This window comes from Balaenoptera physalus, assembly GCF_965194825.1.
Source record: "Balaenoptera physalus genome assembly, chromosome: 5".
Lineage (NCBI taxonomy): Eukaryota > Metazoa > Chordata > Mammalia > Artiodactyla > Balaenopteridae > Balaenoptera > Balaenoptera physalus.
In genome coordinates, this window is record NC_138884.1 from 147,549,226 (window position 1) to 147,618,491 (window position 69,266).

Consider the following 69,266-nt stretch of genomic DNA (forward strand, 5'->3'; position numbering starts at 1 on the left):
TTTGTTTGTTGAAAATGAACAGTAAAGGGACTGAGAAAAACAGCAGACAAATCCCAGCTGAAGTCCAATCTGCAAAAGTACCTGGCCAGTCCTCAAAACTGTCAAAAGTCATGAAAAACATGGAAAATCTGAGAAACCATCACAGCTCAGAGGAGCCTAAAGAGACATGATACTTAAGTGTGAGGCGGTGTCCCCCGTGGGCTCTGGGGACAGAAAAGGACACTAGGGAAAAGCCAAGGAAACCGAATGAAGCATGAACTTCAGTTAATAGTGATGTATCAATCAATATTGGTTCATCAGTTGTGACAAACGTACCATAACAACATGAGATGATGTTGTGGAAACAGGGCGTGAGCACGTGGGGATCTCTGCACTGTCATTGCAACTTTTCTGTAAATCTAAAACTATTTTAAATTAAAAAGTTCAGTTAAAAAAAAAATACAAGGACGAGGAGCCACTGAAACAAAACAAAATGAGACAAAAAAAGAGCCACTTAAAAAAGTGAAGGGGGGCTTCCCTGGTGGCGCAGTGGTTGAGAATCTGCCTGCTAATGCAGAGGGCACGGGTTCGAGCCCTGGTCTGGGAAGATCCCACATGCCGCAGAGCAACTAGGCCCCTGAGCCACAACTACTGAGCCTGCGCGTCTGGAGCCTGTGCTCTGCAACAAGAGAGGCCACGATAGTGAGAGGCCCACGCACCGCAATGAAGAGTGGCCCCCGCTTGCCGCAACTAGAGAAATCCCTAGCACAGAAACGAAGACCCAACATAACAATCAATCAATCAATCAATAAATCTTTAAAAAAAAAAAAAAAGTGAAGGGACCAGAGGCTGTGCTCTGCAGCCGCCTGGGCTCAGACCCCAACCACCGAGTCTGAGGGTCTGCTTGCCTGGTCCATGTGCCGCCCCAGAAACTCTCTTTAATAAGTCACGTCCACCCTCAGCCACATCTGGAACCTCGGCACCATCCCATAGGACAGGACTGTGGTCCCATTTCATGGATAGAGTGATGGAGGCTGAGAGAGGTAAAATACCTTACCCAAGCCACCCTGTTAGCAAGAGGCCAATCTGGAATTAGGGTAAGTGAATGAGAGCCAGGTTAGAGCCTGCAAGTGGCTGGCTCTGATAAAGGGACCAGAAAGAAGGGGAGACTTGTAGCGGGAGCACAGGGAGGGGTGTGCAGTGAGAGGGTCAGTGCCCACGTGAGGCAAGGGCAAAGGAAGAGCAGTTTGTTCCCCTCTTGCCCTAACTCCTCCCAGAACTGGGAGCAATCTGGGAGGCCTCCCAGAGGAGGTGATGATTGAGCAGGGTTTGGTAGGATGCGTAAGGGTTTGCCAGGCAGCCAAGGGAGAAATGAAAGCGTCTGGGCACTGGAGCAGCCTGAGCTGAGTCCTCCCCATGAGAAATGGCCAAGTGTGGTGATGTGCGGACAGCTCCCTTCTTCCTGCTGCCTGACAGGGTGTGTGGGGTGGGCGATGATGGGAGACCCAGAGGCAGAGGGCTCCCGGGCCTCTCCCGGTCACCCTGTGCCCCTGTCTTTCCCGCAGGAACGCGTGTTTCTTGTGTCTAGAAACCCCTGGCCTCGTCTGCCTGTCCCTTGGGTTCATGATTAGAGTCAAAAACCCAGACAGGAACTGGGGTGGGGGGTCCACTTTAGCAGGAACCCAATCAGCCTCCTGTGAGCCTACCACCCACGGTCCTGGTCCCTGAGCTTCAGTCACCAGGGCCCCCAGCCTTGAGAGCCTTTGTCCTCTTTTGGTCACTGTTGCCTCGATGCAGGTGCCGTGATGAGGTCTGTCACCCCATCCTGTCACTTGGCCCCCATGTGGGCCACTTTCCTTCCCCTTCCTGGTAAGGGACTGCAGGGGCTGGCTGTGCGGGCCCCTCTCACGTGGCTGCCACCCACCCTCCCTGCTCACTCCCCATCCAGCCCTGCCCTCTGGCCGTGCTGGGACTTCTACCTGAACCTCCCTTGCCTGCTCTGACCTATCTTCCAAGGCACTGCCCAAATGTCACCACCTCCAGGAAGACTTCCCTGACTACCAAGCTGAGTTAATCTCCTCACTCCTCACTCCTGCCACCCTACCCCACCCCTGTACATGCTCAATTTGGGTTTGTCTGATGTTTTTCTCATGGTGACACTGGGGTTATGGGTTTGGGAGAGGAAGGTCACAGAGGTAAAGTGCCCTTCTCATCCCATCCCAGCAAGGGCACCTGCTGTTGACATGACCTATAACTGCTGAGGTCGGCCTGCGTGCCCAGGCCAAGGTGGTGATGGTCAGGTTTCCTCCCATGAAATTACCCTTCCCCTCTATTTCCATGAAGTGCTCCTGAGAAGGAAGTCACCTGCCCAGCCATGCCTGAGGGCTGGGGAGGGTGGAGCAGCTACATAAATCACTTGGAATTCTGCTGCATGGGAGATTTGCTTCTTTCTCCTCCATTTACTACTTAGTTATGCACTCTTTTGTTTATATCAGTATGGATTTAGGAATATTCATTTTATACCTGGGGTTATAATCCAATACAACTTTATTTTGTTCCTTAAATTGTCCCAGCTTCCGCCGTCGAGACCTCTTCTGTCATCCCCTGCATCTCTTGGACATAGTCCCATCATTGTGGGGATCCCTGGATCTATCAGCTATCCATCGATCTGTTGTCTGTCTGTCTGTCTGTCTATCTATCCTCTCTATCCCATTTCCTACTCTCTGGCCCTACAAGATGTCCCAGGCTCGCTGTGTACATTTCCTGCCAGGGAATGTGTTTCATGTGCCAAGGCCAGGCTCAGAGCCCCCTCGTCCAGGCAGCCCCCCTGGCTATCTCCAGTTGACATGGGGGCTGTTTGGTGGCCCCGGCCTCTCTGCTCGCCCTCTGTCACAGTCACTCCGACTGTTTCCTTGGCTGTCTTTACCACTAGGTCGAGAGCCCTGGAGGGCAGGGTCGCCTGATTCATCCATTCACCCAGGTCCCCAGTGTCCACACTGAGCTAGGCACAGGGTGGGGCTGGGCAATGCTGTCAGCAGCCGGACCCTGCCCCCGCTGGCCATAATGATAATAATCGCTCTCCTTTGTGGACCCCCCTTCCCCACGCCGGCGGGGGCTGGGCCTGGGCAGACGACCCAGGGCAAGAGTGAAGTACTCACCAGGGTTCACACCTGGGCAGAATCTGTGCTCTTCGCCACCTTAGCACGTACTGTGCGGGGTCAGCATGGCATTAACAAGACTGGCACGTGAGGTGCTGGGATGGAAAATCTGACCTTTGTGAAGCCAGGAGGGCTCTGTGGGGGGAGAGAGGTGGAGGCCGTGCCCACCTGCATGGTGAGGGGAGACCCCGGGCTCACACCTGGATTGGCACCAGATCGGTGGGTGCTCCAGCCAGGCCCCCCACGCCGTGGCCTGTGAAACCTGCAGCTGGGTGGCCGGGCGTGTGAAGGGCGCAGGTGTGGAGGTCCAGCTGCGGCGGGGCTGCTGCTCGGAGCCTGCGGTGGCCCGTGGATGAGACCTGAGTCCCTGCCACCCAGCTGCCACCCTGGAGAGCCAGGAAGGAAGTGGGGAACTGGAAATCGGGCAGGAGGAGAGGGGTGAGCGTCCTGTACGGCTTTGCCCTATCCGAGGCGGTAACTCAGGGGGCTGCCCTTTCTGCGCGTCTGGGACAGGCGGGTCCTGCGCACAGGGGCTCCTGTTCAGGTGCCTGTTTGTTAGTCATTCAATAAACGCTCGCAGACTTCCCGGGCAGTGCCCTTGAGGGTCCTCGAGTGTTAGCCTAGCGGCAGCCTAGACACAAACCCCAGTTACAGCACAGATGTGCCCAGGGCCCTCAGGGCTGGGGAAGGGGTGGCTTGTCCACGTCCGCGAGGCCTCAGAAGGAGGTGATGCAGGAAGGAGACTTTGGAGACAGACAGGAGTTGAGGTCACAGCCTGGAGGAGAAGGTGACCAGGAAGAGGATGTGCAAATGCAGGGGAAGTGGGGGGTCACAGGGGATCAGGGAGCCCAAGGACCCCAACCATCGGGGGAACGGGGTGGCCTGAGTGTGACAGGTCAGTGGAAAGTGAAGGACCAGGTGCTGAGTGGCCGGTGGTGCTGTTTTCTGAGATTCGGGGGAGGGAGGGGTGGGTGGTGGGCAATGGGGGCAGTTGTCCAGTCCCACCGAGAGGAAGGCCTGGCACCGCCCTCAGGTGTGAGGTGGCACCTGGACTGTCAGTGGGGGCAGAGGGCTCTGAGGTCCCCGACCTTCACGCTCACACCTAAGAGCGAGTGTAGACAGAGCAGTGTGGCAGGTGAGGCAGAGGGTGACCGCCGAGGGGCCAGTGAGATGAGGACGGGGGCGAAACCATGCGATTTAGCAACGCGGAAGGTGCTGGCGGCCTGGGCAAGGGCAGTTTGGGGAGTGGGTGAGTGAGGCTCAGGAGGGGGTACAGAGCTGGCTGGGATAGAAGGCTCTGGAGGTTTCGCCGGAAGGGAGCAGAGATGAGAAGTAGCCAAATGAATGAAACGGGGGCTGAAACGGGGGCTACCCCCCGAGGCAGCGTCACCCACGTGTAGGCCTGGCCCAGCAGGGAGCGACATCGGGGGGGGGGGCCTGCAGAAGTTCCCCCCGAGCCCTCCTGCCCTGTCCCACCTGCAGTGGTGGGTCTTGGCTGGCAGGCCTCTGGGAAGTGTGTGCTGGGGCCTGGGTTAATGTTTGCACAGCCAAGCTCAAGATCCATCCCCTGGTGCCTGGGCTGGGATAACGTCCAGAATTCCAGTGGGGTTGCCACACCCCGCTTCAGGAATGCTGGTGCTCTGGGGAGTGGGGGCCCACGGGATCGGGGTGTCCCTGGGGTCTCGTTTATAAGCTGGGTGGCTTCCCCAGGCTCCCAGGGAAAACGGCAGCCGTGAAGGCCACGCCGTGCTTCCCAGTCTGGAGCCCCCTACTCCCACCTCCTCCAGGCAGCCGCCTCCTGGTCACCCACGACTCAGGGGATGGGTGGTCCAGGGCAGTGGGGCGAGCCTGTCCTATGATGGGAGGAACCGCTAAGACACGGCCACTGCCAGCTGTGTGGCCGCTTTGAACCCCGTCCCTTAATTTTTTTATAAATATTTATTTTTATTTATTTAATTGGTTGCGTCAGGTCTTAGTTGCAGCTCGAGGGCTCCTTAGTTGCAGCTCACCGGCTCCTTAGTTGTGGCACGCGAACTCTTAGTTGTGGCATGTGGGATCTAGTTCCCCGACCAGGGATTGAACCCGGGCCCTCTGCACTGGGAGCGTGGAGTCTTAACCACTGTACCACCAGGGAGGTCCCCATTCCGTCCCTTATTTTTTAAAGGAAGGGGCTGCTTTGAACTGGTGGGTACCACAGGGCCCCCCTAAGGATGTGACAAGGAGGACATGCAGTCCGGGCCTTGCTCCCTTATAGGCTGTGAAAACAGCCTTTGTCCCTCCTTACCAACTTCCTCCGAGTGCCCTGTCCCATTCTTTGGGGTGTTGACGAGGGAGTACTCCTCTTCCGAATGTGGAGGAGTCCCAGGCACAAACACACGCAGGGACCTGGCCAGCTCGTGGGCCGAGGAGGGGAGCCAGGGCAGCAGAGTCAGCGATTCCTGGGCAGAGGGCGACGCCTGCCCGGACAGAGCCGGACGGCCTGGGGCCACGGCCACTGCGGGTGGCGTCTCCGGTCCACAGGAACTGCTGACCGCTTCCTGCAGGCCTTCGACCCGGCCCGGGTGGCCATCAGTCATCTGGAAAGGCTGTTTGGTCCCGATATCCTTGTTTTGCAAAGAGCATTTCCTGAAATCACGGGGCCTAGAGCTCTGCTCATCTTTGATCGGGCCTGGTTTCAGCTGCAGAGGCCAGAAACAACAAACACAGACCGAGCTGTGCTGAGCACACACATGGTTCTAGCCCTTTCGGCAGGTCCAGCGGCAGCCGCGTGCCAGGCTCCAGACTAGCAGCTTCTCTCTCTGTCCCGGGCTCCGACCTCAGACTTGGATGTGCAAAGGAAGGACCTCTCAGGCAGATTGCTCCTTAGACCCGGGTGGGGCTCAGGAATGCACTGGCCTTGGAAGGAGTGTCTTTCTGGGAGATTGCTTTAGTCGGGTCACATCTGCATCTGACAGATGTGGAGCCAGAGACCAGGAAAGGTGACGGGGCGTTGCTTGGCGTGGACCAGTGGGAGCCCTGGGTTCACCCCCTCCTGTGACCTTTGGGTGAGGGGCTTTCTCTTCCCAAGTCTCAGTTTCCCCACAGCCTGAAGGACGGACTTTGCTACCTCACAGCCCAGTCACCTGTCTTTATTGGGAACATTCTTAAGTGCTGGTTCTCGGTAACCCTCGATAATTCAGCAGTTACAGTCCTAACCAGCGGGAGGAGGGAGGAAGGGTGCAGCTTCCTGCATCGTGTCCTGAGCCAGCGTCAAGCACAGGATGGTCTTCAGCTCTCTGGTCATGACTGGTCCTCCAGGCTGCCTGGTGCTGGTGCCGGCTCCGCCATTCTCTACTTAGATGCTCTCCTAATGTTACCGAATCCCAGCTCAGTCTGCTCACTGCACGACAGGCCAATAAATCGGGACGAGGTGTTGAGGCAGGGAATAGCGACTTTATTTGGAAAGCTGGGCATCTGAGAAGATGGTGGACTAATGTCCTAGAGTACCATCTTTTTTTAAAAAATAAATAAATTTATTTATTTATTTAATTTTTGGCTGCATTGGGTCTTCGTTGCTGCGCGCGGGTTTTCTCTAGTTGCAGCGAGCTGGGGCTACTCTTTGTTGCGGTGTGCGGGCTTCTCATTGCGGTGGCTTCTCTTGTTGCGGAGCACGGGCTCTAGGCGCGCAGGCTTCAGTAGTTGTGGTGCGTGGGCTTCAGTAGTTGTGGCTCACAGGCTCAGTAGTTGTGACTCGCGGGCTCTAGAGCGCAGCCTCAGTAGTTGGGGCTCGCAGGATTAGTTGCTCCGCGGCATGTGGGAACTTCCTGGAGGGCTTGAACCCACGTCCCCTGCATTGGCAGGTGGATTCTTAACCACTGCGCCACCAGGGAAGTCCCCTAGAGTACCATCTTATCAGGGTCTGGATGCCAGTTTCTTTTATAGAACAGAGACAGGGAGGAAGTAAAGCAAAAAGGCTTTTTTTTTTTTTTTGCGTGTCTTGCAAAATATCTCCTGGCTTGGCCAGCCTCGGGGAGGGGATGTGTTAATTTCTTTTCTGCAGCCATTCACAGGTGGGCAGGGTCAGAATGTCTCCCTGTGAGGTGAACAAAGGCACTTTAGTTTAACATTCAGGCAGAGGGGCAGGGTTCCCCGAGGCAGGCCATTATGCTTGCAGCTAAACGCAGCATTCTTTTAGTGATTATAGTAACAAAAGCAGCAAAAAGCAAAGATTAAAGTAAAAGAAACAGATCCAACATGGAGTCAGATTCTGTTCTTCCCTGTTTCACTAATGGTGAACCTTTCCACATCCCAATTCCAGGGTGGCGGGGGACGTTTTGTGGTGACTCCTTCCTGCATCAGTGGCAGGGTGATCCTGAGGTGCTTTTCCATGAATTCCCCATCCCGCCCCATTCTCTAGAGCAGGGCCCATACCCAGGGCCAAATCCCACCCCTGTTTTGCAAATAAGGTTTTCTTGGCACCGGGCCAGGCCCACTCATTTCCTATCACCTAAGCCTGCTTTCAGGCTGTAAACGTAAGGTTGTGGTGGAGCCCACATTATGACCTGAAAAGCCAAACCTATTTATTCTCTGTCCCTTTATGGAAAGTATCTGTTGCCCCTGCTCTACAATCACCTGTACGTCTTGCTTCCACTGTCTGGGCTGTTGCAGAGACCCAGCAGGGAGTAGTCCTGTCCCCCAACCCTACACCCACCCCCTCCCCAGGGCCTCTGCATTCCTGGGATTCACCATTTATGTTTATGGCCTGTTGTAGATTAACCCTCAGGGCGAGAGGGTGACCTGCCCCCAGAATCTGCAGCCACCAGAAGTGGCTGTGGGATGCTTCAGCAAGCTGCATACCTGGAGCAGGCCAGGCTCACGTGCTCTTCTGGCTGGCCCTGTCCCCAGGCAGACCTTTACACCTTCTCTCTGCCTAATCCCTCTTCCTCCAAGATTCAGCTGAGGAGACTCCACCTCCAGGAAGCCTTCCTAGATTTCGCCTTCCTCTTCTTCCCCTTCCTTTGGCACTACACAGATCATGCTACATCATCCCAGTCTGTTTCCAAGTCTGTAACCCCAACTTGTCTGAGCCCCCTTGTGGGTGGGGACTTGAAGCCAGAACTGGGGTGATGGAGCCAAGATGGGTGGTGGCAGGGGTAGCTCTGGACCCCAAAGTGCAGAGCAGTCACAAGGCGGAGTGGGGGACCCTTGTGACTGCAAGAGACTGGACCACGTGCCAGGGAGGCTGTGCAGGGGATCCCGGCTAGGCCTGGGGGTTGGGCTAGGTCACCTTTCCTGGCCCAAGACTGTGCTGATACAGCCCCTCACAGTCCCAGAGGACTGAACATGCTCTAAGATGACATGACAAAGTTAGAAATTGCTTTTTGTCTTTGTAGGACCACAGTTGTTGTTATTTGCTCCATGAGTTAAAAAATAAGCAGAGGACGGAAGGCAGGTCACCCCACAGCCCCTGTCCCCCGGCTCTGGATGGCAGCCCAGGGCCAGCGTCTATGGTCTAGGAATCAGGCGGGACCCGTCCTGGGGGCTCATTGGGAACCTCCGTCCACAATGGCAGAGCAGAGTCCAGGAGGGCTGAAGGTGGGAGGGGGCCAGCTCAGACCCGCAGGGATGGTTAAAGAGAAGCTGCAGCTGGGTTGCTGGTGGGTGGCCACAGGTTTTCCCACAGGAAGTTCCTGAGAGCTCTTCCTCTGACTGTGTGTCTCATGCCTTAGAGTGTCGGGGGTCTGCTTTGGCCCCTGGTGGCCCTGGTGTCTCCCTGGGGGCTGTGTGACCCGACCCGGGTCAGGTCCTGCCTCTCCTAAGCCCGTTTGCTACTCAGTCCAGTGGGATGGCGGTAATACACTGGAATGGCTACCATCCACGGATCCAGCATCTTTTTGGCAAGTGATAATTGGAATTTATTACAACCCTGCAGGGATGAGAGCTGCTGACCTGGGAGGGCACTTAGAGATCTCTAAGCCCAAGTTGACCATTTAAAAGGGGGGGAAGCGAGGCCCAGGGGGTGACCGGCTCTCTCAGGGGCACCCGAAGCCTGGGCTGGGCTGGGGTTGAAACCAGCCTCTCGCACGCAGGGCTGTATAGGGCTGCCCTGTGGTGCAACTTCCAGGAGGGACCCCTTATTTGGAAAGGCCCTCCCCGCCTGAAAGGCTCGCATTCTTCCCTGGAAGGCTATTAGGGTGCACTTGTAGAGTTGGGGTGCACTCTGTGAAGTTGGGGTAGAATATGCAGAGTTGGGATGCTCTGTGCAGAGCTGAAGGATGCTGGGCACAGTGGGGGAGGCTCTTGGAAACCCCCCCGGCCTTGGGCCAAGAACGCAGCTACAGAGACAAACAGGATACGGGGTCTCGGGCCGCAGCGCGGCACAATGGCCAGGAGAGGAAACGTGTCCAGAACCTTTTATGGATGTGGAGCCCATCTGGGGCCTCTTTCAACACAGTTTCCAGAAAAACAAAGGGAGAAGAAGCGAGCAGCTCATGTTCCGCACAATGTGGGGTTCTGGAGAGCCGGCTGGAGAACTGGGGGGCCCCAGTCCACAGACAGAGGCCAGGCTTGGAGAGGTCACACCTCCCTGCGGGGGAGGGAGAGCTGCTGGTGGGAGCAGCTGCCTGGTCCCCTAGGACCCTGGGGGTGGCGTGAAATCCTCCCCCGTTACTTGGCCTGTGGTCTTGGGGGACAGTGAAAATGGCCACCTGGAGCCTCTGGCTCCTGCCGTGTGGTCCCCGAGCATGTTGGTGGCGTGTGGGGTGCGGCCCAGCTGGGCTGGGGGTGTGGGCAGCCCGAGCTCTGGGCCTGGCCTTTCTGGGGCCCCCAGAGGGAGTGGCTTGCCTACCCTGGACCTCAGTGGCCAGAGCTGCTCCGTGAGGGGCTTGAGCCTCATGCTGGCCCTCAGTGGGGACCTTGCTGGTGTGAGGTGGACACGTGCCCACCACGTCTCCAGCTGCCCCCTCACACCTGGGCTCTGGCCCACTGGGGAGGGGAGGGAGTTTGTGACATTGGGGTGACTGCATTAATGCTGGGAGTTGTTCTGAGAAAGGACAGACAGGGTGGGAGGGGGTCACCCAGAAATATCTCGGCCCTGAGTGGTTCTCACTCTGGGTGACATTGCCCCCAGGAGACAAGTGTCTAGAGATGTGAATGGTTGTCACAGCTGGGGTCGGCTTCAGTTGGTAGAGGCCAGGGATACTGCTAAATTCCCACAGTGTACATGGCAACCCCCTCCCCAGGACAAAGAGCAATCGCCCCAGATGTCGGCAGTGCCGCAGTTAGAAACCTAGCCCAGGGGCTTCAGTGTCTGTCAGACCTGGTTCTGGGCTCACCTTCTAGCTGTCACCAGCCTTGGGCATGCCACCTCATGTCCCAGGCCTCAGTTTCCCTGTCTGTAAAATGGGCACATTACCACTGAACTCAGAGATGTTCCTGGTCATGAAGCCAGGCCATGAGTGAAAGTCCAGCCTTTCTCAAGCACAGGACGGAGAAGGTGGCCCTCTGTTCTTGATTCCTGGGTCTGGGCTGGGGCCAGCAACCAGAGCTACACCCCTGCCTCCGTGAGGGCCTGAAAGCAGATGGGAGGCTAGGGCCAGGGGCCGACCCGTGTTCAGTTCCTGCTTCTTGTCTGAGACCCAGGAGACCCAGTTCTGGCTCCCCAGGCAGGGCTGAGATCCCCTGCTGTCAAACCCAGGTCGGGCCTGGAGCCCAGCGGAAAGGCAAAGAGGGAAGGAGAGCAGATGCCCAGCTGTCCCCTGTGCGCGTTCCCATTGACTAGGCCAACGGGCCGGGGCAGCACCGGAGCAGAGGGAAGGAGCTGCACGTACGTGCATGCATGCGCGTGTCCACTTGTGTGTGTAGGTGTGCACATGTGTGTATGTTTGCACGCACATGTGTGCACGTGTGTGCATGTACGTCTTGTGTGTGCACATGTATGCACGTGTGTGTGCGCGCGTATGTGTGCACGTGTGTGCGGTAAGTGGAAGAGGAAGAGAGAGCAGAGCTGAGGTTGGCAGGGCAGCTGTCAGACTTCCCCAATCCTGGCAGCTGAGGCGGGGTGGCCTCCACGTCCGAGCCTGGGTGCCGGGCCGTGGGCAGGCGGGGCAGGGCCTGGAGCTGGCCCAGGACGGAGCTAATGATCAACCAGCCCTCGGAGGCGGTGCAGCAGCGTGGGGCCCGCCTCTCTCTGGAGGCACGGGTGCAGGGAGGAAGTGGGGCAGGAAGAAGGGGCGGTGGCGGCCACTGTGCACTCAGCTGGGGCGGTGGACACGGCCCGCGGGGCGAGCCAGTGAGGAGCCGGGAGCGGCCACCCGGTGCCGCGGTCCTGCGGAGCGGGGCGCAGGTACGGGGCGCTGGACGGGCGGGCGAGGACGGCCGAGCAGGCGTCGTCCACAGAGCTGGATCTTGCCACGGTCGGATCTGAGCCGTCTTTCCTTTCACTTTCTCGGAGACTTTTCTGACCTTCTGGGATCGGGAGGGAGCAGGACTGGAGTCTGGGGCGGCCCGAAGGCTGTGGGCACTGCTTAGCGGACCACCGGGCAGAGCTCCGGAAGCACCCCGTGCCGGCCGGCAGCCATGGCCCCAGTGACAATGTCCGGCTTGACCAAGCACCGTCGCTCCCTTGATCTCGCTTGACCGCCGTTTCACACAGGCAGGCAGCCAGCGCGTCCCGAAGGTCTGGCCAGGACACGGGAACATCGCCAGCAAGCAGGGTTCCGGGTCTAGGGGGCCTCCAGTGGGCCTCCACCCTGGGTTGACGCCACCTCTGGCAGACACCACATGTGTCCCGGCCCGGGTGGCGCTGTAGCTAGCTGTGACCCGGCCACTTTGAGGTCACCACCCCTGGGCCTCCTCTCCATCAACAAGTGGGACGAGTGACTTGACCAGGGGCCCCAGCCAGAAGGTTCTAGGGGAGACCCAGACCCAAGGCTTCATAGCACCAGGTCCTGCCCTGGGCGTGTGGTCCCAGCACATCACTGAGACCCTCCCCCGGCCTGCAGTGACCCCGCCACCCCCCGGGAGCCCGAAGCCCTGTCTGTGGGAGTTTCCTAGAGATGACAGATGGCAAAGGCACACTGGCGGGATTTAGTGGTGCGGGTCCCTGGGGGCGTGGCCTCCCACGGGGCGGGGGGCTGGGCACGGGGGGGCGGTGCTGTGACTGAGCTTGTGGGTAGAGGCGTAGCCATAGAGGCTGTGCTCAGGCTCAGGGTGGGTGTCGAGGGCTGGACTCCTGGGGTTAAATCCCACCAGAGCCCCGGCCGGGCTGAGTCAGCACAGCTGCTCCTGGAGCCTTCACGGCTCCTCTGTGAGATGGGCGCAGTGGCGCTCCTCCAGGCCGTCATGAGGACTAAGCCAGGACACTTAGCGCCGCAGGGTGGTGGCCCCTGACGATGACAAGCCTTCCTGTATCCGGTGTTGAGCAGCGTCTGATGCCTGAGGTCACTTAATCCTCCTCCCGAAACGCCGACTTTACAGCAGAGAAAATCAAGGCAGGGGGGACCCAGGGCGACTACTGTCCTGGGGCTGCCGTAACAAAGGGTCACAAACTGGGGGCTTCTAACAACAGAAGTTAATTCTCCGCCGGTTCTGGAGGCTGGAAGTCTGAAGCCCAGGTGTGGGAAGGGTGCCCCCCTCCCGGGGGGGGGCGCTCTGGGAGAGGGTCCGTCAGCTCTTGGCTGCTGCAGGCGTCCCTGGGCTCGTGGGGCGCATTGCCCTGGTCTCTGGCTCCCTCTTCACACCGCATCCCAGGTGTGTCTGTGTCCCTCCTCTTCTTATAAGGACCCCAGGCGTGCAGGGACACCTCAGTCCTGTGTGACCTCATCTTAACCTCACCTGCAAAGACCCTGTTTCCAAATAAGGTCACCTTCTGAGGTTAGTGGTGGACATGAATTTGGGGGTGCACTGGTCACCCCAGTACAGGGGGTGACCAGACAACCCTCAAGAGGTGCTTCTTGGTGAGGTGGACGAGGTCTGCATGGCCCTCGAGGCATTTGTTCAGGACGGGTCCAGAGAAAGCTCTGGCCAGACCTCCCCAAATCATCTCCTCCCCTTGTCCAGCCCACAGTTGTTAAATGCAGCTGTAACCCAGGAGCAGCATCCTTTAATCCACTGACCTCCTTGTAGGCGGTGTTTTCATTCTCATTCTCTGGTGGGTAAACTGAGGCATGGGGCGGCCTCCCAGCCCACTGACCCCAGGTCTCGGTGTTCTGGTGCCAAACTCCCGTCCCCTGGATTTGGGTGCTGGCTGGGACCTGGGGCCTGTTGCTAACCCATCGGGTGGCCCGACAGTGAGCAGAGCAAAGAGGTCAGACGCCACAGGGAAGGAGAACCCCTGAGTCTCCGCAGGGCCGCCCGTGGGAGCTCTGGACACCCGCCAGGCTGCGGGCTGGGCGGCCCCTCCTGCAGTCGGGAGCCGGCAGCCTGTTGGGCTGAGCAAGGCTATTTTAGGACCCAGCAGGGAGGGACCCTCCCAGGGAGACAGAGCCCACTTCCTCATGCAGGCTGTGACTAGGAACCCCACGCTTACGACTGTCACCGGCAGCCCTGCCTGATGGGCAGGCCCCTCACCAAGCAAGTGGGAAGTCCCCTGAGCCCCGAAGCCTTCCGTTTTCTCAGGAAACCGGCCCTGAGCTGCTGGGGGCAGGCCCGTGGGGCAGGGACGCAGGCGCTGATGCGCTGGTCCTGACTCCTGGGCGGAGGCGGGGAAGGGGGTCAGACGCCCTGCGTGTGGGTTGTGCGAGATGCCTGGCTGTAGAGAGGGGGGACGAGGACCCCGGCTGGGGGTTATAGAGCCCCCACAAACAGGACCTGTGCAGGACAACGGGTCCAAGTGCCCTACTGAGATGCTTCAGAAGAGCAGAGCAGCGGGGATGGCAGCCTGGCCTCCAAGCCGCGTGCTTCCCGGTCCCGGCACCCACCTGTGCCCAGGCCACGGTGCCCTCGATGACAGGTATGGGGCTCGCTGTTTTCAGAGTAAAGAGAGGAAGGAAGCAGACGATAGCTTGGCTGGGGGCTGAGGAGGGCCAGACAGACGGAGCGGCACCCTGAAAGATGCCAGGAGGTCTTCGTGCGTGACAAGGGTGGGGACGGCCCCCGGGGACCAGGGAACGGGGAGTACAAGGCACCAGGGCTTGAAATGACATTGGACATTTAACAAAGGTTGCTGGAGAATTCTGCAGCAATGCTGCGTTCCTGGAACCTGCCGGTCCATGCTGCTTCTTCCTCTGGCAAGGGAGCTTCCTCCGGCCTACTCCCTCCTCCCTGGGGGCGAGGGGCTGCCTAGAAGGGTACCAGGGTGGGCATGGACAGGGGTGTGTGTGGGACGATGTGAGTGTGTGAGAGAGTGTTAATGTGAGAGTATATATATATATGTGTGTGTGTGCGAGTGTGTGTGTGTAGGGGGTTGAGTTGCCCACCCCTCGGAGCCCAGCCCAGTTTCTCCATCCGTAGAACGGGGTGATGTGCTTTCCCCGCCGGCCGCAGTGAACCTGGCTGAGGCACCCGGTGCGTGCAGGTGTTGACAAATACTTGTGTCTGAGGCCCTCTGGGAGCCTGTGGCGACTCGCCACCGCCCTGGGACAGCCTTGGGTCCGTAGTTCTGAAAATACTCCTTGCTGGGTCTGACGGAGGTCCAGCTCCCCTGATCCTGGTGAAAATTCGAGGCAGAGAAGTGAACCCAAGGCCCCCCTCGCAGGTGCCGCCTCCACTCTCTCCTCCTCTGTCCTTTCTGCACAAATACAGGGACGAAACTTCCAAGGGATAAACGCAGCCCTTCTCAGGGTTCACGGGGCTCTGGTGGCTCCTCTGTGCGCTCACGGGGCGCTCAGTGCTGCGCCCCCTGCAGCCCTGCGCCTCACCTGGAACAGCCCGTGCCCCGTGTCCTGTGCCTCAGCCCCCAGCCCCCAGCCCCCAGCCCCGAGGCGGCGTGACAGCTGCCGCCCTCCGCCTCCGCATCTCCTGCCCATTCTCTGCTGCAGGAAGCGGGTGGAGCTGGGAGACCGGCCAGGGGCTCTCGGGGCTGTCCAGGCCCAGTGGGCTCCGAGCCCCATGTTCCTCGCCAGCGTCCTCTGGGTCTCTCCTGGGCCCCCGCTCCCCAGCACCCACCGCAGGACGGGGTGTGGGTCTGGAGGAGGCCAGACCTGCTTTCCAGTTTGCAGTTTTGTCCCCAGGGAAGAGGCTCAGAGGTGTGCCCTCCTGTCTCCCCGTGCGCTCTGCTCTGTGCGGAGGGAATGCTCGCCAGCCCGGTCTGGGTCTGGGGTTGAAATCTCCCAGCTCTCCATCAGAGAACAGAGAGACCCGACAAGAGGGGCTTCCCTTGCACCTGCTTCCCGGCCTTGCTCTTGCCCACCCTCCTTGTGAGTGAGCAGGGCCATTCCTGTCCCCTCCGTCCCTGAGGTGGAAACTGAGGGGGACGTGGGTGACTCCCGTCCTTGTGGATGGGGGCAGGGGCTCTGCCTCTGTGCCCAGGCTGCACACCCACCCTCCCTGTCACCCCTGCCTGGAAGGGGTGCCGTGTCCTGCTGTGTCCTCTAACTGGCGACCAAACCCCAGACCCTGGGAGCACCGTCTGTCGGGTCGTAAAGGCCCTCGCTCCTCTCTGGCCCCAGGAAAGAGTGGTGCATGATGACCGGCTCTCGGGGGGGAGGCCCGAGGGCGCCCCGGGAGTGGGGAGCCGTCTCTGGTTCCTCCCCAGCCACTTCCTCCTTTCCCACCCTCTGCCACCTGCTTCCTTCCCTCACGGGGCAGCCTGGGACCTGGCCCATTTCCTGCAAAACTGGACGGCGTTCCTTCCGGGGACTCTGCTGGGGTGCAGGCCTCTTCCGGTGAGAGAGACGGGGCCCACTGAGCCCCCCAGGACGCGGGGTTAGTTATAAGAGCAGCAGGACCTTCCGGGAATCCGAGGCTGGAATCACAGCCCAGCTGAGCCCCGTATGAAATGCAGCTGAATATTCTTCTCTCGGGAGATGCGCTGTCTCTGGGGGAGTCTCTCCCTCCCAGCCCTCGCTGGGTGGGGGGTGCCGTGGGCTTATCTCTAAACCATGGTCCCGGCATGTCCCAAGAGGACACCTGCTCTGTTCCCTGTTCCCACACGGCCTTTATTGCTTCCATGTTGCGCTCGTTGCGGTGCGCGGGCTTCTCGTTGCGGTGGCTTCTCTTGCTGCGGAGCACGGGCTCTAGGTGCGTGGGGTTCAGTAGTTGTGGCACATGGGCTCAGTAGTTGTGGCTCACGGGCTCTAGAGCGCAGGCTCAGTAGTTGTGGCACACGGGCTTAGCTGCTCCGCAGCATGTGGAATCTTCCCGGACCAGGGTTCGAACCCGTGTCCCCTGCATTGGCAGGCGGATTCTTAACCACTGTGCCACCAGGGAAGCCCCAGTGGAAACGTTTTGAGCAGCCTCCAGGTGCCAGGATCTGAGCTACTTTCTTGGGGTCTGTGGATGAGCAAGAATGGGCCCCTACCTGCCCACAAGGACTTCCAACTGGAAGCAAACGTAGGCACGTGTCTCCAACAGAGTCTGTTCGAGGCGGACTGTGCTGTTTGGAGGGGAAGTGGCCGGTGAGCAGAGCTCTGGAAGGATGCTCAAGCGTCCACCAGGCGAAGAGGAGGCATTCTCTCCTCTTGACCCCAACTCTGGCGGCAGCATCCGTGCTGGTGCCGGCCTCCTGTCTTCCTAGAGAGGTCGCCACTGCTGACCCCTGCACTCTCTTCTCTCCACAGAGGCCAGCCCGGCATGCCGGGCCCTTGGCGCTGAGGCCACTGCGTCATGGAGGGCCCGGCGGAGACGGCCGCTGAGGAGCCGGCCCCGACGGGGAGGGGGCCCGTGGGGCCCTCGGGAGGCAGCGGTGACCGCGGGGTCCAGAGAGCGGGAGCGAGCACGTCAGTCGTTTGGCAGCGAGCAGGGCCCGAGGAGGCCAAGTCTACAGTTGGAAGCGGTGAGTGCGGCGTGTGTGTCCCCCGGCCGTGCACCCCACCCAAGGTGGAGCTGGGTGCCTGCGCCGCCAGTGCTCGTGCCGAAGGAGGATGCGCCCAGTGAGCATTTACGACAGATGCGGGCCCTCCTCGTGCTTGTCCAGGGCACGGCGAGGGGCAGGGGTGGGAGAGTCTAGAAATGCAGCCCTGGGTGAGTTTATAGCTCTTGTACAGCTTTGGGTGCCCACAGATCTGCTTTGTCCTTGGAGGTGAGCCCCGGGGATTACTCAGGACGTGGCGTCCCTCATTCTTCCAGGAGGGCAAACCAAGGCGCGGGGAGGGGAAGGAAGCAGTGCCTGGGCCAGGCCCCCGGCAGCATTACTTCCTGAACAGCGGAAGAGGAGGGGTGTGACAAGGGCAGAGCCACCTCCCACCCGACCTGCCCAGGTGCGCGCAAGAGGGGCTGTGCGGGGAGCAGGGCTGGGCTGCCTGCCCGGGGACCTGGTTCCCATCCTGAGTGTCACTGGGCCACTTGACGTGGAAACCTGAGGGGTGGCCTAGGTGATCTCCAGGACCCCTCTCCCTAACTCCTTGGGTCCTGGAGGAGAGGAGGGAAGGGCGGGGGGAAGGCTGAGGTGGGCCCAGGCCCCTCCCCGAGCCCGGGACAGCCTGTCCTCCTGTCCCTCCCCGGGCTTCCCTTCGTCACATCATCACCTTCAGCCTGGTCACCTGCTTAGTTGCCTCTAGGGCTCAGCACATAGCAGGTGCCCAGTAAATATTGGAATGACGAATGATCGATGCTTTGGGAGAATGGAAACAAAACCTCATACTCGGTGCCTGGCCCAGAGCCTGACGCCATGCATGCTTAGCGATTAGAGGTATTTTTACACCCGTTTTCTTGGTCCTTCCGGGTGTAAGCGGAGATGGGAAAGGTCGGGGTGGCCCTCGTGGGTGCTGACTCCTCTAGTCAGACACCTGCCTGGCCTGGAAGAGGGGCTCTGAGGAGCTGTGGGGCCTGGCCTGGGGATTCCACTGGGTCGGGCGCCCTCCAGAGCTCGCCAGCACGCGACAGAGGAGCTGGGTTCCGCCGGATGCATGGGGGCCGGACCAGCCTCCCGCGTGGCAGCCCAGCCCAGGATGGGCCGTGAGTCCTAGAGCGCGGGATTCCTGCTGTCGGTGCTGCGGCCGAGCCAGAAGCATTCTGACCATGTTGCCAAGTGTTTCCTGCCCTAGCTGCCCCACAGCACAGCTGGCATTGGCTGGCATTGGGGTGGACCTGTGAGCCCAGGCAGCAGGGTCTGGGAGCCCCTCCTGTCTTCCTGTGCTCCCTGGCCCCGAGTAGCCAAGTGGCCAGTGGGCTCTCACCCCATCCACCCAGAGCCCCTTCCCCTTTCAGCTTCTTTTGCAAATTGACAACAAAAGTCACAAGAAATAATATAAATAATTCCCATTTACACCACCCAGGTTCCTCAAATGTTGACATTTTCCTACACTTGCTTTCTCTCTTTCTGCATTTACAAATATATTTATATTTCAGGACAGTTTAAGAGTAAACTGCAGACATGATGCCCCTTTTACCCCCCAGTGCTTTGGCGTGTGTGTTTCCTAAAACCAGGACCTGCTCGTACAGAGCCATTGTGCAATGATTTCAAACTTCAAACTCTACTGGTTTAAACAACACCATTATCTAATCTACAGACGGACCTCACTCCCATCCTGCCATCTGTCCCCGTAATGTCCTTTCCACCAAAGAAAACCCTCGTCAAGCTTTGCATTCTGTGGCCATGTGCCTGTGGAGCTTTCTAACCTGGAGGTTGATACTTTGAAGATTCCGGGCCAGGAATTCTGTAGAATGTTTGGGTACAACTCAGTTCAAGTGTGACTGTTTCTTCAGGATTGCAGGCAGGTACTTGGGCAGAAATACCCCAGAAGTGTTCAGTTCCTCTCAGTGCGGCCAACCAGGAGAACTCGATGTCCATTTGTCTGGTCCCTGGTGACGTTCACGGCTCACGTCCATCACTTGATTAAGGAGGTGTTTGACAGCATAAATATCACTGTCAAAGTCACCCTTCTTCCCTTTGTCATGAGTAAGGAGCCCGTGGGAAGATACTTGGGGACTTTGTGACTAGTCGGTTCCTCTGGTCCTAATCAAGCACTAGTTTTATCATCTGTGCAAGGTTCTTGACTGAAATCATACCATTACGATGGTTGCTAAATGGTGACTTTCTAATGCTGCGTTCTTCTGACATTTGTTAAGGGACCTTGCACCGAAAAGAAGTCCCCTCTCCCCAGGTATTCATTTATTTATATTAGCATGGGTGGGCTCAGAGGTCTTTATTTCATTCTCTGGACTCTATCAGTTGCTGTCATTATTTATTTTGTTGTTCACATGGCCCCCGATTTGGTCTTGTGATGCATCTCCAGCATCCTGTGAGCACGTCCTACTTTCTGGGACAACAAGAGGCTCATATCTCATCTCTGCTCTCCCTGTCGCAGCCCTGGAATCAGCCGTTCCTCAAGGAGCCCTGGCTTCTCAGGGGGAGGACGGTGCTTAAAGCCAAGATCTGGGTGCCGTGCCCTTGTTTGGATTTGACAGGCATTTCTGAGTCCCCGCTCTGGGGATGCAGAGCAAGCAAGGGCTGGAAATGGGCTCTGACCACACAGGCTTAGGGCTGGTGTACCGTAGGTGGGGAGAGAGCAGAAACGAGCCTATCGTTTTGCACGGTCCAAGGCCAATGTGGCAGTACCGTGCCCACGGCTGAGCGGGACTTCCCCGGGGTGAAGGCTGCAGTGAGGTTGGTTCAGTACCATCTGTCGGAACCACAGGTGTTTCCAGATCAGATCCCCTTTGAGCTGAAGGCCCTGATTGCTCATCCCATTGTACAGATGAGAACCAAGGAGGGCGGAGACGGGTGTGCGTGGAGGGGTCGGGCCAAGGTGCAGACTGGGAGCTGGCTTCCCGGCTGGGGGCTGGGGGTAGGGACAACCAACAGAGGACCGGCCTCACAGGCAGTCAAAATCAGGATGCAGCCTCATCTGCCGCAGACCCCGAGTTCCCCCTGGGCTGTCACCTCCCCGCTCTGGTCAACAGAGTAAAGGCCCCCAAAGCAGTCCACATCTTAGTCCCCAGAACCTGTGCACACACACGTTACCTCCGCGGCCAAAGAGACTTTGCCAAGGGGATTAAGGATCTTGAGACGGGGAGATTATCCTGGGGTCAGAATCACAGAGAGGTTGAAGGTGCTGTGCTTTGGGGATGGAGGAGGGGCCACGAGCCAAGGAATGCGGACCCCTCTGGAAGCTGGAGAAGCAAGGACACAGATTCTCTCCTGGAGCCTCCAGAAGAAAGGAACCAGCCCTGCCCACACCTTGTTTTGTCCCAGCAAGACCCTTCTCCAACCCCAGAACAGCAAGATAACACTGTGTTGTTTCCAGAAGCCTCTAGGGTAGGGTAATTAGTCACAGCACAGTAGGAGACTCATAGCCTCCCGACCTTGTTGGGCTTTGTGACCCTGGAGGAAGGGTGTGAACGGTGTCTTGTAGGGGTGTGGACATACCTTTCTTCTAGAAATACCTGGGCGGTGGCGCCTGCGTAGCTAAGAGTTGCCTGTTCTCACCTTCGTCACAGGACCCTGCTCTGACACAGATGCCACTCCTGCCCCTGGCGTCTCTCCACCGGCTGCTGGGCCATCTCCCGGCCAGATGGGCTCCTACCCCACAGGTAGACGTCCTGGGCGCTACGCTGCGTGTCGGGGTTAAGTCTGGGCTGGGGACGTGAATGTGGGATCCCTGGGCGTCCCCCCTTCCCTCCGGCCTCACCCATCCCGTGGGCTTCTGGTTCAGGAGCGTCTAACCCAGGCTTCTCTAATGTGGATGCCCTGCTTTAAGGTCACCCTGAATGTGGAGGAGAGGCTTGTTAAACACAGATGCCTGGGTCCTGCCGGGTTCTGATGCAGGGAGTCTGGGGTAGGGCCCAGGGCTCTGCATTTTTCACTTGGGGACAGAAGGCTGGGGTTCGCCTGCACGTGCAAAGGCCTTCCCTGGACTCTGTGTTTGCATCTGCCCACACAAGAGGGGGGCATGGCCCTGGAGGCCGCACGCAGGGGAAGTGAAACCCCAGGAGGGACACCCTGGGGGGGCAGGGGGATGGCAAGGGCCCTCGGGAGAGGCATCGGGGACCTGCTTCCGGGGAGGGGCTCCCAGGACGGGACGGCGGGACTTCCGCAGGGCGCTGATGGGCAGAGGGGGGCAGCAAGAAGCCCCTAACGCTGGAGACCCGACTCCCGAGCCCCAGCTGTGGGGGGCATGGCGACCCCAGCGCTGTCGGCCGTCCACCTTTGCCGTGACAGCCGCCCGTCCTCCAGCTTTTCCTTCGGGTGGGCAGCGCTGCCTGTGGTCACTCGGGATGACCAGGACCCTTGAGCAACGAGGCAGATTATTATGAGATTGACAATCCAACCCCACCCTCTTACGGGAGTAGGAGGGGTCACATCTTAGAACTGGTTGGGAAATGCTGGCCTGGCTTCCTGCTGGGGGAGGGGCCTGATTCCAGATCCCAGATGTGCTCCTCTGCCCCGGCCCTGCCCCCCAGGAGGGGGTGGGGATGTTTGCTCGAGGGTCCCCCAGCTAGAAAATTCCAAGGCAGGTGCAAGGCTTATTAAGAGGGCGTGAGGAACCTCTCTCCCTCGCCCTCTCCGCGTTCTGTCCCTCTTCCTCTCTCCCTCTCTCTTCTCCCCTCCCCCTTCCCATCCTCTCCCCTTCATCTCCCCTCTCCAGTTTTGGAACAGCCCATGATCTGAGGATCCCTGCGGCCAGGAGGTCTCTCAGGGGGACGGGGTGTGGGTGGCCAGGGGACATTTGAGCTGGGATCCAGTCATAGGGCGCCAGCCAGGCCAGGAATTGGTCTGGGAGAGGGTGCTTCAGGTGGAGGACACGGTGAGTGCAAAGGCCCTGGGGTGGGTTGCGGGGGGGGGTGCCTCGATGTCTCAGGGCAGCAGAGAGGCGGCCATGGGCTGGAAGGGAGGGGGAGAAGAGGTGGGGCTGTGCGGGGCGGGGTGAAGCGCAAGGTGCTCCAGGCTGTGCCTGGAAAGGTGGAAAGGATCCGCATTTTATCCTTCCTGAGATGGAAAACCACCGCGGCTGTGCTGTCTAATACAGTAGCTACATGTGGCTGTTGGTGTATGTTTAAATTTAACTTAAATAAAATTAAAAATCCAGTTCCTCAATTACACTGTCCACATTTCAAGAGCTCAGGGCCCTATGTGGCTGGTGGCCACCGTGCAGGACAGTGCAGAGAGCAAACATGTCCATTGCTGCAGAAATTTCTGGCAGACAGCACTGCCCGGAGGGCTGAGAGCCAAGGCGTTCCATAAGCCAGAGCTGGTTGTGAGGGGACCCTCTGGCCCTCTGTGGACCAGAGAACCATCTGGAGGGAGGGCCAGGGCTCAGACACTACTCAGGAGGACCTATGGGGCGGGGCCGTGGTGAGGGGTGAGCATGGTGGGTTCAGCCTGGTTTTGCAGGGGGGTCAATGGGGTTCGCTGGTGGACCAGCCAGTGGTGTGTGAGGGAAGGAGGTGTCGTTGGTCTGAGCAGGACTGGGGATGCGGTCCTTCAGGAGATGGTAAAGAAAGGAAGACAAGCCAGTTTTGGGTGGGGGGTGGCGATGAAGAGTTCTAGGATGCCCGTGGGGTGTCTGCTGGAGTGTGGATGCCCCATTGGAGCCCAGGCGTGGAAGAAGTCGGGGCTGGAGGTCACGGTGACTTGGGACCATTTGCTGAATGCCTGCCCTGTGCTGGCCTGTCTCTGGGCTGTGACGCAGTACACTTCCTCCCATCTCTGTAAGATGTGGGTAGCATGTAGCTCATTTACCACCAAAGAAACTGGGCCTCAGGGGAGAAAAGCAGCTGTGCAGAGTTCCCACAGGCCGTGCAGGTGGAGTGTGAATCCGGGTCCCCGTGTTTGTGGGCGGGGGCCCTCGGGGGAGGGAGGGCACCCCACAGAACTGGCCTGGGCCAGGGAAACTGCCCACCTTGATCTGTCCCCTTCCAGACCTGACCTTGCAGCTGCTGGCTGTGCAGAGGAAGAGCGGATTGCCCGACCCCAGCCTGCAGCAGGTCCTGCGGGGCCGGCTCCGTCTTCTGGAGAATGACAGCTGGCAGGTGGCCCGTGCCCTCGGGGTGAGTCTGGACCCTCGGGGGGCCTGGGTGGGCGAAGGTGCAGGGGCTCCACACTTGCGAATGGGGCGGAGGAGGACTGCTCGGAGGAGAGGGCAGAGGACCGAGGAGGAGGTCTGTCCATGATGTCCAGACCTTACCTGATGATGCCACCACCAGGGTGACTTGTCCCCCGTCTGCTTTCCTGGCTCTCTGGCTTCAGGAATGATGATCACACAGCCCCAGACACACGTGGGCCACCACTCTCTGAATGCCCCAGTCCCTTTCTCCATGGACACCCCACCCTGCTAGGGTTTTTAGTCTCTTCATAGGGAGCAGAAAGGACTGCTGTGAGTTGATCTTATTCTTTGCTTGATTTGTGGGTGACTGGCCTCGCACAGATGCACGGTCTGCCAGGAGGTTGGTGGAGAAGGAGGCTGAGCTGGTCACCTCCCCATGGCAGAGGTCCTGGGGCTTAGGGTTGACAGGCCACAACCTGACCTTGCACTCAGCCTGGCCTGACCTTGGCCGAGGTCCCTTAGCCTCTGTGAACGCAGCTTCCTCAGCCACATGCGGGGGACACTTAGCTTTATTACCCCACGGAGCTGCTGTGAGGACTTGCGAACAGCAGGCATGGTGCACCCAGCACGGTGCTCTGCAGTGGGGCTGCCCCTGTGATGCCAGGCCAGGGTGCGTGCTGGCTCTGGGCTGAATCCCGGCTGCCCCAGGGTCAGACCTCGGAAAGGAACCGGGACCTTATTTCCTAATCCAGATGGAGATGATAATCGTATCCTCTCCCCCTTGGTCAGCGTCAGCTGGTGTCACTTTTAGTGCCCCAGCCCCACCAGGGGTGTTCATGGGATGGATGTCAGGAGAGGGGATGCTGGACCTGCCACAGAGGGTGCAGGTCCAGGGCATGGAGGCTGTGAGCTCTGGGAAGGAGTGGGGCTTGGTGCAGCCCTGGGGAGCCACAGCTGGCTTGAGAGCAGGAGAGGAGCAGCTTGGTTGTAAAGGAATCAGCTCTGCACTTGCTGGCCCTATCAGGGTCCCTTAAAAAAAATTAATTAATTAATTAATCTGTGCCGGGTCTTAGTTGCGGCATGCGAGATCTTCGTTGCAGCTTGCGGGATCTTTAGTTGCAGCATGCAGACTCTTAGTTGCGGCATGCGTGTGGGATCTAGTTCTCTGACCAGGGATCGAACCTACGCCCCCTGCATTGGGAACGTGGAGTCTTACCCACTGACCCACCAGGGAAGTCCCGCCAGGGTCACTTCTGCAAAATGTTTCTACTGCGTGGCTCCGTCCTCCTGATGGGCAGACGTCCCAAAGCCACTGGGACTGTTTCTCATTTCTGTTTCTTCCCTGTAAGGAGCTATCGGCCAGGCTGTTGTCCATCCACAGTGACCAGGATCGGATTGTGGTGACGTTTAAGACTTTCGAAGAAATCTGGAAGTTTTCCACCTACCACGCTCTCGGTAAGGCGGTGACCCTCGCAGACCCAGTTATGGGGACGCTTGTCACACACCAAGCATTTTATGTTACCAGTCGGGGCTTTAGACTAAGTTAGTTCATGATGGCCTCTCCGGACGTCACCTGTTCTCAGCGAGGTTGTGATGGGCGGAGTCGCAGATGCACACGAGTCTGAGGGCGACTCGCCCCCAGGGCAGCTGAGCTCTCACTGGCCGAGCACAGACCAGGAAACCCTGTTTCGACCTCAACCCAAGTGCTTTCTTTCTGAAACCTTCCCTGTTCTAAGGGAGACTTTGGCCGTCTAAGTGCCTCTCCTGGGGAACCTTGCTGCCCCACTCCCAGTCTGAGGGCTGAGGAAGTGAGAAATAAGACTCAGAGTGACAGTTTCTTGTGCCCCTAGAGCAGGGCTGTGCCCACGCCCGCAACGTACGTGATCTCCTTGAACACTCCTGTCCCATCTCATAGAAGAGGAGACCGAGGGTCCTAGAAGAAGTAACCAGACCCCGCCCGACCTTCCCAGGGCACAGGGAGGCAGATGAGTGGTCCACCATCACGGCTGGTCCTCTCGCAGCCCAGATGCTCAGACCTGTGGCCTGCCCAGGTAGTGGGCAGCACCATGAGTCCCCAAGGGCAGGGTGGTCCGTCTCCCTGGGCTTGGTCGGCGCAGGGCTCGGCCAACACCCGGCCGTGAGGGCTTCCCTGCCCCCGGCCTGGAGCCCACTGGTAACCGGGGCTGTGTGCTCCCCCAGGCTTCACTCATCACTGCCTGGAAAACCTGCTCGTGGACCAGACCTTCTGGCTGCTCGAGCCTGACGAGGACGAGGAGACGGCCATCCAAGTCCACGTGGACAAGGAGGCCTTGAGGCTGACGCACGAGAGCCTCCTTTTCCAGGAAGGTGAGCGCTGTGCGGGCGATGGTGACCTTGGTCAGCTCCTCGCTGGGCTGGGGACGCCCCGGGGCCGCGGGCAGCAGAAGGGCTCTGGAGGTGCCGGAGGCTGAGGGCGCTTGGGGCAAGGAAAAGCCCCCCCCAAGAAATAACAGAAAAGGGGTTTGGCCAGCGCCCCCCTAAGCCCGAGTTCCTGACCGAGCTATTGCTCCAAGTACCTCGGTGGCCTCACAGTTGGGCTCCGAGGCCGCAGCAAACAGGGCGTTAGCTGCCTGTCCTTCCCCAGCCACAGAGCAGACAACAGGTCGCCACTGCGGCCGGACTCGCCGGTGGCGGTCCAAGCAGGAAGGGCCCTTGGGATCACATGTCGAGCCCCTCATAGCCCAGATAGGGAAACTGAGGCCCAGAGAGCCTGAGGCTGAGCCAGGCTCCCGGGCAAGTCCCGGCGGAGTGGGGACTCCAGCCCAGGTCCAGCCTCCAGGTCTGGGCCCCTGGGGCCTCCAGTGTCTTTCTGTGGATGCAGAAACTGGGGTGGGGGAGCCCCTGCAGGTATTCCTGGCGGAGAACAGGTAGTCCCGCCTGCAAACTACAGCTGCCCCTGTGTCCAGCCGCCTGAATGACCACCCTCTGCCGCTTTGAAGGGCCTTTCTTTGTCCGGTGTCCTGACCACCATGTGAGAGTGATGAGTGGCCTCCAGCCCCTCAGGCAGGCTTCGGGGGTTCCCCAGGCAGAGGCGGCCCTGGCAGTGGACTCTTTGGCCCCCAGCCACAGCACGTCCTCGGAGGAGGGGACAGCAGTGGAGCCTTTGATTCCGTTCCATCAGTAGGTACCGACCTTTGTTTCTCTGCTTCCTGTGGGTCCAGCGTGTTGTCCGGCCTCCCGGAGACTCCCCCAGACCCGGGTCCATCCGTAGGCCAAGGCGGGTAGACGGGGAGTGGTGTGAGCCCGAGGCAGACCTGGCCACGACCCCTTCTGCTATTTTCAGTGTGTGGCTTCAGCAAGCCAGTCCAGCTCTCTGGGCCTCAGGGCTGCCACCTGCACAGCAGGACAGTGACACCTCCCGGCAGGGCTGTCCTGGGATGAGATGGCCTAGGAGTGTACAACATGGGGCTCTGGCTTCCTGTTCTAGCTTGTTCTGGAAAGCTTTTGTGGGAGCTACATAGCCTGTGCTCATAGTAAGGGAGCACGCGGGGATCTGTGCAAATAAGAACCAAGGCAGGGACAGCCTGGGGAAGGCAGGGACAGGTAACGTGCAAGCTCCTGCTCATGTGCTGAACGTGGGGCATAAACTTGGCTTGAGCTTCCTGGCAGCCAAAGCAAAGAGAGAAACTACATCTCCTCATGTTCAGTGTCTATGAAATGACAGTCTGTGGCTGAGTTTCTCTCCCGGGGTGATGGAGGGAGGTCCCCGAGGATGCCAGCGTGAGGGAGGGCAGGAGGCACCTGGGCTGGGGGGCGTGGGGCATGGCTGGAGCTGAAGGCCGCACACCTGGGTGTATGTGTGTGTGCGCGCGCACACGTGCAGCGGGAGCAGGTGGCGGATTTCGCTCGGGTCCCTGGGGGCTGTTGACCTGTCCAGCCTACACACAGTTTCAATCTGCCCTAAACCTAAAATCCTCTCCCATCCCACTCCAGGTGGGCTCTTAGGGTCCCCTGGGACCCCATCACCGACTCCATGGGTGGACCTGTGACGCCGGACATCCAGCCGATGGGTAAATATTTCCACTGGCCCTCCTCCCCTGGGGAAGAGGTGGGTGAGGAGGGGCAGGCACCAGCATTCCCGAAGCTTCTGTGCCCACCCTGAATCCTCCCCAAGCCAGAAGAGGTAGCTAGAATCCCCTCCAGTTCCTGAGGCAATAACAGGCTCAGAGAGGTCCACTGGCTGGTGCAAAGTCACACAGCACGCGGGGAGGCCGGGCCGGGGTCCCTGGTCACTCCGCCTCTAGAGAGTAACTTCCACACCCTATTTGACCAGCACCTCCGCAACTTCTGCTCTGTTTCTGGCACTGGGTCAGGCACCTCGGAGGACCCTCAGACGGTGGAGGTGGGGTGGGCAGGGCCCCGGCTGAATTCGCCACGTGCGCAAATGGAGGAGCGAGAGGCAGGGGTCTTGTTTAGAAAAGACGGCCTGGGTCCCTGGTCCAGTGCATTGGCTCTCTCCCAGGCTGCTTGGTGTCTGGATGGCCTGTGGACCTGTTAAGTGGACATAAGGCCCCATGGGAGGACATTTACAGCTGGATTTGCCCTGGGTGGGCCCTGGCCTTGGAGGCCGACAGCCCTGGGCCGAGTTAATCAACATCCCCAGGCCTCAGTTTCTTATCCTCAGCGTGGGGATAAAGAGGCCCCCCGCTTCAGGTACCGCCTGGATGTGCAGCCCCTCGTGTGCGGCAGCCCCGCACCCTGGCCAGGTGCTAAATCAATTCCTCAGCAGGACGGCATGTTCCCTGGCCGGGGACGCCGCCCATGTGGCCGAGGGCCGCCCGTCTGACTGCCCGCCCCCCCCCCCCGGCCTTATCCCCCCCAGCGCTGACCGTGTGGCCTCCTTCCTGCAGCTGTGGGCCTGGCCTCGGCCGTGGCGGATTGCCAGGGCTCAGGGCCCGAAGAGATGACCTTCCGAGCCGGTGACCACATCAAGATCCTGGGCGCCCAAGTGCCTGGCCTGCCCTGGTGCCTGGGCCGGCACGCGACCTCCGGCCAGGTCGCCTTTGTGCAGACGAGCCTCATCCATGTGCAGGGCCAAGCGTCTGAGTGAGTGGCTGAGGCCTCCCCCTCTTCTGACTCCACCCCCTACCCCCGTGGGAACCCTGCCCCGTCCACCTGCTTCCCAGGTGACAGATCCGCAGTGTCCTGGACAGCACCTCCTGCCCCTCCCTAGCCCCTCTTCCTAGTCGTCACTCCCACCTCTGTCCCCAGGGCCGGGCCTAGCCCAGGGCCATCCCACTGCCCCCAGGGCATGACTTCAGCTTCCTGTCTGGACCCCTCCTGCCCTTCCTCCAAGTGCTGCCAGGGTTGGTCCCTGAAATACAAAGGTGTCCACGTGCACGGGTGTCCTGGGGCTACGGGGACAGCACCACAAACTGGGGGCTTAAAACAACAGACTGGAGGCCAGACGTCCAAATCACGGTGTGGCCAGGGCCGAGCTCCCTCTGGGGGCTCCACGGGAGGGGACTTCCCGCCTCTTCCAGCTCCTGTGGCTTCAGGCGGTCCTTGCGGCCGCCTCACCCCAACCTCTGCCTCCGTCTTCACGTGGCTTCCTCTCTGTCTGTGTCCTCTCGTCTGTCTCTTGTAAGGACAACAGTCGTTGGCTTTAGGGACCATCCGGATAACCCAGGATCATCTCCTCATACCAGGATCCTTGACTTGATCACATTTGCAAAGATCCTATTATTTCCAAATAAGGTTACCTTCTGAGGGTCCCGGGGGACATGGACTTGCGGGGGGATGCTATTCAAGCCAGTACACCCTGCCATTCCCCTTCATAAAGGGCTGAAGGGCTTCATAAAGCCCTTCGAAGCTCTGGGCCTGGCTTTCAAGGCCTCTTGCAACCCAAGCCCTGGTCACCCCCAGGTTCAAAGGCCACCACTCACCATCGTGTCACCCCGAGGCCAGCGTGCGGGTTGGCTCACCCCTTCTAGAACGACTCTGGGTTATGCGCCTCCCTCTACGTGAGATGTCCCCTCCATCCCGACCATCCCGTTTTCCTGGGGGCTCTCGATGGCCCCCAGTCTCATCTCCAGCGGCTCATCCCTGGGCGCACCCTTCCCGGCTGTGCTCTTCTCCCCATGTGACCTCCCAACTCCCATCCGGGGAATTCTGAGCCAGGACTGTCTGGTCACCTCTAAGTCCCCACTGCCTGGCCCTGGGCAGCAGCAGGGGGGTCTTGAGGGAGTGGTCAGCCAGCACAGCTATGTTCTTGACCTTTTGTTGTCAAGACCTCAGCCTAGGAGTCAGCGTAGAGAAAGGACCCTTCACTGGGTCAGCATCTGCCCCTCGGACGCATTGTGAGATGCTCGTCCTCGGGGCCCCGCTAGCCCTGACATCCCGTCTCATTCTTGTCTGGCACCTCAGACAGACCAACGCCTCCCAAACCAAGCCTCAGAGGCCACTTTGGCTTCACGACATGTCCCGCCAGTCACTCTGTTTCCTAATTCAAGTGTCTGTCTGCTCCATGGCCTCCTGTTCATCAGAAGCTGTTTGAAGCCGGGCTGGGCTCGGATGCCCAGAGCAGCAGCTAGACCCAAGTTTCCCAAAGTGTGTTCCCCCCAGGGCTCCATCTCAAACTTCATCAGTGAGGATGTGCTTTCCACACGCCCTGGCTGGTGGTCCACAGGGATTCCCAGCACAAGGAAGGCACCCAGAGTCTGAAACTTTTCTTTCTCCTGTTGAAATGCGTTTTTCACACTTGACCTCCAGACAACACTATCAGCTGGTGTTCTGTGGAACACTCTTTGGGCACCCTTGGTCTAGATGATTGCCATTATCTCTGGGGAGACCACGACTTCTCAACAGATGGCTGGGCTCCATGAGACTTAAACAAGTCCTGAGCTTGCTAACGGGCTGAGCTGCAATTGCTGTGGGAATGAGCCAGTCTGTTTTGCCCTCCCTTAACCCAGAAGGGTGACAGGGCCCAGTGCCATTGGTCCTGTTTACAGCTGGAGAAGCCCTAACAACTTCCCTCATTCACTCAACAAATGTTTACTGAACGTCTTTCCTATTCCATATCTGAGTCTTTTATCTTTTGTTTAATGAGCATTCTGGTAGCCATTCATTTCTTTTAACTTTATTTTGACATAATTTCAGACTTAGGGAAAAGATGCAAAAAGGGCATAAAATTCCTGTATGTCCTTCACCCAGGTTGCCCAAATGTTGACATGTTATGACGTTTACTTTCTCCTCTTTTTTTTTTCTTTTTTTAAAAAAATTAATTAATTAATTTATTTATTTATTTTTGGCTGTGTTGGGTCTTCATTTCTGTGCGAGGGCTTTCTCTAGTTACGGCGAGCGGGGGCCACTCTTCATCGCGGTGCGCAGGCCTCTCACTGTCGCGGCCTCTCTTGTTGCGGAGCACAGGCTCCAGACACGCAGGCTCAGTAATTGTGGCTCACGGGCCTAGTTGCTCCGTGGCATGTGGGATCTTCCCAGACCAGGGCTCGAACCCGTGTCCCCTGCATTAGCAGGCAGATTCTCAACCACTGCGCCACCAGGGAAGCCCTTTTTTTTTTTTAATTCTTTTTTTTTTCTAAATTCTTTGGGAGTCAGTTGCAAACACAATGTCCCTTTACCCCTAAATGATGTAATATGTGTTTCCTGAAATCAGGACATCATTTGCATGACCACAGCACAACTGTCAAAATCAGGAAATTAACATTGATAGAATCCTATTATCTGCAGACCTTAGATTTTACCAATTTTTCCGGTAATTCCCTCTATAGCCAAAGAAAATTCCAGACCCCATGTTAGCACCTGTCTGTCTCTTTAGTCTCATTTCCTTGATCTGAGACAGTTCCTTGTTCTCTTTGTCCTTTAGGACACCGACACTTTTGAAGAACACAGGCCTATTTTATCGAATGTCCTGCAATCTACCCTAAGGTTTTCTTTAACTTCTCAAAAGAGCTCCCTCTAAGTTCTGAAGTACGTTTGAAAGTTTCATATTTTGCTGGTAATTTAGCCCTGTAAGCAGAAGTTGCCTCCCCCTCCCTGTCTCCTTCCCTTCCTCTGTTCCTTCCTGTTTTCCTCTCCCTGACTTTTTGGAGCACACACGTGCCCTGAGCACGTGTTGTGTGAGGCTCTGTGTGGAGCTTACAGTGTGGAGGGATCGAGTCTGCCTGCAGCTGTCACGGCCGGCCTTGCAGGGGAAGGGGCATTTAAGGTGGGGCTTTGAAGGCTGCCCAGGAGCTCACCTTCCCAGGACGCTGTGACCAGCTGCATCTGTCACAGCATTTCCTACTCCTGGGCGTCTGCCTCTGGCCAGACAAAGCATCCTTAAGAGCAGGATCTATTTTGTTTTTATCTTGGTGTCTTCACCGCTGGGCACAGGATAGGTATGCAGGGACCATCTGTCAAGTGAGGGAGTGGAAAAGGGTCTTTGTGTGAAATCTTGGAAACGTGCAATCTAAATGCACTTTATTTTTTCCAGCTTGGAAAGTGTGATTTTTCTCAATGAAGAGGAAAGGTCTTTCTTCAGCAGCGAAGGACACTTTTCTGAGGAGGACGCCAGGCAGCTACTGAGGAGGACGTCCAGCATGGACGTCTGCACTGTGTACAGCTTGGGTAGGTGTGCGGGGTGTTGGCGGGCGCTCCTCCCACCCCCCTCGGGATGACTGCGGGCCCCTCTCAGGACCCGCCGCTGGTTGCACCCTACGGCCCATGATTTAGGACAGTTTTCTCGGGGCAGACTTCTGGAAAGACCACGAAGGGTGCAGAGCTTTCCCGTGGCTGAGACCCCATCAGCCCTATTCGGTCGGCACCGGGCTCTGTGAGTTTGGACTGTCCATTCAGCAGAGCTTTGGGTGGGTCTGGCTTCACCCACTGTTCACAGCGGCAGCCCCTCCTCCCCCGCACCCACCCCGCTTCCCTTCGGGAATATTCTGCTTCCTCCGTCATGCCACAGTAATGAATGCCAGCCCCTGGGCTCTTAAAGGTGATCAGATAGATGCTGTCACTGCCTTCCCAGTAGGTGGGGACATGCCAGGCCAGACACAGAGGAGCCAGGGTAAGGGGCCGGGAGATGCAGGAAAGCCGGCCTGAGCCTCCCAGCTGCCCGAGGATGGGCCTCAGCGAAGCCTTTTCTCCGCTGACTCCAGGTGCCAGCCTAAGGCCCCCTGCTGCACTGGGGCAGGGCCAGCGTGCGGGCCTCGGGCTGCAGTGCAGATCGTACATGAAGGAAGCGTGTCAGCAGCCACAACGAAAGGAAATGCAGCAGAGGGGACGGAGCTGGAGCAAACTTACCCCCAACTCCCAGGGGTCATGGGGACGTAACGTTACAGCTCATTCCTTCATCCCTCTGGATGGAGATAAATGCTCCCATGTGTACGCACCCACACAGATATATGTACACACATGCACACACACTCACATGAACACACACAGACACACCCAAAGCCACACACGTACACATATACCCACATATCCACACATCCACGATGTACATATACATATGCACACGCTCGTGTGAATACATGCATACACATCCGCACACACATGTACACATACGTGTACCTACGTACACACATCCACACGTATGTGCATATGTACACACACATCTTTTCTGCCTGCTTGCTGACACGTGTTATAAGGCTTTTCCCGCCAATATTAGATTTAAACTTTCGAGATCCCACAAATCAGTTTTTCTTCCTAAACAGGCATACTTAAATTTGGCCTTGGCATATCAGGCTTAAGCCAGCCTGGCACACGATCTCTTCTCTTCCTGAGGAAGCCGCGTGGGGACCCTCGTTTGCGGGGTGTTGTGGGATCCTCTCTGCCGGGTGCTGTGTAGTTGACAGCACTTCACACTTCCCATGTGTTTTAGCAGCTCTTTTTCTCCTTTGGTTTCTATGGCAACGCACGGGGCAATTAGTGCCAGCCCATTTTCAGGAGGTGGGAACTGAGGCGCAGGGGAGCGCTGGCAGTGGAAGAGGAGGAGGTTCAACCCCAGATCTGCCGCCCTGCCCCTTGGAGAGCTGACGGGATCAGGGGGGAGCGCGTCCCCTGTTCCCAGAGGGGCAGCAGCAGAAGCCAGCAGCCTCTCAGGGAGGATGGAGTCCTGCAGGGGTGGGCCAGGGCGGGGACACATCCTGGAAGATGTGGCTTCTCGGCCAGTGCCCCACCCCACCCCCGGCCCAGCCCGTTTCCCCTCAGGGAGCTGGTGTCAGGGACGTTACAATTCGTGTGCCCCCCCCCCCGCCCGAATTGCCCCTGGACACAGAGGGTGCTGGCCGGCGGGTGATGCTTTCCTTCTCTCCCTTTTCAGACACAGAAGAAGCTGAGACAGAGCAGCAAGAAGAACATGGTACGTTCTTCCCACACGGCCTGGGGTCCCTCCGGTCATGGGGCTGGGCCTTGGGGTGATGCCGGGCAGGGGGAGCAGAGCTGGGCTTGGATGCGTGCTGGCCATGGACGTCACTCCTCCGTGGGGGAGGGCTGGTGGCAGGGAGTCGGACCTGGAGGGGGGACGTTGGATGAGGTGGAGGTGAGGCTCCCCTCCACTGCCGCAGCAGGTCCCCAACAAATGTGCCAGCCCCCCCTGCACTGTGCCCATGTAGGGAGGGTGACCTCTCCATTGCCAAGCCCGTGCCTGGTCCCCCTGCACTGTCCCCAGCAAAGATGGACCATCCCCGCCGTTGTCTGAGCTCATGCCTGGTTCGGGGTTCCTTTCAGGAAACCTAGAACAGCTTAAATTTGCCCCGTGCCCTGCTTGGAGGGGTGAAGGGGGTGTGCAGGTTGCTGAATTTGGAGCCTCATGTTGGAAAAGTCCCTTGAGGACCTGCTCTTTCCTGTGGGGGCCTGGTTCAGGGAGACCCCTTCCTTCTCCCTTCATACGCCCTCTCCCCACAGTAGGGGGTCGGCGTCAGGGAGAGAGCCTGGGGACACAGGTGCCAAGGACCCTTTGAGATTCTCTGGGGATGGGCTCCATCTAAGCACAGACACAGAAGGACCACTTTGGGATCTGGTTGAAGAGGCCCGGAAGCCAGCCCCCGGGGTCCCAGGGCTATTCCCGGGCCCTCCCTCCTCCCCAGACCCTCTGCAGGCTTGTCTTCGGGGAGGATCTCAGCTGTCGGGGACAGGATAACCGGGATAACGTGGGAAGATGCCCTGGGGAGCCCACTCGCCTCTGCTGGATTGCAGGCGTTTCTTAGCTCATCAAGTACATGGTCAAGTCGCACATTTGCCGCTCAACCATATTTAATTTTTTAAATTCCTGGGCTTTACAGACTAATAGACAGTTCTGAACATATTTTTCTACAAGTGAACTCGAAACAGAAGAGTCTTTAGATCCTGGTTCTTTCCTTCCAAACAAATTCCCCTTCAAAGCCCGTGTTTTGGCAACAGGAAATGTAGCTTGTTTGCTCCTCGAGGCTGGACATGCCTCCGGGCGCTCAGTCTATCCAAGGCCAACAGCCTCTTGGCGGGCAGCTGTGGGCACCTCCTTGTCCCCAGGCCCTCCGGCACTCCTCTTTAACCCTTTAGTGACCGTGAGCCTCAGATTCCCCAACCAGCCAAGATGAAGGGGGCGCCCCGGGCTCTGGGAGCCATTCCGTGTTTCCTGTCATAATGACCCCCATGCTAGAGCAGGGCAGATGGACACACAGGCCACTGTCAGTTCTGTGGGTGCTTTTGAGCTCATGCTGGGCGGCAGCTCTGATTGGCTACTGGTTGATTTCCTGGGGGCGCCTCACCTGGCTGAGAGGGAAGGACAAAGGTAAGGAGCGTTACCTGATAAAAGCGTGGCCAACCCGCTCCGTGTTCTCCCAGCAGTCACTCCTACTGCGGCCCCGCACTGCGCCCAGCTCCGCGCTCCGCAGTCCACAGAAATCTCAGGGCAGCCCCGTGGGAGAGGTGACAGGGACCCGGCAGCTCGGGGAGGGACGCCCCTGGCCCAGCCTGGACTGAGGTCACACTCTGACCCATGTGGGCATTCTGGTCACTTGCAGAGACGCCCCCGCCTTGCCTGCACCCAGAGCCACGTGAGACCCTGCAGAAGGTGAAGAACGTCCTGGAACGATGCAAGTCCTGCTGGGGCTGCCCCAAGGAGCCGACGTCCCCGGGCGCCCACGGGGCCTCCAGTGGTGCGAGCTCGCCGGACACCAAGTCCTGCTGGGGCTGCCCTGAGGAGCCAGGGTCCCCGGGCGCCCACGGGGCCTCCAGCGGTGCGAGCTTGCCGGACACCAAGTCCTGCTGGGGCTGCCCTGAGGAGCCAGGGTCCCCGGGCGTCCACGGGGCCTCCAGTGGTGCGAGCTCGCCAGACACCAAGTCCTGCTGGGGCTGCCCCGAGGAGCCAGGGTCCCCAGGCGTCCACGGGGCCTCCAGCGGTGCGAGCTCGCCGGACACCAAGTCCTGCTGGGGTTGCCCTGAGGAGCCAGGGTCCCCGGGCGTCCATGGGGCCTCCAGCGGTGTGAGCTCGCTGGACACCAAGGAGCCCTCCTTCCGCCTGGACGCCGGGGCTGACCGGGCTGACTCGGAGGCCCTGGGCTCCCTGCTGCTGTTCCTGGACAAGCCCGGCTTCGAGGCCGGCTTCCAGGGCCTGTACGACCTCTCCCCCCCCCGGCTGAGCGGCGCGTTCGGCGGCTTCACCGGCGAAGAGGAGCTGGCCCGGCTTCTGGCTGAGGCCCGGGGGCTGGCCAAGAAGGCCGGGCTGCCCATGGCCCTGGCCAGGCTCTGCTTCCTGCTGGGGCGGCTGTGCGTGCGGCGGCTGAAGCTGTCCCAGGCCCGCGTGTACTTCGAGGAAGCCCTGGGGGCGCTGGGGGGCCACTTCGGGGACCTCGTCCTGGTGGCGGCCGTGTACACCGGCCTGGCCGCTGTCCACCTGCGGCAGAAGAACAGGGAGAAGTGTGCGCAGGTGGTGCCCAAGGCCTTGGCCCTGCTCCTGGGGACGCCCGGCCACGTGGGCGGCTCCGAGGCCGAGTCGGGGCTCCTGCAGCTCGGCCTGCGGAGGGCTATCGGCGCCCGCAGCCCGCAGGCCGAGGCCCGGGCCTGCTTCCTGCTGGCCGAGCACCACGCCCGCGTCAAGCAGCCTGAGGAGGCCCTGCCCTTCCTGGAGAGGCTGCTGCAGCTGCACGGGGCCTGGGGGGCCTCGGGCACCTCGTGGCCCATAGACTGCTACCTGCTGCTGGCCGACGTCTACAGCCGCAAGTGCCTCCCGCAGCTGGCGCTGAGCTGCGTCAAGGTGGCCACGCGGCGGGCGCGGGGCTCGCTGGACAGCGCGCTCCGGAGCGCGGCCCTGGTCCTGCGGAGCAGCCCCCAGCTCCCCCGCCTCCCCGCCCAGCTCGCCCCCTACCTCCTGCAGGCCCTGGCCTCCCCGGCCTCGGGCGCGGGGCGGGCGCTGCGCGGCCCCATCTACGCCAGCCTGGCCCGGCTGCACAGCCACCACGGGCGACAGGGCAGGGCTATCGCCTTCATGACGCGGGCCGCGGAGACGGACGCCCAGACTGGTGGCCGCACGGTCGTGGACCGCCTGGTGGCCCTCGCCTGGTTGCACGTGCTTCACAGGCAGATCCCGGCAGCCCTGGACATCTTGGAGTCCGTCCTGGAGGCGGCGGTGGCTTCCCTGGACCAGGAGGGCGTGATCGCCAACATGGTAGCTATTGCCCTGAAGAGGATGGGCAGGACTCGGCAGGCGGCCGAGAGCTACTACCGCGCCCTGCAGGTTGCCAGGCGCCTGGGTCGCCAGCGGAACAAGGCGGTGGTCCTGGCCAACTTCGGGACCCTATGCCTGCAGACCGGCGCCGGCAGGCTGGCCCAGCACTACTTCCTGGAGGCCGTGAAGCTCTTCTCGCGGCTGCCCAGCGGAGAGTGCGGCCCAGACTTCACCCAGGTGCTCCTGCGGCTGGGTCAACTGTGCACCCGCAGGGCCCTTACCCGGCAGGGCAAGTGCTACTACGAGTGGGCCTTTCTGGTCGCCGTGGAGACGGACCATTTGGAGAGTAAGTGTGGGGCACACTGGCTTCCTGGAAAGAAAGAAAACACGTTTTCTTTCCATCTCTGTTCAGAACACACCTGGGGTTTGCGATTCAGAGGCGAGTGGTTGTTTTTGCACTGACAATGCTGAGTACTGGAAACCAGCAGATGTTTGCAGACGCTTGGAGGGTGTCCCACGCTGGGCCAGATGTCACCAGGGCAAACGACTCGTCCCGGTTTGCCTGGGACTGTCCTGCTTTGCGCATTGAAAGTCCCGAGGCCGGGAATCCTGGCAGTCTCCGGCAAACGGGCGGTGGTGACCCTGGACGTAGCTCAGGCCAGGCGGGGGCAGCCGTGCCGAGGAGCCACCTGGGCCTTGAATGCTGGGTGCTTCAGCTGGTGCTGGCATCTCCCAACAGCCCTGCACACCTGGCATCTCCCCTGCACAGAGGGTGCAGGGCAGTTGCTTCATCCAACAGCTACTTGTGTGAATACGACAGGCTCTGTGCGGGGCTCCACCTGCAAATGGACCCGAGTGGTCCTCATTAGGGGCTGGCAGCCAAGCATGGGAAACAGATGCCTGGGTCACAAGAGCCACAAAAGCAGGAGCCCAGCTTAAATATGGGCAGCACCAGGCCTCAACTCGTGGGTCGGGGCAGTCTGATTAGTCTGGGACTTGAGGGATGAGAAGGGTTTGGCCAAGCACGGGATGGGGGTCTGGCAGAAGGAGCAGCCTGTGCAAAGGCCCTGGGGCGAGTGAGCTGGGCCACACAGGGAGGTGCAAAGTTTGGAGTGGGAGGGTCAGGTGGGGGGGTTGGTGAGAACCTCAGGTGGGAAGCTAGGCAGGGGCCCAGGAGCCCAGGCTGTGGTTTGGTGTTTTTCCTGAGAGTGCTGGGAAGCCACTGAGGGATGTAGACCACTCACTGAGGCTGGAAGGGGTCCCTCTGGACCTCCAGAAGGAATCAAGAACTGGGTCCCTGACCCACCCCGTGCCCTCAGGCAGGTCCTGATGGGCTCGTCAGTGGAACGTGGCTCCCCCGTGTGCCTATCAGAAACCTCCTGTGACCCACCTCCCCAAACCCGGGCAATGGGGGATTCAGACTTGGGAATGCAGAGCTGGGGGACCCAGAGGGTCATGTTGTTTGCTCCTCCCCCATATTGAACAGTGAGGAGACTAAGGGCTAGGGTGACACCCCAGGGTCACTCAGTGCTTGGTCTGGCTCCTTTTTTAGCCTCTTTCAGTAGTTTGTGTCTTTCTAGGATTTGTCCATTTCATCTTGGTTACCTAATTGGTTGGCGTACAATTGTTCATAGCATGCCCTTTATTTCTGTGAGATCTGTAGTAATGTCCCCTTTTTCACTCCTGGTCTTAGTCATTTTCATCTTCTTTCTTTTTATTCTTGGTCAGTCCAGCTAAAGATTTGTCAATTTTATTAATCTTTTCAAAGAACCCTCACTGGGTTTCATTGATTTTCTCTATCTTTCTATTCTCTATTATTTTATCATTTCTGCTTGAACTTTTATTTTTCCTTCCTTTTGCTTGCTTTGGGTCTAATTAACTTTTCTTTTTCTAGTTTCTTAAGAGGGAAGTTTAGGGTTTTGATTTGAAATTTTTCTTCTTTTTCTGACACGGGCATTTACAGTAATAAAGTCCCTCTAAGCACTGCTTTCTCTGCATCCCCTAAATTGTGGTGTGCTGTGCTTTTATGCTCACTCATCTCAGATATCTTCTAGTTTCCTTCCTTGACCCACTAGTGATTGAGGAATATGCTGTTCATGTCTACAGATCTGTGAATTTCCCAAACTTCCTTCTGTTACTGATTTCTGATTTCATTCCACTGCACCTGGAGAACATGCTTCGCATGATTTCAATCCTTTTATGCTTACAGAGAATAGTTTTGTGATCCAGCCTCTGGTCCGTCCTGGAGAATGTTCGTGGGCACGTGAAGAACACGTGTTCTGCTGTTGCTGGGGGCATGTTCTGTGGTCTGTTAGGGCTGGGTGGTTCGCGGTGTCGTTCAAGTCTTCTACTGGCTTGTTCATCCCCGGGTCATTTTTAATAGTGGAAGCTCCCAACGGTTCCCAACCCTCTGGTTTTAGGAGAGGCAAGTGTGGCTGAGGGCTTGGAGCCCGGCTTCCTGAAGGAGCGTCGGCTCTGGAATACCGGAGCTGGATTTTATCCCTTCTCCACCGCATGCCGTGTGCTCCGGCTTTGAACTCAGCTTGCCCCTCTGCCACATGGGGGTGTCGGTGATCCCTGCCTTGTCCGCTCAGTGTGAGGGCAGCCCCTGTTTGGCTGGGAGGAGCTTTGTGAAGCAGAAACAGCATCCCGGTGCAGTGGGAGAGCCCGGCCAGGACGGCCCAGCCTGAGGGTTATAAAAGCGGTCGGTGCTGTCCCTCGAGCCCCTGTGACGTGCCTGGCCTGGCCCTGTCTCGGGATGCTGGCCGGCTGTGTGACCTTGAGCAGGACACTCAGCCTGTCTGCACGTGCAATGACCCCAGCTCACAGAGGCGGGCACCCAGCAGGGGACTTTGACCCTGCGAACGTTGCTGTGATGCATGATGGGGGCCTTTTCCTTTTGTCTCCCGCCCAGGCCAGCTGCACGCCGTCCAGCGGCTGTGTCACTTCTACAGCACGGTCATGCCCAGTGAGGCCCAGTGCGTCGTCTACCACGAGTTCCAGCTTTCCCTGGCCCGCAGGGTGGCCGACAAGGTGCTGGAGGGGCAGCTCCTGGAGGCCATCAGCCAACTCTACCTGTCCCTGGGCACCGAGCGGTGAGGGCTGGCCCTGGGGGCGGGAAGGGTGCTGAGGATGCTGGACCACCGTCCTAGGACAGCCCCTCCTCAGGGGCCATTTCATCCCTTAGTGTCAGACGGGCTCTGAGCCAGCAGGCCTGGTCTCATCCCCAAGGGAGGCAGAGCATGTGTTTCTGGACCCTTCTTCCTGCCGTGGTGGCTTCTGGAAGCTGACCGCTGTCTGCCCTGAGTCTTTTCTCGCCGGCCCAGCTCTGGGCGAGGTAGTCTGGTCCTCGTCTGTCCCCTCAGATGTGAGGACAGCAGCCACGTGTGCCCAGAGGATTCTCGTCCACTGGAGACAGCCGACTGTCCCACCTGCTTCCCTGGGACAGGATTTCAGAATCACATGTGAAGCCCACCCCGAGCATCCTGGCCGGGGGTGGGTGACAAATGGCTGGACCACACAGCCTGCAGGCTGGCAGAGTCTCACAACAGCCCCTCCAGCGTGGGCGCTCCCCGAGGGCAGGGAAGGAGCCGGGTTCCCCAGGACTCAGGAGAGGTGCCAGTCTTGGCCTCCGCCCCTCATCCTCGGGCCTCGGTTTCACAGCAGGACCAATGGGCCAGCGACCTAGATCGATGCTCCACCAAGTGGGGACCCCGGATCAGCAGCCTCCACCTTGCCGGGGCGCTGGTGCGAAATGCACATGCCCAGGCCTCACTAGACATCCTGAGTCAGCAGCTCTGGGAGCAGAGCCCTGCGATCTGTGTCTGAACAGCCCCCTGGGTGGTTCCGACGCTCCCTTGGTGTGAGAACCAGTAGCCTGGACGATCTCTACATTTCTGCCCGGTGGCCACAGTCCCTGCTGCGTCTGGAAGTGACATGGGCCTGTGTTTGGGGAAGTGAGGCAGACAAACAGCACGCTTCTCCTGCCCCGTGGCTGCCTACTTCCTTCCCAAGGGCCTCCTTCCTCTTTGCTGGACGAATTGCTGTCTGTTCATCCCGGATCTCCCAACAGCCTGGGAAGGGCAGGCTCTGTTCCGACTCCTGACGTTCCAGGTCCACGGTCACCAGACGGCCCTGGGGAGAGCCCCGTCCACTCCCCGTGGGCGGCCGGCCTGGGAGACCTGCTCTGACCGCCCACATCTAATTCTAGGGCCTACAAATCCGCGCTGGAGTACACCAAGCGCAGTCTGGGGATATTCATCGACCTGCAGAAGAAGGAGAAAGAGGCATACGCCTGGCTGCAGGCAGGGAAGATCTACTACATCCTCCAGCAGAACGAGCTGGTGGATCTCTACATCCAGGTGCGAGGGCTCCGGGCGTGTGTGCGCGGTCACTCAGCCGCCCGCCCACTCACCCCTAAGCTGCCGTGTGCCAGGTGCCCGCGCCACCTCCCGCCGCCCCAGACCTCCAGCATCTTCCATAACCATCTGAGCTCTGGGGACAGAGGCTCCGGGGACAGTGCCCCCGACTGTGTTGGTACACAGCAAGTGCTCAATAAATGTGCAAATGTTGTGCCCACTCAGCTGAGGCACAGAACTTGCTTCAGCAGCGCACGGCATTTCTCCTTAAAAAACACATTTATCACAGAAGGTCCTTTTTTGACAGTTTCTCAAACATGACGTGATTTGTGACAAATTGAGAGACCCAAGAGCCTTGTGGGTTTTTTCCTTTTTGGGCACCTGCTGTGTACCTCCCCTGGGCCAGGCAGGGGTTGACGAACCAGATCAGGAGCTGGCGGCTGGTGGAGGGTGCAGCCTCCTCTACAAGCAATGCCGTCTGGGGCCAGGGCTGTGGCACAGAAAGGAGCCGGGGGTGCGCTCGGTCAGCCTGGGGTCACGGAGGCTGTTTGAATTGCAGGGCGGTGGTAGGCATATGGGGTATTCCTGCACCAGGACTCATAGGTGCAAAGGCCCAGCGGTGCCCAGGAGTGCAGCAAGGTCTGGGCTGCGAGCCGCTGGGTGTGGCTGGACTGCGGACCAGGGCTGGTCCCCTCAGTCACTCGGCACTTTTTTTCTGAGCACCTACTATGTGCCAGGCACGTGTGAAGCCCTGGACGTGGCAGAGGAGTGACAGCCTCAGTCCTCTGGCGGGAGAGACAAGTGGACATGCGGTCGGATGTCTCTAAGTGCTCGGGAGGGAAAATAGGGGGGCCCAAGGAGCCAGGATTTGGGAGCCCCAGGTGAAGCCGAGCAGAGGATGCTGTGGTCTGGGCATGGCCGGCGGGATTCGGAGGCTGGCTCTGAGCTCTGTCCCAAGTGCCTCCCCAGCCCACACGTGCCGGCTCCTGGGGCCTCAGCTGGAAAGGCCTCTTCCTGGGACACAGGGCTTAGATGATTGTCCTCATGCCAGCAGGTGACGAGGGCCCCGCAGGCACAGGGACTGAGGTGTATGTGAGGAAAGAGCCCTCACTCCGTGTCGGTGTGACAGAGGGCCCCGGGCGGCCGGCAGGTGGTTGTGAGCTTCCCCCAGCGGGCCCGGCCACCTCGCCCTGCCGGGTCACTGGGGGTCCCATGAGAGTGTCTGCATCCCCACAGGTGGCACAGAACGCGGCCCTGTACACAGGGGACCCCAAGCTGGGGCTGCAGCTCTTTGAGGCGGCTGGAGACATCTTCTTCAACGGGACCTGGGAGCGGGAGAAAGCCGTGTCCTTCTACCGGGTAAGCGGCTGCCGTGGGTCCAGGCGGGTGGGCCTCAGGGGGCATCCCTTCTGGAGGCAGGGTCCCCCACGCACGTGTTTAGTTTCCCAGTGGTTTGGTCAGGGATGGTCTTGGCCCCCATCCCCAGCCTGGGAGGGACAGAGCAAGGAAGGACCATCGTAGGACATGCATCCAGTGATCCAAACAGCCCTGGGATGCGAGGACTGTCCCCATTTTACAGATGAAGAGACAGGCCCAGAGAGGCACAGGGGTGTGCCTAAGGACACACAGCACATCAGGGGGAGGACCCGGACCAGGGCCCAGGTCTGCACGTGCCTGCCAGGGAGGGCAGCTTCTCCCCCTCCGTCTGCCCAGCTCGTGCGTGTGGCTCAGCCCCAGGGGACAGATAAACGCGGCGTATTTAGAGCCTAGAGGGGTGTTGGACCTTCCTGGTCAGGCGCCCATCACCCAGGAGGGGCAGGGCTGGTCTGAGTGTGTGTGGTGTAGCTCGATGGGCAAGGCTCACACCCAGCTTGCTCATGGCCCAGTGACGCTGGGGGTGTCACACCACTCTGAGCTGACCTTTCCCGGGGGGGCAGAGCTATGTAAAGCTCCAGTGGGTTAGTGGGGGCAGGACTGGGGCTCTGAGGAGGGTACCAGGCCTGGCTGGCTGCTGCGGGCGGAGGCCTGACCCGCCCGCCTGTGCTGGCAGGACCGGGCGCTGCCCCTGGCTGTGACCACGGGGAGCCAGGAGGCCGAGCTGCGGCTCTGCAACAAGCTGGCAGCGCTGCTGGCCAAGACGGAGGCGCCGCAGGAGGGCCTGGAGTTCGCCCACACGGCCCTGGCGCTCAGCGTCACCCTGGGTAAGCCCCACCCCGGGCCCAGGGCCTCCACCTCTGAGGTCTGAGCGCGGCCGCGGGTCTCCCGGGATGCAGGCGCCTCTCCCGCGGGCCAGGCTGCTGAGACGGGCAGCAGCACTCCTGACACTCCCGAACCTGCCAGGCGGGCCCACCCCGTGCCTTTCTGCCTGCTGTCCCCTCCCGCTGTCCCTTCCCCACTCGCCGCCAGCGGCCCCTGCTGGCTGGCCAAATCCCAGTCCCCTTTCCGGAGGCCGGTCCCTCAATGCCCGCCATCCCTCTGTCCCTAATGCGTTGTTCCAGGCCGTCTGTCTTCCCCGAGACAGGCAGCCCAAGAGGGCTGGGCACACAGTAGGTGCTCAGCAGGGGAGCCCTGGAAGGGGGAGGATCTTGGAGACAACCTCGTGTGGTGACTCCCCGAGGACGGGGTAGGGGCCGCTGACTGTACAGCGGGAGGCCAAAGGTCGTGTTTGCAGGTTGACCGGAGCCCTGGCACCTGCAGGTGCACAGACTGCAGGACTTTGGGTTCTCCAGTCAAAACAGTAAGCAAAGCCCCCTGTCCAGGAGGGTCCGTGCAGGCCCAGAGCCAGGGCTTCCTGATGCATGACTTTGCCGCATCCCCGAGGCGGACGGGGAGCGGGCCTTATCAGGTCCCCTTTACAGATGGGAAGGAGAGTCTGGGGCCAGGAAGGGGCTGGCTGGAGCTCGGAGGCGGTGACAGACGGTGACGGCCCGTGTGCTCCTGGCTGGCCGTGCCCCGCCGCCCTGAGCAGCCGTGTCCTCACTCGTGGCCCCTCCCTGCGTCCCCAGGGGACCGACTGAACGAGCGCATGGCCTACCATCGGCTGGCCGCGCTGCACCAGCAGCTGGGCCGCGGGGAGCTGGCTGAGCACTTCTACCTCAAGGCGCTCTCGCTCTGCACCTCGCCGCTGGAGTTTGACGAGGAGACCCTGTACTACGTGAAGGTGTATCTGGTGCTCGGCGACATCATCTTCTACGACCTCAAGGTGGGCGGGCGCAGGCAGGGCTGGGATGCTGGGGTGAGGGGGGTGGCCGTCGTGCACCCACACCGGGGAGGCCTGGGTCCAGGTCCTTCTCCGGTCCCAGTGGTCTCCCCGGAGCTCTGGGCTTCCTGTGACGAGCAGGCGAGGCCAGCGGACACTCTCAGAGTTCCCCTGCGCGTCAGGTCCCGCCCTCTAGAGCTCAGGGCCAGTGCAGGCGGCTGACGTGCGAAGAGATGACGCGGCCACTGGGGAAAGGACGAAATGGAGTGTAGTGGCGGCAGGGGGCTCCTGGAGGTGACTGCAAAGCTGAGTGTCGACAGTCAAGCAGGAATTAGCCACAGAATAATGGGGGAGGCGGGTAAAGACATTCCTGGGGCAGGGGAAGGGTCACCATTATTCCCAGACACCCACGTTGCAAGGTGCAACCCAAACCCTGGCACCTCCTCCAGGAAGCTTGCCAGGCTGTGCAGAGCTCTTCTTTCCTGGAATCCTCACATCACCTGGATGGGGGTAGGGACACTATTATCACCTCACTTCACAGAGACGGAAACTGGGGCTCAAGGTGGGGTGCCACAGGTTTTACGGCAGGGATACCACTCCAGCACCCTGGCTGAGCCGCTGCCCTGTCAGAGCTGCAGGGCTGGGAGGAGAAGGGGACCGCTTTTCCATTTGTCTCTGAGCCCCGCAGTGGATGCAGACAAGGGGCTGGAAATGTCTCCTCTATTGTTCGCCGCCACTCCCCGCACGCGCAGACACCCCCCGTCACCCCCACTCTGGGTCTAGCGCAGCACCTGCGCAGCGTCCCTGCTCTGTGTTGGTTGAGGGGTGAGGGTGCCCCAGCCCAGGGGCTGAGCTCTTCCCTTTCCCCTCCCCAACTAATGGCATCTAGGAGCTGGGGCGGCCCTGGGAGATCCCCCATTCCCTGCAGGTAACCCCCTGCCTAGGGCAGACCTGGCTGTGCACTGGTGACACATGGTGGTCAGAAGTGGTCACTGCAGCCTCCGCTATGTCAGGGCCAGGCAGTGCTGGGGGGTCCCAAGGGCAGTGATGACCCCTGCAGCTGAGCCCCACCGGGGTCCGGGCTCCGTGTTGTCCGGGCTCCGTGCTGTCCGGGCTCCGTGCTGTCCGGGCTCCGTGCTCTCCGGGCTCCGTGCTGTCCAGGATTTGTGTGGTTGCCTCTTCAAATGCTTTGCTGCGGGAGGAGCTGGTGACCCCACAGGACAGGGAGGAGACTGAGGCTAGGAGTGGGCAGCTAATTACGGTAGGATGGGGAGCAGCGCGCTGGGCCTTCAGCGCCTGGGACTCTGCAGCCCTGTGGCCCTGTGGGCCTGGGACTCTGAGGCTGACACCCTGGAACCCTGGGGCCCTGCGACCCTGCTCACTCTCTCCACATCAGGGCACCCCCTCCTGGGCGGGGGGCCTGGTGGTGGAGCAGGACTGGGGCCAGCCTCTCCTGAGCCAACCTCTCCGTATGCCCAGAGCCCTCTGCCCCCGGACGGTCTGAGGATAGGGCCACATCGAGCACGGGCCACCCCAGGTTCTGCATGATCAGTTCTGTACCTCAGCAGGGAGCCGTGTGAGGTTCCTCAGCTCAAAACAAGAAGGGGAAACTGAGGCTGGGGAGGTGAACAGATTTGCCCAAGATGGGGAAGGGGTTGAGCCAGGCCATGGTCAGCTCCTGACCCCACGTGTCTGATCTAAGCCCAGGCGGAACGCTCGCTGGCCCCTGACACTGGGAGGGAGCCCTGGGGACGGGGGCTAATCTCTCCACGGTCACTCCGGGCAGGAAGGAAAGGGCAGGGTTGCAGCTGAGGCCAGGTTCCCTTGGCCGGGCAGCTGGGGTCAGGGGGCAGAGAACTCCTCCGCTTCCCTCCAAATGGGCTTCCCAGGCTGCGCTACCGTCCACAACCTCACCGTAATCGCCCTGCCAAGGCCATGTCTGCCTTTACCACGCTGAGGCCTTGGAATTCCCTCACCTCACATCCTTCTCCACATGCCCAGGAGGGAAAGCGGCCCCCTCATGCTCTGCGTGTGACCCAGGGGCTCTCCTGCGTGGGACAGGGATGGGAAGGAGAAAGAGGGGCTAGACAGAGGCAGGACCATCTTTAGCCTGTGTGTGGTGGGTCATAGCTGAAAGAGCGAGGCTTGGACTAGGTAAGATTTGGGTGTGAATTGTGGGTCTGCCACCTGCTAGCTTCTACACACACATGTGCACACATGCACAGGAATGCACACCACCACCCCCAACCGCCCACTCTGGCCAATTCCTTCCATTATTTGGGATGTCTCCTCCAGGAAGCCCTCCCATCCCACCCCAGGCTGAGTCAGGTGCTTCCCAGGCTCCCACAGCTTCCCTCTGTTTCAGTGCTGGTCGACCCTTGTGGTCCTGTAGTCCCAGAATCAGCCGTGTGGGCCACCCCGCCCCTGCCATCCACACAGGGTCCTGTGCCTGGTCGGGGCCGGGGCTGGGACAGTGTCGCTGAACTGCTACACACACCTGCTTTAATTGTCTTCTGGGTCCTGGCTCGGGGGGTGGGGGCGGGCAGTGAGGGGCCAGGGCTTGGTGACTTTGGACTTTGTCCTCTGTCCTGGGCAGCCATTGTGAGCAGGGGGTGGCCGGGCTGGGTTTGGGTTTAGAGCAGTCCCTTGGGTGACCTCGGGTGGAGGACCTGGGGAGGCTGGGGTGGGAGACAGGAGTTGGCGGGGGTTGGGGAACATGCCAGCCTGGGGATGTTGGGTTTGAGGCAAAGATGTGTCTGAAATGGGATCCCATGTCCTGGGGGGAGGCACGCCCCCTTGGAGTCGCAGGGGATTCTGAGATGACGCCCGTGAGCGGCTTTGCGCTGGGCCTGGCCCGGGGAAGGCCGTTCGTGCTGGCATCAGTGTGGACATTGGCTGGAGGTAATCAAGCCATGGCCCCGCTGGGCCGGGGTAGCCCTGCTGGGGGCTCTCAGAGCAGCCGATCAGACCCCAGCTCAACCCAGCGGGAAGCCACAGGTGTCCCCCCAGGCCCCAGGGGTGAGCAGGGAAGAGGCTTCCAGGACGAGGGGATGCTGGGTGCTACGAGGTTCGAGGCCCTGGCTCCAGGAAGGGGGAGGACCAGTGGGTCTAGAGCGCAGGAGGGACCGGGGCCACCGAGACCCCAGTCCAGGCCCCCGCAGACCTCCAGTGGCTCTCAGGCAGCCCCGGGAGCAGGTGGGCGCCTCCCTGGGAGAAGCACGCAGGGCCAGCCCAGAGGCACTGAAGCTGTGGCCCGTCTGGGACGATGAAGCGTCCTGTCCCCCTGGAGCCCTGTCGTGGGCCCAGTCCTGGGCTTGGAGGGCACAGCCTTGGGGGAGACCAGCTCCCCCAAAGCCCCCGGCGCGGAGCTGTCCCATCGGTTGCATGCCATCTCCCCTGCAGGACCCGCTCGACGCGGCTGGGTATTACCAGCTGGCGCTGGCAGCGGCCGTGGACCTGGGTGACAAGGAGGCGCAGATGAAGATCTACATGCGCCTGGCTGCCATCTACCACAACTTCCTCCTGGACCGTGAGAAGTCCCTGTTCTTCTATCAGAAGGCTCGGACCTTTGCCACCGAGCTCAACATCCGCCGGGGACACCTGGCCCCTGGGCGGTGCTGCGGGCGGGCGGCCTGGCTGGTCCCCGGGCCCCCGTCCTGAGCCGTGGCCTCCGTCTGTCCCGGTGTCTCAGGGGGCTCGCTTCCTGGGAAATGGGGGCACGAGGGCAGGGGTCAAATAGCAATAAATGTTTTTTGCAGAAACCTGGAGTCCTCAGGCTCCCCTCCCGGGGCTGCCTCCTGGGGAGTGTCTGGGGACTGGGCCCTGTCCCCGGGGGCCACCCTGCTGCTGCATCCCGACCTCGGGTGTGAGCGGGCAGGACTGTGGGTCTAGCCGACCCAGGCCAGGCCCCCCCAGCCGGTCACTCACCGTGTGGCCTTGGGCGAGTCCTTCCCGCAACCCCCAGTTTCAGGTCGTGGGATTCCCTGGGCCTCTCCTCCCTTCCTGGACCCTCACTGAATGTCCAGCACTGTGCTCTGTCTGCCTTTAATCCTCAAACCACCCTGTGAGGTCGGGACTGTTATATCTGTTTACAGTTGAAGAAACAGAGGCACAGAGAGGTTAGGTCTGTTGCCTGAAGTCACACAGCAGGTAGGTAGCGGCAGAGCTCCAGAGCCCAGCATAGTAACCACTGCACCACCCTGCCAGCCTGCCCCATGTGATGTGTCCCATTAGGACCCAAGGGCGGGTACATGGTTCCATACCTCTCTACCCCAATTCTGTGTCCTGAAAGTGATGGAGACAGGAGAAGGGGGTCTAAGTGCCCCCCACCTGGGTGTCCTCCTGCCCAGCCTGGCCAGTCCCACCTCCAGCCCCCAGTCGGCCCTCAGGACACGTGGTGTCAGGGCCTCCAGCCCGATGTGGAGTCCACTGCTGAGTGTATTTAAAGGCTTACCTGGGCCGTCTACCCCAGCCCTCCCCACCCTCTCTCTCCCCCCTTCCCTCCCAGCAACCCGCCAAGGACCAGGAATCTAGGCAGGGTTGAAATCAGCTCCCCGACTTCCAGACATGGTGCCAGGTTCAGAGGCCGTGGGCATCCCCAGTGGCTCTTACCCACCCCACAGCACTATTCCAAGCTTCTCTCTCTCTCTTTTTTTTTTTTTGTGGCTGTGTGGCATATGGGGTCTTCATTACCCGACCAGGGATGGAACCCATGCCCCTGCAGTGGAAGCTTGGATTCTTAACCACTGGACCACCAGGGAAGTCCCGAAGCTTCTCTTTTTGATGAGATGGAATGCACATAACATAAAAGCAACCATTTAAAGTGAACAATTCAGTGGCACTTAGCGCATTCGCAATGTTGTGCAACCACCACTCTGTCTAGTTCCAAAACATTTTCGTGTCCCCAAAGAAATCTCCTGGACCGTGAAGCAGTCATCGGACTTCCCATCCTCCCCGTTAACAGAAAAAAACGGAGCCTGGAGAGGGGCTCCCGAGTCAGGAGAGCCCTGGTTTGGTTTTGCGCCCAGGATGCAGAGCCTGGAAGGCCCGGGGGAGGAGAGCAGGGGGGATCCATCATCCTTCCTCTGGTCCTGGGGTCGGGGAGCCCCAGAGAGGCCCCGCCACGCTGCAGGCCCCTCCCAGGCCTCCCCCACCAGGGGGCAGCAGAGAGCTTTCCAGAACTGGCACCTCCTGGGGGAAGGAGCAGGTCCCAGCAGAACTGCCAACAAACCTTCTATCTAACCTTGACCCCAGGCTGCCTTCTCTGTGGGCTGGGCGGGTTTGGAAGGTAGGAGGAGGCCAGCTGTAATTGGAAACACGGAGGCGTGATGACCTGCGCGGGATGCAGCAGGAAGCCCCATCACAATAACCCCAAGGACACAGCTCTCTGAGGTCATGGGCCTGCAGCCTCGCCGCAGGGGGTGGGGACAGTGGCCGGGTCACTCCTGGCCCACCACGTGCCTCGGAACCCGTGCCTTCCCTGACCTTCCACAGGCTGTCGTGCCCCTGCCCCTCCCGCCTGGGGTCCCGGCCCCCCACCCCAGGCCCCCCGGGGACTCTGGCCTCCTGAGACCCCTTGCTCTCGGGCGGCAGACCTGGAGGTCCAGGCGAGGCTCGGTTGTCCAACATCTGGGTTCAAATCCCAGCTCCCCACTTACAGGCTGTGGGGTTTGGGGTGAGAAAGTTTTTCTCTGAGCCCCAGTTTGGTCGCAGCTAAAGCGAGGCTGATAATCCCTGCATCTGGGTTGAAGTGAGGATTCGAGAAGCAGAGGGTCCAGCGCAGTGCCAGATCCAGGGCCAATAGTGGCCTGTTTCCTATTAACGGTGCTTATTGCTACGGGAAGAGCGCCAGCAACCGCAGGCTACAGAAACCTGAACCAAAGTTTGAGTCACTCTGATCAAGTCACAGCCTCTCAGACCCTCAGTCTCTTCTGTATCTGTAACCAAAAACAAACCCTACCTCAAGGTTCTGAGCATGAAGAGAAACTGTGTGCCAGCACACAGTAGGCACGCAGAACAAGGTGGCCAGCCCCCCATTTGTGGCCAAGGCAAGGAGCAGGCCGGTGGAGGCCAGTGCTCGGCTGGCTTGGGCCCCAGGCCAACTGGGCTGCAGTCCTTCTCTGTTCCTTTGGTGGCCGGGGCCCCGGGCAGCAAGGCCCCAACCTCCTCTTTCAGCAGAGTAGGTGTGAGATCGGCGTGCGTCTGGCACACAGTAGGCACACAGCCCAGAAGCCCTGCTGCCCCAGTTTTAGAAACAGTGTCTCCACTGGGTCCATCCAGTCACCTTCTCACTTAGGTTCATTGCACACTTACTGTGCACATGCTAAGTAACGACCGCGGGCCAGGCACAGGGCTGAGCCATGTGCGGAAGCGGGGACAAGTGGCCCCTCCTGGAGGAGTCCCTGGGGCTGGGGATAAAATTCGCGCTCCTTGTGGGGGGGTCCCTGAAGACTCTCCCACCCACTTTCCCAAACAGAGAAGGAAAGCAAGCTGCCCAGGGTCACACAGCACCCTTCCTGACTGCGAGGCCCTGAAGCTCCCTGCCAGCACGCTGTCTCCACCCTTGGAGAACCAAGTCCAGGTTGGCCCCTAGCTTTGGATGAGGAAACTGAGGCTCAGAGAGGGAGAGTGACCATCTCAAGTATGCACAGCATCTGTCATCTTCATCATCATGGTGGAGCCACAGCAACCCATCGCCTCCAAATAACGGGCGGGTGGGAGCTGCAAGGAGGTGGGCGTGTCTCGACGTGAAGCTGAATTTGCGGGCCGAGTTCTCAAGAGAAGGGAAAGCTCACCTCAGGGAGAAGGGAGCTCTCCATCAGCAGAGGGGTTCAAGCAGGCCACCGAAGGTCTTCCTCCTGAACGGAGGAATGTGGGTCTAGGCAGCTCTGAGAGCCTTCAGGGGATGTAAGACGCCCCTCGGACTAGGGTCTGCACCATCCGTGATCCCACCGCATTTTGGGGAGCTTGAGAGCAGTCAGCTTGTGCTTCCTTGGGCGCCCAGTGCCTGGCTGGGGAGGGGCTGTCAGTCACAGGCTGTGTAGGTGGTGGGACCCGACGGCAGCCGGGTGGGGGTCTGTTTGTGCAAGGTCAAGTCCAGGCTTTACCTCCCTCCAAGCTGCTGTGACCTGGAGCAGCCAGCAGAAGGCACAGTTCATGTGCCCTTCACACGCCAGTGTGCCTTGAGCCTCATTTTTCTCATCTGTAAAGGGGGTATGTTCCTCATCAGACTGTTACCAAGATTAACAACAGCATAAACACCTAGCATTTTCTCCCGGGTTTAAGGTCACCGGGCTTGATGTGAAAATATGAATGAAGACAATGATGTGCTTTCACCCAGAGGGAAGGCAGAATTCCATCTTTTTTTTTTTTTTTGGCTGTGCCGCATGGTGTGTGGGATCTTAGTTCCCTGACCAGGGATGGAACCTGTGCCCCCTGCATTGGGAGCGCAGAGTCTTAACCACTGGACCACCAGGGAAGTCCCAAGGCAGAATTCTAAAAGGGCCAGTATAATCTGAGTGAAACTGTGAATGTGATGGGATTTCACTCCCATAATTAGGTAATGTATGTGCAAAGGTGAAGACTTTGCAGATGTAATTAAGGTCTCTAATCAGTTGACTTTGAGTCATTCAAACAGGAATTACCCTGGGTGAGCCTGACCTAAGCAGGTGAGCCCTTTAGAAGGGGGTCCAGCCTTCCCCGCAGGCAGAGATTTGAAGCTGCAGAAATTCTCCTACAGGCTTGAAGAAGCAAACAGCCATGGAGTGAAATTCCTATAGAGGGGGCAAGGAGCTGAGTGGTCCCCGGCTGGCAGCCCTCGAGGGTATGGGGACCTCTGCCCTGTGACCACAGGGAACTGAATTTTGCCAACAACCACGTGGCTTTGAAGGGGCCCCCGATTCTCAGATGGGGTCACAGCCCAGCTGACCCCTGGAATACAGTCTGCTGAGACCCTGAGCAGAGATCTCTGCCGACTCCTGACCACAGAAAGTGTGAGGTAATAAATGGGTGTGTTTTTAGTCACTACGTTTGTGGTTATTTATTATGAAGCACAGATAACAAATACCAAGGCCAAGCCCCAGGTGTCCCTGCAGCCTGGAGCCCCACCTTGAAGGACCCACGTTCTGGCCTCCCCGCAGACCTCCATCCTCACCCTCCCACAACCCACCTGGCCATGCTCTCCAGGCTCTACAAGTCCACGTGTGAGGCCTTGAAGTTCAGCTCCTGCACCAGGAGTAAAGGCGGGGGCGGGGGGCCCGGGTGTCAGGACCCCAGACTCTTAGCCACCCTCCAGCACAGCTGCAGCCCCCGGGGCAGCCTGGGCTTCAGGGCCTCCCTCATGGAGCAGAGAGCAATCTTCTGGGGTGGGCCTGGATCCGTGGGCATGAGGGGCTCCGAGGGGCATCCCTCTCCCCCGGGCGCAGTCGCTTCTGGCGCAAGCATGACCCTTGCTTGCCCAGGGCTGTGCTCAACAGGCCAGCTCTCTCCCCCAGCCAGAACCAAAATTTCACAATCTCTGTGGCTTCAGGCTGGGTTTGCCCTGTGTCCCAGGAAGGGGGAAGGCAGGGTAGGGGCGTCTCCAGGAAACGGGGGCCGTCCCTCCGGGAACACACAGACAGGGTGGGCTCCACGTCTCTGACGGCTCCGGCTGCCCCATCCGCAGGGTGAGGAGACCTCTCCAGGGACCTATCAATCTGGGGAGGCCGTGAGGCTAGGGGAGGGCGGGGCTGGGATTCCAGAGAAGTCAGAGGGAGGGAGAAACAGCTCTTACAACACTGGTATCTCAGGCTCTGGCAGGCTCGCCCCTCGGGGAGGGCAGCGGGAGTGGCAGGTCCCCTCACCAGGACTGGGACAGGCCCAGGATCAGGCCCCCTTCTGCCCTCCACCCCGTGGGGCAGCCCCTGCCTGCATCCCGCATCGTGCATCCGCCGTGAGCCAGCTGCTACCCAGGCGGCCGGGCAGCCTGCTTGAGGCCAGCAGGGAGGACCCCGCAGAGCGCGGTCACGGCTACACACCGCAGGCTTCGCTGCCCAGCACGCGCAGACACGCCTGTTCCAGACATGGCCTGGACCCTGGAGCCTAGTGGGAGGATGGGCGGGCCTGGACGTCTGCTTTCCTGGACATGGCCAGAGGGCCCCGCCTGGGACGGGGTGGCCAAGATGGAGGGGCCCCTGGGGACAGCCTTCTGTGTGCGGATGGGTCCTGGCTGGAAGGAGGGCAGGGCCTCCGTGAGCTCAGCTGCTCACCTCGTGACCTTTCCCAGGCCTTGATGTCTCACCCCAGTCCCCAGCCGACAGAGCAAAGGAAGACCCCAGAGCCACCTCAGCGGGTGCAGGAAACGCATTGCGTGTTCTTTCACCCAACCCGCGATAAATCCTCTCAGCAAATAAGAAGCAGACCCCCTCGACCTGAGAACGGTTTTCTACCATATTTAGTGGAGCCTAAGACGTGTTCCCCGTAAGTTCAAGGATGAGGCCAGGTGGCTTCTGCCACCACTTCTAGTCAATATCGCTTTGAGGGTCCCAGAAAATGCAGCAAACCAAGGAAAAAGAAATAGGTTCAAAGGTTGTTAAAGAAGAAACAAATGGCCATTATTCACCAATGATAATTGTTTACACAGAAAACCCCAAGCAAGTCTCAGACAGCTTTTAGGATTATTACGAAGCCAAGTTTCCCGGGAAAAGAGTGAACAAAAGTCAATTTCGTTCTTACAGACCAGCAACCATGAGTTAGGAAATGCCATTTGGAAAATCATACAGTTCAGAATCCTTGCCCTATAAGAGCCAATGGTTTATTACAAAGTTACTTCATGGATACAGGGTAGTATTGGGACAGGGATAAAGAAATAACTATGGAAAAAATCAAAAGCCTAGAATTGAACCACCCAGCGTGTGGACACGGTATAAAGTGTGCAGATCTTCAGGGAGAAGTTAGATATTTTAGTTACCACCTAGGGACACTGAGTTGCCCACCTATGAAATGGTATCCCTACCTCACAGCCTCCTCAAATACACATTCCTGTCAGATTAAAAACCAAAATATGGAAAGAAGAAATGATGTGAACTTCTTAAAAAAAAAACCAAAGAATATTTTCATGAGCCAGGGTAAGGAAGAATGTCTCCAGCAAGACACAAATAGCACAAGAGGAAAAGATTGATGTTTGTTTACCGTTAAAGTTGTAAACCACTGTGCATGAAAAGATATCTCAGAAAAAAAAAAAAAAAAAAACAAGCACAAGCTTGGAGAAGATGTTTGCAATGCATGTATCCAGAGCAGTGGTAACAATCTGTGTGCGTGTGTGTGCACACGCGCTATGTGTAATGCACATATATGTATATGCACGTGTATATAATACATAATAATATATAACTATATACACATGTAACTGTATATAAAGATAGATAGTCTCAAAACATCATATATAACCAAACACACACACACACACACACACAGAGCCATTTTACATAAAGGGACAAAAATAGAAGCAGACAAATTATGGAAGCAGAAAGCAAATTGGCCAATAGCATTTGCAAAGCCTCAACCAGCAATCCTGACAATGAGCTCCAACCAGTGAGATGTCAGCGCGGGAAGCACTGGCGAGGTCACGGACAGGGTAGTGTCCACACACTGCTGCTGAGATTAGGACAGGCACAGCCACTTCCAAGAGCCATATGGCACCTTCATATACAGCAAACCTCACACAGGCCCCAGGGGCGCGTAGGATTGCACAGAAGCGCCTTCATGATGGTAAACGTGGCAGAAGGTAACGGACACAGTTCTTCCCTCCCCTCAAGAGATGGAGTCTCCTTCCCGCCCACTGAATCCTGATTGGTCAGGGGAGTATCTTTGGCCAGTGGGCATTAGCGCATGGGATGCAAGCAGAGGCTTGAAAAGCGCTGTGCACGGGGGCCTTGGCTGCAATGACTCTTTCACGCGAGAAAGCTGAGCCTCCTGCAGAACAAAAGGCCACAAGGAGGAGGACCCAGGTACCCTCATCGATCGCTATCCCCGTGAGCAGGGCCTCCCAGATCACGCGATCACGCAGCCACCAGCTGGCCACTGGGGCATGAGAGAGCTCAGCGGCCATCAGCCAGGCCAGCCAGTCAGAGCTGCTCAGTGGCTCAGGGACGCCTGAGCTACATAAAAGGGTCATTGTATAGACCCACTAAGTGTTGAGATGGCTTGTTACATCGCATCTGCCAGCAAAAGTTGACAGATACAATGAAGAACTGAAGACTTCATCAACATCCAATGGGAGAATTAAGTGCATCCTGATGTGTGCAGTGAGATGCCATCCAGCAGTGAAAGTGAAGGAATTAGGGCCATTCTTAGATGAATCTCATAAATATTGATTAAATGAGAAGAACAAATTACACACGCTGTACACAGTCTGACACCACTGATACGAGGTTTGTTATCAGGAAACACTGGTTCAGGTGGTGCAAATCCCCCCATCCCGGCCAGTGTCCGGGCTTATGTCCTGCAGTCCAGAGCCTGTCCCTGCCCCGACGGCACCCCTCTCGCCCCCTCTCTCTGCTCCATCTTGACTCGGCAGCACTTGACATGGAGTGGGCTTTGTTTTTAATCCCAGAAGGGCTTGGCTTGGACGGTTCAGAGCAAAGGCTAAAGGGATGAAAAACAGTTTTACAATTATGAGCCTAGATTAACAGATGGGAAAAGGTGCCACAAAAAGCAGTTTCTTACTAAATTTGGATTAGGGCTCCACAGACCTATCAGAATGACCAAAATCCAGAACACTGACCACAGCAAATGCTGGTGGGAACGCAAAATGGTGCGGCCACACTGGAAGGCAGTGTGGCAGTTTCTTGCAAAACTAAACATACTCTTATGTTTGGTAATTGCAATCATTGTTGCTTTTGTTGTGGTCATCCGTGTACAATGCTCGGTGTCAGTCTATTTATCTCTTGTAAAAATAAAATACAGTGTGTGTGTGTGAAAAAAAAACCCAAAACTAAACATACTCTTAAAAACAGGCATAATCGGGCTTCCCTGGTGGCGCAGTGGTTGAGAATCTGCCTGCCAATGCAGGGGACACGGGTTCGAGTCCTGGTCTGGGAAGATCCCACATGCCACGGAGCAACTGGGCCCGTGAGCCACAATTACTGAGCCTGTGCGTCTGGAGCCTGTGCTCCGCAACGGGAGAGGCCGCGATAGTGAGAGGCCCGCGCACCGCGATGAAGAGTGGCCCCCGCTTGCCGCAACTAGAGAAAGCCCTCACACAGAAACGAAGACCCAACACAGCCAAAAATAAATAAATAAAAATTAAAAAAAAAAACCAGGCATAATCAATTCATAGCGATTCTCCTTAGGGGGTGGGGGACAGTTAGTGACTGAAAGGGGCTCAAGGAAACTTCTGGGGTGCTGGTACTGTTAGGTGTTTTGATCAGGTTGCTGATTATACGAATGTGTTTGTGAAAATTCATCAAACTGCCTTGCTTACAATGGGTACACTTTTATGTATGAATGTTACGATTCATAATAACTAAAATGTAAAAAAAAAAAAAAAAAAAAAGTAAATGTTAGCCTTGATTGGACTATTCACAAGCCCAGTGTTTAAAAAAAAATGAAACATACGCTTACTATTTGCTCCAGGCATATGGCTAAGTGACAGAAGCCAATCTGAAAAGGCTACGGACTGTATGATTCCAACTACAGGACATCTGGAAAAGGCAAAAACTGTAGAAACAGTAAAAAGTCCAGTGGTTGCCCAGGGTGGTGGGGGGAGGGATGAAGAGGTGGCACATAGGGAGTTTTTAGGGCAATGAAACTACTCTGTGTGATTCTGTAAGGATGGACACGTGTTATTATACATTTGTCCAAACCTATGGAGAGCACAACACTGTGAACTCCGACGTAAGCTGTGGCCTCTGGATGACGACGCTGTATCAATGTAGCTCGTTGACTGTGACAAAGGTACCACCCTGGCGGGGATGCTGACGGTGGGGAGGAGGTATATGGGAACTCTCTGTGCCTTCCCCTCAACCTTTCCGTGAACCTAAAACTGCACTTAAAAATAAAGCCTTGGGCTTCCCTGGTGGCGCAGTGGTTGAGAATCTGCCTGCCAATGCAGGGGACACGGGTTCGAGCCCTGGTCTGGGAAGATCCCACATGCCGCGGAGCAACTAGGCCTGTGAGCCACAATTACTGAGCCTGCGCGTCTGGAGCCTGTGCTCCACAACAAGAGAGGCCGCGATAGTGAGAGGCCCGCGCACCGCGATGAAGAGTGGACCCCGCTCGCCGCAACTGGAGAAAGCCCTCGCATGGAAATGAAGACCCAACACAGCCAAAAATAAATAAATAAATAAATAAATTAATTAAAGTTAATGGGTTAATTAAAAAATAAAATAAAGTCTTTTTTAAAAACACGGGTAAAGGGTCCACTGAAGGCAGGCGGTGCGGTGGAGGTGTTGTGAATCAGAAGAGGGTGACAGTTCCGAGGGACGCCCCACGCCCTGCCCTCTGGAAACTGAAACCCATCAAACTCTCTTAGGGGAACTGGAGCGGGGTGGGGGGAGAGAGGAAGGTGGTCCAAGGTGGCTTCTCGTGGTGCAGCGGCCGTGGCTGGGGTGATAGCCAGTCAGAGGGCCCCGGACCCTAGTTTGGGGGCAAGGACGTGCTAAGAGGCCCCCTGAGGGGTGTGAATGGAGTGGGGGGGCTCATGTCGGGTGACCTGGGCAGGACCGTGGCCGCCAGCAGTGTGACATCCAGGACTGGGCGGTGGGTCTCCTCGGCAGCTGAGGTCCTCCCTGGCGGCAGAGTCGTCTAATAGCCCCCGAGAACTGACGGGAAGGGGGAGATGCCTCTCCAGGTGGCCGAGTTCAGATCCCAAGGCTGCCCCGTTTAAAGCCGAGAGTAACACAGTCACGGGAATGGAGCGAGCATGGTCACTGCCCTGGGTTTCTCGTTAATTGGTTCAAGGTGGGGATCCGGCATCAGAATTGGTTAAAGCTGGGACTTCCCTGGCGATCCTGGTTCAGACTCTGCGCTCCCACTGCAGGGGGTCCAGGTTCGATCCCTGGTTGGGGAACTAAGATCCCGCGTGTCACGCGCTGTGCAGCCAAAAAAAAAAAAATTGGTTAAAGCTCCCTGATGACTCCGAGAGCAGCCTGAGTGAGAACCTTGATCTTTTCAGCCGCTCAGGGCCATGACTCCCATGTAGTGGCCTCAGAAACATGAGGTCTGCCCTCCCCATACCCATACCTGCCAGCTTTTCCAGGGCCCACAGGTGACTTGGGAGTGCTCCAAGCGTTGGTTCAAAGCAAGCCCTTCTCCTCTGCAGGCTTCCAGTGCAGGGTGGGCCCTTCTGGAAAAATGCAGGGGGCGGGGCAGGGGCGCAGGGGAAACACACCAGGTGCACACAGGGATCTGGACTGGGGGCCAGTCCTTCCTTTTAACTTTTCACTCATTTATTCAGGTATAAGAACCTATTCGTTTCCTGTGGCAGCTGTAACAAATGCCCACAAACTGGGTGGATTAGAACAACAGAATTGTATGCTCTCAGTTCTGGAGGCCAGACGTTTGAAATCCAGGGTCAGCAGGGCCCCCCTCCAAAGGCTCTGGGGCAGAAGGGCTCCTTGCCTGTCCCAGCACCGCTGGCTGCTGGCATTCCTTGGCTTGTGGCCGCATCACGCCAGCCTTCAAGGGCAGCATCTTCAAATGACCCTGCTCCATCTTCACATCACATCACCATCTGTCTACCTCCCTCCCATAAGGACACTTGTGGGTGCGTGCAGGGTCACCCAGATAAGCCAAGAGAATCCCCCATCTCAGGGTCCTTAATGTAACCACATTTGCCATGTAAGGTCACAGAGTCCCAGGTTAGGGAGTGAGCATTTTAGAGGGCACCATCCTGCTGCCCACAGCCATCAAAGGCAACTCAAACCCTATAGGTGGACTTACAGGTGAAGGAGATGGGGATGCGGATGCAGTTTTCAACAGACCCTCGTCTGTGTGCACCCCCCTGCCAAGCGCCAGAGGGAAGTGGGCAGGGACAGTGGTCCCCTCCAACCAGCAGCCTGGGACAGGCAGTCTGAGTGCCCCAGAGCGAGGGAAAGGGGGTGGCCTGGAGCCTGGGAACACAGATCCTGTGTGGGCACCACTGGCTCTGCAGGAACACAGGCGGGGGCTGGCGGGTTCCTCCAGGAAAGTGCAAGCCCTCCGGCTGCTGTGTGTGTCCCTTCTGCCCTTGAGGGCTGCTTTGTGCTGGGTCTGGGGTCTGGATTCTGAGATCTGGGTTTCTTTTCCTTTGAGAGATGTGTGTGTGTGTGTGTGTGTGTGTGTGTGTGTGTGTGTGTGTGTGTGTGAGAGAGAGAGAGACAGTGGTGGGGGGAAGGAGGAAGGAGAGGAATTAGGAGGAGGGAGAGAATGCAGCCGAACAGTGTTCCCACTCAGGTCTGCCCGGCTCCATTGCCTTCCTTGAGGGCACTGACCTTGTCTCTAATTCAGGAAGCGGCAACTCCCAGAAATGCCTGCCCACGTGGACAGACAGACCTCAGAATGGAGCTGTCAGGGGCGTCTGGCACTTTTGACAATCGCACCGGGCATGTGGGACCTGTCCAAGGCATAGCCCAGAGCTACCTACACCTGTGATCAACTTAATCCCCTTGGAGTCTTGGTTTCCTCATCTGTCAAATGGGGGTAATGATGTTGATTTCAGGGGTTACTGCAAGGATCATGTGAGGGTGTGTTTGTAAAGTACAAACCCTCAATAAATGGCACTGTTCTTATCTTTTTCTGGGAAGAGCATGTCAGGGATGACCCAGATACACTGGGCCATAATCCACCCATCCCACCTCCTTTGCACATGCGTGCTCCCTCCTCCGCCCAGTGGGCTCCTACTCACCCTTCAGGACCCACTATGAATGGCCCCTTCCGTAAAGCCTTTCCCAGCTGCAGGGCTTCCTCGCCAGGACCCCACTTTGCTCTCTACACCTCACTGTGCAGCACTCTTCACACTAGACTGTCACCGCCTGCTGGCCCGCCGGGGTCCTGCTCACTATGGGGCCTGGGGTGGGTCCATCCACCGTCTGTGCCACGCCCAGCACTGGGCTGGCTCCCAGGAGGCTTAGCACAGGAAGGCAGGGGCGTGAGGCCTCCTGACTGAAGGTGGGTCCGGGAGGAGTAAGCCTCTCGTGAAGATGGTCAGGAAGCGGACAGAAGTCTCCCCAGGGGTTGGGGTTTGAGGGAGCCTCTCAGCCTCCCTGGGACACGGCAGCAGGTTTGCCTTGCGTGGCTGAGAAAGGGCTTTGGACCCACGTGGAGGGAGACTCGGAGAATTTCTGCACAGAACAGAATGTTCTCTTCTCAGAAATCCCTTAAGCGCCTCTTTCCCAGGCCATATTTTTCACCATGAGTTATTGTCATATATATTTTCCCACCGAAGGATGGGCCAGGCAGATCGTTGTTGGATTTCCTGCTGCAGAGACTTTGCCAGGCTACTTCTGTGAATTGCGTGTTTGACAAATGCACGTGTGGGAATTTCTGTTCTGAACTACAGCACATGTCCTGGGTGGATGGTTGGAGCCGTGGCTTTTTCAGGACGAAGGACCAGCAGGGACCGTATGACCGCAGCCCCTTCTGGAAGCTGAGGCCCAGGGAGGCGACGTGGGTTGGGAAGGACAGAGCCCAGACCCCGCCTGTGGTTCCCAGCTCCCCCCGACCTGCACCCTGGGTGGCGTGTCCTGGTAACCCTGGGGTGGTCAGCACATGGGGGTGGGCTTACCCTTATGGGAAGTGGGCTGGAGCTGGAGCCTGGATGGTGTCCAATAGGGGCTGTGAATGTCACAAATCTCCCCTCATCACCTGTGTCCGTTTCAATGCTTTGCTTGTCTCCTTAATGGTTTATTTATTTAACTGTTGCATGAGGGCCCTTGGCCTACAGCTGGGGGAATAAAATGGCACTGCGATTCAGGGTAAAAAATTCATGGCAAGTATTATTTGCCTATTGGTCAGGCTTAAAATGTAGCTATAATCTCAAGGAGGCTGGGAAGGCCCTGAGGACAGGTAGTGGGTTGAATAGCATCCCCCAAACTCAGGTCCACACGGAACCTCAGAATGTGACCTTGTTTGGAACTTGGGTTTTTGCAGGTGTAATTAGTTAAGGACCTGGAGATGAGATCATCCTGCATGATGCAGATGGGCCCTACATCCAAAGACCAGTCCTCATAAGAGATAGAAGAGGTGGTGACAGACGTGGAGGTTGGGGTGATGCGGCCACAGCCCAGGAACTTCTGGAGCCACCAGGAGCTGGAAGAGGCAGGAAGGATCCTCCCCTTGGAGCCTTAGGAGGGAGCGGCCCTGCCAGGACCTTGATTTAGACTTCTGGCCTCCAGAACTGCGAAAGCAAACGAGTTCTAAGCCCCCAGTTCGTGATACTTTGTCTTGGCAAACAGTGAGGGCGATAGCTGTGTCCAATCTACCTTGACTCTCGGGCCGGTAAGCCCCGCCCTGGCTTCAGTCGCCGAGAAGCCACAGGCGGTGAACGGGGGGAAGGTAACCGCCCGCCATCCTGACAGCAGGAGGGACGGCGGGGCTGGTCCTGCACCCGCCTCGGTGGTCCCCGCACGTCTGCTTCCTGGCCTCCTCAGCAAGGGAGGTATCAGAGTCGAAGCAGTGGTCCTGGAGCAGAAATAACCTTGGGTAACTTTCATATTGTTATCATGCTTTTTAAGAGGTGCTTATGGCTTTACATGTTGGACTGCGGTGCCCTCACCAGGTAGGGGCACGAGGGGCCCCTAGGGCTGGTCGCCACCTGCTTCTTGACCTGGTGGGGTGATACGGGAGTGTTGTCTGTGAAAATCCATCCAGCTATCCACCTAGGCCCTGTGCCCTTGGCCGCAGCGCGATGCTGCACTTCAGTGAGAAGACGTAAAATTGCTTCTCACTTCCCTGCAACTCACACGCCCCTCCTTGTCAAACATGGGCCCCTCCCTCTTCTGAGCCTCGGTTTAAACACCGGCCACACGGGAAGAGAAACAACGGCCCCCCGCCCCAGGGTGTGGGAGACCAGAAGTCTGAACTCCAGGTTCAGCGAGTCGTGATTGGAACTTGGGGGGGGTGTTTGTCGACTGCCTCTCGTGGGCGCCCCCAAGCTCCGACAGCCTCTGACTCAAAGCCCAGCCTCCCCTACTCCCATGGGGGCTCTTTCAGTCCAGGGACATCCAGCCCGGTGTCCCCTGCACAGAATCACAACCTCCTGCAGCTGGCAGGACCCGGGGAGGGCACTCTGGCCTAACCTCAGGTTGGAGAGACACCTGCCAGCTGTGGGCCGGGGGACCAGCCACTCCCCTCTTGGACCCCGGGTTCTCATCTATAAAATGGTGATGGGAGAAGGGGTGAACACGTTTCAGAGCGACAGGAAGCGGGCGGGCTCCAAACAGTGTACCTGAGAGACCTGGGTCCCATCAGTGAGGTGAGGGGTTCACGGAGCCCCTGCCGGATGGGTGCTGGGTCTGGGGTCCTCTTGCAGCCGCTGGGAGGAACGATGCAGCACACGCTGGGGGTAAAGGCAGATGCTGCTTCCTCTCGCCATCAGACGAGGCAGACAGAAAGCAGGAAGTGGGCGCACAGAAGGGGCTGGAAATCCCGCCTGGGGACTGGGGAGGGTTCCACAGAGGGGAAGCATTCAGGGGCCTGACTCTGTGTGACAGCCAATGTCTCCAGCTCTCAGTGTTGTCTGTGCGTCCCCAGGATGCCGTGTGTGGATGGGTGAGTGGGCGTGAGGCGGCAGCAGTTAGAGGGGCGTCCAGGGCAATTTCAGGAAGAGCCACGCCAGGGCCAGGGCCGGGCCTGCAGGGTGTGGCCGAGGGCAGGGCTGCAGGGAGGGCCCAGCAGGCAGCCGTCAGGGGGGAGGGTTTTGAGGTGAGCGGCTGCCGGCCAGACCCCAGGCGTCATCCCCGAGCACAGGCGGCTCTCTGGCCTTCCGTGCAGGACACCCTCCTCGTCACCTTCCGGGGACACTCCTCGGGCAGCAGGAACTGGGCTGTAGGGGTACCGCACGCAGCAAATATTCTTTTAGAGGTTAAGACTTCAGGATGGCAAAGGTGCGCCAAGACAGGCCCTCCTGCTGGAGGAGGGATGAACCAGTAGAACCTTTCTAGAAAGCAAGTTGGCTCTCCGTGCCAAGTCTTAAGGGAGTTTATATCCGTGACCCCGTGACGACTCCTACAGGACTTCACCCCAAAGACACCATCACGATGCCCGCAAACGTTCACGCCCGGGACGTTCACCCCGGCGTCATCAGTGGCAGCGCACCGTGCGAGGAGGCGGGGTTGACTGAACAGATGACAGCACCCACCCGGCTAGGTGACACGTGGCCACCGAAAGCATGCTTTTGAGAAGGTTTAACGAAGGGGAAAGGGATCGCTCTGTGATGTGAGTCGATACACGTGGCGCACAGCCATGATGGGAGCGTCCAGTACACACACCCTGCTATTCACTGACCCGGGCTTCCCCAGCAGCCCTTTGTCTTCCTTATCCACCCTATGTCTGGGGGAGAAACTCCTTCAGGGCTGCCAGCCGGCTTCCAGCTGGGCTCAGCTCCCGGGAGAGTGGGGGGAGGGACAGGGATCCCCAGATCTCCCCCAGCTCCGGCCAGGGGACCCCAGAGCTTGGGAACGCCCCTCCTTCCTCTGGCCCCAGGGGTGGAGGTGGCTTCGTGCACTGTTGCAGCTTTTCTGTGCCTCCATTGCTGTCCCGTGACCAATGCCTGCTCTTCATCACCTGTTTGAAATGCCGAGACTGGTGTCTGTTTTCCCAGGAGGATTTTTTTAACCTTTTATTTTGAAATAATTATTGATTTGCAAGAAGTAGCAAAGATAGCACAGAGCGGTCCCACGTACCCTTCACCCAGCTGATTGCATCTTATGTAACAACGGCACAGAAACTGGCGTTAGAAGGTGTGTGTATGTGTGTGTCTGTGTCACTTTGTCACATACGCAGATTCATGCGACCACCCTGCAGTCAAGACACAGAGCTAGTCCTCCCCCACGGCCATTTCCCTACGTCATGCCCTCCTCACCCTCCCTAAACCCCTGCACCCACGAATCTGTTCTTCGTCTCTGATTTTGCCCTTCCAAGAAGTTTACATAAATGGATCACACAGTATGTGAAGCTGTGACACTGACTTTTTCCCTCCACATGATGTCCTGGAGGCCACCCAAGTCGCTGTGTTTATCAGTGGGTTCCTCCTTTGTGTTGGGAGTGGCGTCCACGGTGCGGATGGGATGGACGGACACACGCGGTTGGCTTAGCCATTCATGTAAGTCGTCGCTTTGGGCCACTACCCAGAAAGCGGCTCTGAAGGATTACGTGCAGGTTTTGTGTGAACACGAGTCTTCATTTCTCTAGGATGAACACTGAGGAATGCGATAGCTGAGTCCTACGTATATGTTTAGTTTAGGTTTCTTTTTTTTTTAAGAAACTGCCGGATTATTTTCCAGAGTGGCCGCACCATTTTACATGTCCTGACAAGATTCTGACCGAGGTGCACGCCTCGCAGAAAAGCACAGACATGATTGTTATCTCTGGTTGCCATTGTCAAGTATAATGTTTATTCCTCATGTGTATATTTCTGTATCTTCCAAATTTTATGAAATACACACGTGTTTTGTAATATACATTTGGTCGTCAGAAAAAAATACATTCTGTGAAAATTACTGGATAAAATGAGAAATTTTTCATGAAACCCTGTTTTTTAAAATGAAGATACTACAAAGTCTGTCAATAAGATCCAAACTACATAACAAACTCACACACACATACACGCCCCAAGACTCAAGGCCAGAGGACAGCGCCCCACCTGTCAACCAGGACCCACCCTGGCTGCTGGGGTCGGAGTCAGTATTCATTTCCTGGACCTGCCATAACAAAGTACCATAAATGTGGTGACTTAAAAAGATAGAAATGGATTCTCTTACTGCCCCAGAGGCCAGAAGTCCGAATAAAGGAGTCTACAGAGCCGGGCTCCCTCCAGAGGCTCTCGGGGGCTCCAGGTGTTCCTCGGTTGTGGCCCCATCACTCCCATCTCTGCCTCCCTCGGTGTGGACATCTCCCCCTCCTCCTCTGTGTGTGTTTCTTACAAAGATACTCGTCACTGGATTTAGGGCCCTCCCAGATAACCCAGGGTGAGCTCATCTCAAGACCCTTAGCTCAATTACATCTGTAAAGACACTATTTCCTTTTTTTTCTTTTTTTTTTTGACTTATTTTTTGGCCGCATCAAATGGCATGCGGGATCTTAGTTCCCCGACCAGGGATCAAACCTGCGCCCCCTGCATTGGAAGTGCAGAGTCTTAACCACTGGACCGCCAGGGAAGTCCTGACCCTATCTCCAAATAAGGAAGTTCACAGTCACAGGGTCTGTTTTTTTTTTCTTTTTAATTTTTATTTTATATTGGAATAGAGTTGAATAACAATGTTGTGTTAGTTTCAGGTGTACAGCAAAGTGATTCAGTTATCTGAATATGTATCTATTCTTTTTCAAATTCCTTTCCCATTTAGGTTATTACAGAATATTGAGCAGAGTTTCCTGTGCTATACAGTAGGTCCTCATTGGTTATCTACTTTATATATAGTAGTGTGTGTTTGTCAATCCCAAACTCAATTTATTCCTACTGGGGTTAAGACTTGGATATATCTTTTTCAGGGCCACCATCCAACCTACTATGAGGGGGTGGCTTTAAACACTGTCTGCTCTGGTGGTGCAGTGGTTAAGAATCTGCCTGCCAATGCAGAAGACACGGGTTCCATCCCTGGTCCGGCGGGATCCCACATGCCGTGGAGCAACTAAGCTCATGTGCCGCAACTACTAAGCCCGTGTACCACAACTGCTGAGCCTGCACTCTAGAGCCCACGAGCCACAACTACTGAAGCCCTTGCGCCTAGAGCCCCTGCTCGGCAAGAAGAGAAACCACTGCAATGAGAAGCCCGCGCACCGCAACGAAGAGTAGCCCCTGCCTGCCGCAACTAGAGAAAGCCTGCACGCAGCAACGAAGACCCTATGCAGCCAGACATATATATGTACATATATCAATAAATAAATTTTAAAAAACACTTAAAAAAAACGGTCTGCCTATTCTTTGCTACTTTCTAAATGATCCACAATAATGTTTTATTATTAGAAGCCCCCGTAGGAATCACAATACTATAAGAAATGAGTTGCATAATAATAAATTACTTTTCTCAACTTGAGAGAGAGACAGAAACAGAGAGACAGTGGAGAAGGACGGATAACAGGGGGCCAGACCCTCCCGGGTGCACAGACATGTCCGTCCCCTCCACCCCCCGGCCCTCCCGCGCGTGGCAGAGGGCTGGACGCTGCCTGAGCAAGTGGCTGTGTCGGCGTGCCCAGGTGACAGCATCACACAGGCATTTCCCCGGTGTGCAGGCACAGAGCGGGGGGCCCGTGGCCCGAGAGGATGGGGACACGGCGGGGGTGATGCGGGGTGTCGGGGAGCGGCAGATGGAAGGCCGTGACTGAGCCCTGCCTGGGCAGCGCTTTGGGGAGGTCACCCTTGGCCCCACTGGGGCAGGTCAGCATGGTCACCCCCGCTTCACAGGTGGGGACACAGCATCTCAGACAGCTGGATCGTTGCTTGCGGCTGAGAGCTGGGGAGTGGCAGGGCTGCGACTTGGACAGGGCACGTGGTCTCCAGGACAATTTCCAATGCAGACTCTGGCCAAATGCAGACTGGAAACTTGTCCCTTGGCCTGTCCCGGCGGTGTACGCAGCGGTGCTCAATACATGTTCCTGGACCTGTCTCCTCGAGGGCAGGGCTCATGTCTATTTTGTTCCTGTGCAGCCTGAGGGGGAGGGACCCCTTGGGGGTGGTGGCTGAAAGGGCAGGAGCTGCAGGGCTCTGAGCCATGAGTCCTTGTGTCCCCTGTGCCGCTCACTCGCTCTCTGATTTGGGCGCAGTTCATGCCCTCCCTGGGCCTCGGTTTCCCCACGTGTACACCCCGGGTGGGTGCTTTCTGAGACCCTGCCAAGCTCTGCTCTTCTGGTCTGTGGTAACGAAGGGAAAAGCAAGTGTTTTGTCCCCGGGAAACTGACCAGCACTGCGCTCTCAGCATCCTGGCCCCCGCCCAGACCCCACTGGAGGCCGTGGGCCTCCCCGCTTCTCCTCCGCCCCTCCGGAATGAGTCCCAGGAGAGGAAGTCTGGGAAGAACTCTCTTCCTGGCCCCGGGAATGCACCTCGGGGACCAGGACTGTCTGCTGGGCGGGACACTGGCTCGAGTGTAGACGCCGACACACACCCAGGCAGAGTGTGCCCACACACGCTGCACCCAGCGCACACGCCCTGCACACGCACACACATATGCACGCGTGAGCACACGTAGGTGGGCGCCTGCACACCCAAAGCAATACACACACCACATCAACACACACACACACTACACACACGTGCACGCACACACATTGCACATACATATGCACGTGCACACACACATCTCTATAAAACAACTATTAAAAGTTATACCCTCCATATGCGTCAATGGAGAGAAAGGCAGTAAGTCAGAAAGAGAAAAATAAATATCGTATATTCACGCATATCTGTGGAATCTAGAAAAATGGTACAGATGAACCGGTTTGCAAGGCAGAAATAGAGACACAGATGGAGAGAACAAAACGTATGGACACCAAGGGGGGAAAGCGGGGCTGTGGGGTATCGGGGGGTGAATTGGGGAATTGGGATTGACTAACTAATATGTATAAAGTACGTAACTAATGAGAACCCGCTGTATAGCACAGCAGGGTCCCTCCACCATGGTGCACATGTTAGAGAACTTCCTTCCAGATTTTGATAGAAAGATGTATAGGCATACATCCTGTCTAAGTTTTACCAAAATGGCATCATAGGGCCCCTCTGGGGTGTGACCTCTTTTGTCACCCTGGGAGGTAAAGTGACACTTTCCACTTGCTCTGAGTGGAAGCCTGCATGCCACTGCCGTGCCCCATGGCACACCATCCCTCAGACCCCCTGCCACGTGGCGTTAAGTCACGCCTGGTTTGCAGTGTCATAAATAGCGCCGCGGGAAGCATCACAGCTCAGAATCTGTGCATAAGCCTTAACTGTTCATCTCCTCGGGATACACTCCTAGGAGCCTGCTGTGAGCAGCGTTTCGCCTGTACGAGAATCCGTCCCTGTCCATCTGTCTGTCCAGGTGTCCCCGTCCCCTGAAGGCACCCTGCACAGGTTCAGAACACAGAGGGCGCTCCCAGACGAAGCGGGCGCTCCACTTGGAGGGAAAGCAGTGTGGGCAGAGGCCTGGGGGTGACCACTGCCAGCCAAAATCTCCCCAGGTGGCACAGAGGCGACAGACATGGGATGGCGGGGGCTGACTCCATCATAGCATGAGGCCCTTTATTGCCAGTAAACGAGGGTTGGGTCTTTTCAATTTTGGTAAAATAGATATAACACAAAGCTCACCTTTTAGATCATTTTTAGGTGTACAGTTCAGCAGCATTAAGTAATTCATAATGTTGTGCCAACGTCGCCACCATCCATCTCCAGACAGATATGTCACTGCAGGGAGCCTGGCCAAGCGGGGAGGCAGAGAAGTGGGGGCTGCAGGGCCCCAGGAGATGGAGACGAGGGGCCTGAGCTCCACCCTGAGGAGGCCCTGCAGCCCAATCCACGCACTGGAGCGCCAGGCCCGGAGCAGGGGAGGGGGAAGGGGTGTGGGCAGGGGGCATGCCTCGGAGGTGAGGTCACCCAGGACGGCTGGGCCAGAGCAGGAGCCCAAGTGCTGTGTCTGCACAAAGTCAGGGAGGGCTGGGGGGTGACCGGAGCTGGCCTAGCGCTGGGGCCTCACAGGGGACAGGGAACCTCGGGCCATGAGGCTGGAGCTCCCGGCCCA

At 58.2% G+C, this 69,266-nt stretch overlaps 1 protein-coding gene across 3 annotated transcripts; it reads left to right on the top strand.

The window, feature by feature from the left end:
• Positions 1-11,302: 11,302 nt before the first annotated feature.
• On the top strand, positions 11,303-48,148 carry SH3TC1 (SH3 domain and tetratricopeptide repeats 1). 3 transcript variants are annotated; one of them, XM_082462441.1, is made up of 18 exons: positions 11,303-11,460; positions 16,835-17,049; positions 20,655-20,747; positions 23,077-23,204; positions 24,550-24,655; positions 25,400-25,546; positions 26,179-26,359; positions 27,173-27,249; positions 28,090-28,285; positions 31,674-31,807; positions 33,507-33,545; positions 35,188-37,176; positions 39,745-39,925; positions 41,041-41,191; positions 42,425-42,547; positions 43,239-43,389; positions 44,194-44,390; positions 47,790-48,148. In XM_082462441.1, the coding sequence occupies exons 2-18, from the start codon at positions 16,881-16,883 to the stop codon at positions 48,045-48,047; spliced, it is 4,320 nt and encodes a 1,439-aa protein (XP_082318567.1). In that variant the 5' UTR covers positions 11,303-11,460; positions 16,835-16,880; the 3' UTR covers positions 48,048-48,148. The 3 variants fall into 3 exon arrangements, with proteins under 3 accessions (XP_082318567.1, XP_082318569.1, XP_082318568.1); XM_082462442.1 differs by lacking the exon at positions 11,303-11,460 and adding an exon at positions 13,633-14,067; XM_082462443.1 differs by lacking the exons at positions 39,745-39,925; positions 44,194-44,390; positions 47,790-48,148 and having other exon boundaries at positions 43,239-43,384.
• Positions 48,149-69,266: the final 21,118 nt, after the last annotated feature.

Bases quoted from the DNA above. Each gene is read 5' to 3' on its own strand.
- SH3TC1 (XM_082462441.1), top strand. From the start codon at position 16,881: ATGGAGGGCCCGGCGGAGACGGCCGCTGAGGAGCCGGCCCCGACGGGG. The intron at 27,250-28,089 runs GTAAATATTTCC...TCCTTCCTGCAG, and splicing joins GCCGGACATCCAGCCGATGG to CTGTGGGCCTGGCCTCGGCC. The intron at 31,808-33,506 runs GTAGGTGTGCGG...CTCCCTTTTCAG, and splicing joins CTGCACTGTGTACAGCTTGG to ACACAGAAGAAGCTGAGACA.